The following is a 69,516-nucleotide window of genomic DNA, read 5'->3' as shown; positions in this document are numbered from 1 at the left end:
GGGGCCGGTTTGGGGGGACAAATCTCTGATGGGCTAAAGTGTCTCCCACCTTTATTTGCACCCAGCATTTTAAAGGTGTGTGTATACATACAGGTATGTACATATATGTGTTTTTATAGACAGGCAGTCCTTGGAACACTGCTATCAGAGGATTGCTGGACGTTCATTCCTCGTTTATAAAACCCAGGGCTCGGACTAGGGGGCCTCTGAGGCCCTGTTCCAGTTCTCCACCTGTGAGTCTGCAGGCCAACTCTTGACTTTTGTGAATCACTTCATCATCATGAGCCTCAGTTTCCCTGTCTGTAAACAGAGGGGTGGACTCCTTGGCCCCCGACGTCACTTTTCCCTCCAGTTCTACAAGCCTATAATCTTATTTTAGAGGTTTGTTTAGTTATCTCATTAATTAAGCATAGACTCCCCCTCCCGGCTTGGCCTTGGAGTCTGGGGCCAGAGGAGGCGGATGCGGGCCTGGGATGGCCTCTAGGTGGTGCGGTTGAGCCGTCTATCTTGGCTGCTCCTGCTCACTGCCCTGCTTAGGCCTCGGTGCCATTTTCTAGGATCCTAGAGCGTCAGCCCTCAGAGACAGCATCCTGGCCCCCTCTGCCAGCAGTGGCCCCCTGGTACCTCAAGATGAGCCAAAGGGGGTGCACAGAAGGGCCTGTGGGCAGGGAAGACGGAGGAGATCCATTTGGGTTTAGAGCACAGGGGCAATGTCTCAAGGTGTTGGGACGTTAAATCTAGAGCTAGCCGGGTCTCCAGGGGCTGTTTGGTCCAGTCGCTTCGTTTTACAGATAAGGAAACTGAGGTATATTAAGTTCGCAGGGGAAAGACTGATGCCCTGGTCAGATGAGGTGCTGATGATCAGGGGAGGACACTGTATTTGGGCAGGGGCAAAGGACCCACATGGTAGCCCCTTCCTGGCCTCCAGGCCCCTGCAGGGGAAGGAGGAGACATGAGCATCAGACCTTAAAAATCTCCTAGTCTGGCCCCCTCATTTCGCATATGAGGAAACTGAGTCGCAGAGAAGCAGCGTTCAGACCCAGATCCTCTGGTTCCGGGTCTGTGGGCCTTTCTACACTGTCTCGAATGTCTCTGGGTGTGGAGATGTCCACCCTGGTGCTGCCCGTTTCTCATTTCAGCCCTTCCCACTGCCTGGCAGAGGGCTGGCATCATGTGCCCACCTAGGGTGTTGGGCTTGGGAAGACACTTACAGGTGGGGTGGTCCTGGACAAGTCACTGAGCCTGTGTGTCTCAGTTTCTCCATCTGTACGGTGGGATGATTGTAGCCCCTGCCTCCCAGAGCTGTTGTGAAGCTCGGGGGAGTGACTGTGATGTAAAGCGTGGCTTTCGTTATCGTTTTCATCCTGAATCCTCCTTCGCTCTCCTCTCCTGCAGCTTTTCTGAAGGGCCTGAGCGACAAGCAAAGGGAGGAGCACTATTTCTGCCGAGACTTCGTCAAGCTGAAGAAGATTCCGACCTGGAAGGATGCAGCGAAAGGTTAGGCGGGCCCCGCCCTGGGGAGGCTTGGAAGGGGCGTCTCTGGAGCCGGAGGAGCTTGAGAGTCGTCATTAGGAAGCCGGGTGGCCGCTCGAGTTAGCTGGAGCAGCCTGCTGGACATTGGTGCACAGCCACCCATTCCTTCATTCAGAAGTGTTTATTAAGTGACTATCGCGTGTTAGATGTTGCGCTAGGAAGAGGGATGAAGGGTGGGCACAGCTGTGCCCAGCTCCAAAGCCCAGCATCGGCCCCTGGCCTCCAGGCGCTTCTGCTCCACTGGTGTTGGGGAATGTGGCGGAAGCACAGCTTGGCATCACTTTAGGTAGGAGGGTGGCCGGGGTGAGGTGCGGCCCCCTGAGCTGCGTCAGAGCCTCCTGGCCATGGCCTCCTATGACTCTATGTTTCAGGGGCTACGGCCAAGGAGGAGGAACCCCAGTACAAGAAGGACAAAGCCCTGAATGAGAAAATCTCCCTCTTCCGAGGAGACATCACCAAGCTGGAGGTGGATGCCATTGTGAACGCGGGTGAGTACCTGGTGTCCTTGTTTTCTGTCTCATGCCTGGGTTATGGGGCATAGGGCCCCGGGAAGGATTATCGCGCCATGTGTCTTTGTTGCCGGGGTTGTGGAAGTCTCCTGGCCCCCCCAGTGCTTGCCTTCTGGCTCCAGTCCAGGTTTATCCTTGAGAGTTGACCAGAGCAGGGTGTCCCGTCTACCCCTGGACTCTCCATGGCTGTGTTAGGGGCATGAGTTGAGGTTCTATGGATGCCTTGTGTTATCCAACGGAGCTGGTGGCCCCTTCCAGGGAAGGGGCTTGTCTTGGACCTCCCTGTTTTCTCTTCTGACCCGTCTCCCCAGGGCCCACCTTGGTTTTTCCTGCAGAACTTTCACTCAGCGTTTACACCAGATGTTTAGCGTCCCAGGGCATTGCTGGGGCCAGACAGGTCTTGGTCACCGGAGTGGTGGGCTCTCTTCTCTTCTCTTTTGCTGGGGGTGGCTGCTGTGTTGGGGCATGGGCACGGGGCAGATGTGGCAGTGCCTTCCTGGCCCTGGGTACCTGCAGGGGAGAGGGACACCTCTGGGGGCAGCGACTGGCCGGGCAACCCTTGGTTAACATGAGGGGCCGGGGAAGCTGGGGGAGTTTGCAACATGCCCCAGTTTGAGAGCAGAGCTAAGAGGGCAGAGAAGGGAGGGCAGGACAGCTTTAGTTGGTGCCTCACTGTGGAGGCTGCTCTGCCTGGGGCATCCTGCTGTGCCTGGCTGGGGGTCTGTGATGCCAGTTCACAGGACAAGGAGGAGGGGATGTCTCTGGGGCTCTCCCCAGTGGGAGCTGCTCAGCCCTTTCTGGACAGCCTCATTTCTGCGTCTTCTGGGGCTTCAGGGCCATCAGATGCCTGTGCTGGCCGCAGGGAGGGCCTGCCCAGAGAAGATGGAGCCGGGCTTTGGCCCTGTCCTGGAGCCTGGGGGTCCCTCCTGGGGAGAGTGTGAAGGCTGGCATCAGCCCATCAGAGGAGCTTCTGCCAGGGACCTGTCGAGGCTTGGGGGTGGGGGGAGGAGGAAGGCGGTGCTCATCAGGCCCTGGGCCCACTGTGATGGATGTCTCCTCCTAAGTGCCTTCCCCGCGCCAGATGAGGTGTCATAAAAGCTGGATGCTGTTCCTTGGCCCGCTAATGGGCAATGTCCTCACCTCTTTTTATGGCTGGGCTGGGGCTGGTGGCCAGGGAGCTCACGGCTGTGAAGTGGCAGTCCCATCTGCCCTGTTAGTAACTGCATTCCTGGGGACCCCAGGGCTGGGAGGAGGCCTGGAGGCCTCGAGGCCAACTGCTTCTTTTTAGAGGTGGAAACTGAGGTGGGGGCGGGGGGGGGTCTTGCCTCAGGTCACCCAGGCACTAAAGTGTTGGGGTTAGAATTTGAACCCAGATCTTCTGATTCCAGGCACTGCCATAGACCCTGAGGTGCTGCGAAAAATGGAATGGAGTCAGGTTCTGGGTTCAAATCTTACCTCTACCCACTTACTGCTTGGGTAATCTTAGGCAAGTGGGCCTCAGCTCCCTCATTTGTAAAATGAGGGCCTTGGACTAATTGGCCTTTGAAGGACCTTCCAGCTCCCAGTCTCTAATCTTCCCCCAGTCATTTCCAGCCACCTGGCTCGTTCCTCTCCCGGTGCCTCTCTCTTTCTCCTGAGGGGCACTGGTCTTCACCAGACCGAGCTTGGATGGGTTGGGGTCAGAAATCCCAGGGGAATTAGGGTAACGCTAGGTGTTGTTTAACTGGATTCATGGCTTCCTGAGCCTTCCGGATTCTAGGCTGAGCCCCTGGGGTGGGGAGGGGCTTTGGGGACCAGTCACGGAGTGCTTTCCAGGCCCTGGAGCTGGCTCAAGCTCCCGTTCCAGTTCAGCCCCTTGCCCAGATTCCCACCAGGGGGCGCCAGCGATCAGCATTGCCGGCGGCCTCGTTAACTCCCCAGCCAATAAATCAGGCTGTTTATTAGTGGAATAAAAGTCTTCAGTAACAAGGGGCTTTTGCCGGAGCTCCATAAATCTGATTCTGTGCCTCATGAAACCCATATGTGCTTAATTCATATGTAAAGTTTCAAGCAGGAATATCACACGCTTGCCCATTAAATTCTATTTGACTTGGTGGTGTTCATGAGCCATGAATAATTGGCCTCTCCATGTTCACGGACTGAACCGTGATGGCCAGAAAGAAAAAAAAGGGAAGAGGACAAAGGACAGCGATCTTGAAGCACTTGGCATTTCAGAGTGAGGGATTGAGTCTGGGATTTGGGCTTGGCGGCCCACAGGGAGTGACCGAGGTTTACTGAGGGGCAGCCGGTGTGCCTGGCCTCCTGGTTCTCATCACTGACTGCTGGGCCAGAGAGGCAAAGGACCCCCAATCTACCTCTGACCCCCAGGCTCCCCAGGTCCTCTGCCCGTCAGTCTCTTCTAGCCCATTAAACAGTCCCAAGGCTGAGGGCGGGGTAGGCAGGTGAGAGCAGGGTGGAGGGACTTGGGAAGACCTAGGAATTGGTGGTGAATTCCTTTTCTTGCCTTCATTTTAAGGTAATAGATCCACTCGATTTTGATATGGTGGGTACTCCCCTGACTCCAGACACCTCCCCTCCCACCACAGGTAGGTTCTCTCCACTGACAGGGCAGAAATGTGCCCATTTTCCTGAAGCTCCTTCAGTATTGGTCAATACTCATTTTTTGTCAGCATCTAATAATGTAGAAATAGAACTTAGCAGTCTGGGAGGATGGATAGTTCACAGGGCTATTAAACTCCTAAGAAAGCCCCACAAAGTACATTCCCCGACGAGAGCCGGTCTATCTGTGAGGAACACAACAAGAGAGGGAGGTTGTCTTAGCCTTGACCCTTGTAACAGACCGGGGTTTCACCGCACCTTTGCTGCTGTGACTTAGAACGTTGGTGCTGCACTTGCGTCTCTTATTCTCCTGGTTCTGCCTTTTCCCCTCTGCATCAGTTCGTAGAAATCTTCCCATGCTTCCTTGAATCCTTTCACTCTTCTTTCTGCAAAGTAAGGTCCTCACAGGGTCGTCTCTGTAGGCGCCTAGGCTGGTGCCTTCCTTTTTGCTGACTCTCCGAGGACCTTGACTCTCCTGCCTTTCCCTGCAGGGGAGCATCCTCAGCCTGTCTGTTGTGTCCTGCCTTTCCCCCTGGTTTTCTTGGCTTCTCTTTGGTTCAGGAGAGGGGGTGGTGATGTGGCTGCCTCTGGCCTCTGCCCTGTGCCGTGCACCTGCCACACCGGTGCCCATCTCAGCCCCTGCTGAGCTCAGGTCCCTTCCCTCTCTCTCTCCCCCTCCCTCAGGTGACAATGCACGGGTGTGTCCTTGGCACTGAGCTCAGTCTACATCCTTGCCTCCTCCTTCCGCTGGCCTGGAGCCCCGCTTTGCCCACAGTGGGTGGTTCGTGACTGCTTGGTCTATATAAGCGTCTCCTATGTGCCAGGCACTGTGCTAAGCACAGTCCTTCAAGGTGGGTGCCGTTTTACAGTTAGGGAAATGGAGGCCTGCATGGACAGGTATGGGGATCAGATCAATGGATGATTGGGGGGAGGTGAGGAAGGATGGGGGGCCGTGACAGGCTTCCTGGGGGGTTGGAGCAGAAGGGATCCACAATCAGGGAACATCGTCTGGCTGGGGCCGGCAGAGACTCTTCCTGTTGCCTTTCCCCCTCCTTGCTCCAGAAGGCTGTGGTCCCCTGAAGGAGTCCAGCTTTGCCCACGCTAGCCTCTGCCTGGGCTTCTGGAGCATCGTGGGCTCCCGCCATCTGTGCTGGACATGGCTCGTGACCGCTGGGCTGTACAACATCGGTCTTAATTAAATTAAGCTGCCAAACTGATTAGATAAGACAGGAAGCCCCAGCATCGGCCCCTAAGTCTGAGGAAGAGGTGTTGCTCAAAGGAGGGGTACGGGGGAGGTCTTCGCTGCCTGAACTCAGCTTGGGAACAGGGAGCTCCCAATTCGAACGGTCTGTGCCCGGCCATGTTAACCTGGTCCATCCATCACCCTGTCCAGCCGTTCCCTGTGGGTTGTAGCAGGGATAGGGAAGGGATGCTCAGGGGTCTGCGCACCGGAAGTCCTCATTGGGCATTCTGAAGTCACTCAGCCTTCATTTCCCAGCTTTGTTCTGTGTGACCTTGGACAGGCCGCTCATTCTCTTTGGGCGCCTGGCTTCCGGTTTGTAAAATGGTTGTCATGTCTTTTGCTGGACTTGCCGCCCCAGGCTGGGGCCAGAGATCATCTTCTAGTGGAGTTGTGGAGTTGAACCAACGCTAGACTTGGAGCCACAGGACCTGGGTTCAAATCTCAGCTTTGATCCTTAGCCTTTCCCGGCCTCAGTTTCTTCATCTGTGGAAGGAGAGAAACCAGACGAGATGGTCGTTTGAGGTCTCTACCCTTTAGAGCTCTGACTTGGCCAGAGCCCCACAGCTGGTGAGGGGAAGGGTGGGATTTGAACTCAGGACTTTCTGACTTCCTGACTTTAGCTGCTTCTGTGTGTTGCGAGGCCCAGAGAGGAGCCCTGTCACAGCCCTGTTAAGTTGCTTTTGCTTGGCCCACAGGGTGAGCTTTTAGAGGGATCATTTAAAGGGGCACCTGGAGCAGAGAAACTCTGTTGCATGTTCATTCACTCTCCTCCTCAGGCCAGGCTCCCCAGAACTCAGGCTGGTGAGAAAGAGGAGAAATCGGGTTTCTGGGGAAGCGCTCCCTCTCCTTCAGGTGTGGGGACCGTCTCGGCGGGGGTCATAGATCAGTGAGAGAGGGGCCCGAGAGCCTGCTTATTGTGATCAGGGCAGTGTGTGCATGGAGGCAGGGAAGCCTGGGAGATGCTGGAGAGGGGGTGTTCTGGCGCTAAGCTGTCCCCGTAAATCGTTTCATCTGTCATCTCCGATTTGAATTTGTTTTCTGATGCTTGCCACTAGCAGGGCCAGGAAACATCTTTCCTTCAGGTGGGTGGGTGGGGGTGCTGCTCCTGCCTGAGCTCGGCTGGGAGGAAGGGGCCCACCGGCTCGGTGGGAGTTTGGGAGGCAGGGACAACTAGTTAGCGAAGCAAGAGGTGGTGAGTGGTGGCATCCTGTCTTCTGCCTTGGAGGACAAGGAGAGCCCCATGGCCCAGGTCACATTGTGGCTAAAAGACATGCTGTCACTCTTCTTGGAGGATGAGGGCATCTGTGTGTGTGAGTGGGTGTAGTCACGGGCATCGGTGGGTTTCCATCTGGATTTTCATTGTTCCTGTTGGAGGGGATCGTCACATCAGTGACGTTCCTGATCCGTAACAGCCTTGGGGTACAGATGTGAAGGAGGAGGAAGGAGGGGAGAAGGGAGACTGACTCTTCACCCTGGCCTTTTTTCCTGAAATATTTAGCCCCCGGGGTGACTGGCATCCCTCCCTGTTACCTGCTCCTCACCAAAAATATGCCACCGTGCACAAGGACAAGAAGTAGTCTGTGGACAGGGGATCCCCTTGGGGAGGTAGTGAGTTTCCCATCACTGCAGTCTGCAGGTGAAGGCTGAATGACAGTTTGTCAGGGAGGTGTCTGGAGGACTCCTGTTGAGATTTGGGTTGGACCAGCCTGAGATTCTGCCCTTCTGATTCTGCGATGGATAAGGATTCTTTGTTGGTTAGTGTGGACGGAAGCACGTGACCATTTGGGCGGTTTGGGATTCCGGGGTGTTTGCTTCTTGGCTTCTGCGCCTTCTTCCTCAAGGTACCCTGGATGAGAGGTTGAGGCTAGTGGTTTGCCCTCCCTTGTACAAGTGAATGGATGTGTCCAGGTGAATGAGCTGGCCCGTTCTTGTACAGGTGTGCCTTCCTGTGAGGGAGGGAGCATCGTGTGACGGAGGGAGGCCTGAGCTTGACGCCTGAGGACCCAAGACTCTGCTCTGAGTCCGGACTTTTTTATTTACTAGCTGTGTGATCCTGGTCGAGTCCCACCTGGGCCTCCTTCTCCTCCTCTAGAGCTGAACTACATGATCCTTGAAGAGACTGCTCCTGCTCGAAATCATCCTGTTTTCTTTTCTCCTCTTTCAGGCTATCAATTAAGAATTTATTTCGTGTGTGCCATGTTCCAGGCCCTGCGCCAAGTGCTAGGGATCCAATGATAAAGGTAAAACCGTCTCTGCCTTCAGGGAGCTATTTTCCTTTTGGAAACTAGGTGTCCTTCAGCGGCTGGCCTGGACACCGCTTCTTCCAGGAAGCCCGCCATGTTGATGGCAGTCTGAACTGCACAGGGCACTTTTTCTGTGCCTCTCTAGTGGGCTTTGACTCTTTAGTGGCTCCAGTATCTCACCAGTTCAGTTTTCAACGCCAGACATTTAGTAAGAGCACACAGCGTGCCAGGCCCTGTGCTAGATCGTAGGGTCACAAAAGGAAAACGAAGCGGCCCTCCCGGCCATCAAAATGGCGCTTCCATTTCAGTCTGTGCGAATACTCCTTCCACCATTGCAGATCGCAGCCTGTCCATCCTCATCACCTTGTGATTCTTGCCCCATGTCCTCCCATCCTTCCGCAGTAGAGGATCCACCCACTGTGCAGGAAGCTCTTCTCTAGGTCTTTTAGTATTGTCTCGGGTGGGCTGTCTGTCTGCTAGGCCCTGTCCTTGGTAGATGACCAGCCTTTGCTGATTGCACGTGTCCTGATTGGCATCCTTTGTGCAAAGCCATGTTGCCAGCATGCTGAGGTGACATGCCCCTCCCCCCATGAGTCTTTCCAGGCCCCCTTGGGTCACCCACTGTTGAGTCTTGATTCAGAGCTGTCTAGCACTCTTTGGAGGGTGCTGGGCTTCTACCCCTTAACGACAGGTGAAAGATTGGCCGACCCGTCCATCTTCAGAATGGATCTAGACCGGCAAGGATGCTTTGGAGGGACTGTGGTGCAAGTCACTTGTAACCTGGAGGAAGGGCCTTGAATGCCAGACAGAGTCTCTGTGATCTTGGAGGTGATGGGGAGTCACTGGGGTTGGACGTGGGCATTTGGTGGCTGAGTGGCCTGGCGTGGGGAGAGACGTGAGGCGGGCCGATCCATCCCGGGCTGGTGCAGTGGTCCAGACGTGAGGGGATGAGGGTCTGCGCCGGGGGTGGCGGTGGCGGAGGAGAGACGCCGCAGAGGTGAGATCCGCAGGCCTTGGCGCCATGTTGGATATGGGGCTGGTGGTGAGAGAAGGAGTGAGCAGTCCAGGGTGGCCCCCAGGTTGGGAGCCCGAGGGGCTGTTGCTCTCTGGGGAAGGCAGGAGGTGGGGAGGGTTTCAGGGGGAAGGCAGTGAGCACCATTTTGGACATGTTGGTTCAAGATGTCTGCTGGACATGTATTTCCAGATGTCAGAAGGGCGATGGGAGATAAAGATTGGAGGTCAGCAGGGAGGTTAAGTGGATGGGAGAATCATCAGCAGAGAGATGGTGATTAAATCCCTGGGAGCTGATGAACTCACTCAGGGAAGTGGTAGAGAGGGAGGAGAGGCAAAGGCCCGGGACGGAGTCCTGGGGAGGAGGGGTCCCTTCCCTTGGGGGTCTCTGTTGCTCTGATTTCCCTCAAGGTCTTCTCCATCTCGTAGGCAGAGGGGCTTTTCTTTTCCTTTTAGCAGTGGAGAGAGAGAGTTGAATTTGGAGGCCCAGGACCTGAGTTCAAATCCTGGCCTCGTCAGGTATTGTCCGTGTGACCTTGGACAAGTCACTCCACTTCTCTCTGGGCCTCTCTGAAATGAGGGGTTGGTCTTCATGGCCTGTAAGGTCTCCTTCAGAGCTGGACAGGATCCTGTCGAGGAAGATTCAAGTCGGGCGATTTTTAGCATCCAGGCTCCTTCTCCTGCTTCACCCCTGGTGGCTGAATTCCCCCTCCCCCCTTCCTGACAGCAACCAGAGCCCTCAGCCTTTGTGCGTGTGCATCTCTGGTTTTCAATTAGTGGGAGAAAATTAAATTGGACACGCGTGAAAAGGGGCTGGGCCTGGTTCGGGATGACATCATGCGGTTCCTTCCGAAGGTGGGACGGGCGGAGGCTCCCCCTCCCGGAGTTGTTCTTGGAGCCTGAAGTGACCCCGGGCATCATTCTGGGCACGCTTAGCAAAGCTAGAGCGCCCCCTCCTCAGCCGACTAGAGCCTCCCCAGAGTGCCGAGGGCACTTTTAGCCGCCTGGCATTTATTAAGCTCCCTCCTTTGTGCCAGGCCCTGTGCTCATGGCTAGGGATACAGAGACATCAGGGAAACCGTCCCTGCCTTCTAGCTTACGTCCTATCAGCAGAGGCACTGTGTCCATGGTCTAGAGATTCCCAAGTGAGGAAAAGCCCTCCACCAGTGCAGTTTGGGGAAGGGGAAGGGAAGAAGCATTTATGTAGTGCCTACTGTGTGCCTTATCTCATGTGATCCTCATTACAACCCTGCAAGGAAACTGAGGCAAACGGAGATTAAATGACTCAGTCACTGCTCTGAGCCTCAGTTCCCTGATCTGAGAAGTGGGGATGACGGTGCCTGTGGTCCCTTCTTCCTGAGGTCACAGGGGCTGGTTTCTGTGAAGTAACTTGCAAACCTTCCTGCTGTGGCGGCGACTGCTGTACTGAGTCTGAGGAGCCCCTGGGGGTGACATGGCCTGGCATCTCTCGCCTCTTGGTTTGTACTGGCTTGGCAGAGGATTTGAAGGATGGAGATTTGGGAAACATGCCCTCCCTTTCTGGACAAGCTGGGGTGACATCAGCCTTCCCCCTCCCTGGGTGTGTAATTCAAGATGAAATCCAGCCTGGTCTTCCCGTTCCAGGCAGGGTGAGGCCGGGCTGTGTCTGGCATTTCTGGCTTTCTGAAGGGAAGGGGAGTGCCCATGGGACTGGTGCAGGCAGGGAGGCTGAGGAAGGATGACAGGCTGCCTGTAACTGGACTGCTCCTGGGAGGAAGCTGGAGGGCTCAGCTTTCACCCTGGTGGGGCTTGGCTCCGTCTTCGGCAGCCTGAGCTCAAGGCCTCCCATCCCACGGGTTCCCAGGGCCCCCTCCCTCCATCTTCTCTTCCCTCCTCTCCACTGGGGTCCCCCAGGTGCTTCAGAATGTCACCTCAGGGCCTCATTTATCCATCCGTCTGTCCGTCCATCCATCCATCCACCCATCCACGTTCCCATCTCTCTGGCATCTTGTTCCTCTTCAGTTCGCTTGGCGAACTTTATTGGTGGTGACCGAGCCGCGGCAGCCTTGATTAATTACCAGGGAGAAAGGATCCAGCTGCTAGGGTGATGGAAGGCTTTTAGTACAAGCTGTGGCCTAGGGTGAGAGCACAGGAAGGTGAAGGACATTGTGGAGCAGTGGCTGGAGTCCTGGATTCGGAGTTCTTGAGACCTGAGTTCGAATCCTGCCACTTAGTAGCTGTGCAGCAGACCAAGCCCCTTCACCAGATGGGGCCTCCGTGGGCTTGCCTTTAAAAGCAGGGGGTTAGCCTCGACAGCCTCGGAGGGCCCTTCCAGTTCTACATCTAGGGTCATTAATCATGACAAACCACTCCAGTATCTTTGCCAAGAAAAACCCCGAACAGGGTCACGGAGAATTGGACGTGACTAAAACGGTGTCATATGCATAGAATGCCGGGCCTGGAGTCAGGAAGACCTGAGTTCAAATCCAGCCGCAGACACTTACTAGCTGTGTGACCCTGGGAAAGTCACTTCACCCTGTTTGCCTCAGTTTCCTTATCTGTAAAATGAGGTGGAGAAGGAAGTGGCGAACCCCTCCAGGATCTTTGCCAGGGAAACCCCAAATGGGGTCATGGAGAGTCAGACACAATTGAACAACCACAACAGAGGCGTGACTGAACATCTGTCTGTCTGTTAGTCACTGAGCATTTATTAAGCCCCTGCTGTGCCCCAGGCCTAGGTGAGTGCTGGAGGACAGAGAGAAAAGCAGAAATCAATCCCTGCCCTGCCAAGGAGCTCCCCAGCTCTCCGACACACTGATGGACCGACAAGATCTGTAGAGTGTCCTAAAGATTTGGGGCTGTTTTTAGCTCTGGTCACTTAAATAGCCAGTGGTTCAGCTCCATCAAATCACCTTTAGAGTTTAAAGCTGCCCTGAGACTTTTGGGACACCTGTTGGTGATAATCAGAGAAGAGGCCCAAGCAGTGAGGGGATGGGCAAGGTTTCTGGGTGGAGGTGGGATGGTAGCTGAGGCTCTGGGGAGGCAGGGGGTGGGGGGCAGGGGCCAGGGGCCAGCCAGAGTCAGGGGATGGAGAGCTATGGGCTGTCCCAGGAACAGCCAGAAGGCCAGTGTCTCCTGATGAAGAGTGTGTGGGTGGGTAGGGTACAAGAAGACCGGCTTCCAATCCTTAAGCATTTATTAAACTCTTACTCTGTGCCAGGCACTGGGGCAGCAAAGACAAAGTGAGAATGGTCCCTGCCTTGCAGGAGTTAACATTCTGTCAGACAGTCAAGCAGTGTTTATTGAATACTGACTATCTGGTAGGCATGGGGGTAGGGGTGGGATGCGGGGCTCTAGAGACAGAAATGGAAACATCCCTGCCCTCTAGGTGCTAACATGCCATGGGAGAAACCTCAGCAGCTTGGGTGAGGCTGGCGTCAGGGCACCATTGCCAGCCTGGGGGGGACCTCAGCCCTGGGGATGGGGGACTGAGGGCTGCCAGTGGCGCCTTCCAGAGCCACCAGGGGCTTCTCTTCCTCCTCCTCCCCCTCCTCTTTTTCCTCTTACTCTCTTTCCTTCTCTTACTCTTTCTTTTCATAGAATTATAGACACAGAGCTGGAAAGGAGGGGGCATCCTGCCCCACCCTTTCATTTTATAAAATGGGAAACAGTCTGAGAGGGAGGGAAGGACCAGCCTATAGCCTCCCAGCTGGCCCATGGCTCCCCAGTGGATTTGAGTCCAGGCCTTCCTCTCCTTCTCACCCTTCACTAGGTCTTGAGCAGAGGGTCTTCTGGGTCAGAGGGCAGTCGGGGCGGTCCCCTCTCTCCTGCCGCCTGGGGGCGGGGGACTCTCTCTGTTGGACCCTCCCTGTTGCACTGTCTTTTTTTCCCATGTGAGGTTCAGCAGTCCTCCTTGGGTGGACGTCCTTCCAGAGGGCCGTGGAGGCCTCGTGGCTGCAGGCACTGTTGCTTGGGTCGTGGGGGGCTAGCGCCCTCCTAGCAGCAGTATGGGGGGGGAGCCCCAGTGGGGAGCAGTGGCAGACGGGAGCAGGGACCCGTGGAGGGGGAGGGGACTAGGATTGTTATTGTCGCTGCATCGTCTTCAAAGTAAGCTGATCCACTGCTAATTAATCCTCTTGACACCCCTGAGCCTGAGCCAGGCATCATTATCTCTGTTAATAAGGAGGGAGGGAGTATCCTCAAGGGAGAGAGGGGCCCATCTGGGGCCCAGGACTCCTGGGTTCCAGGCCTCACTTTGGGAAGGCAGACTTGGCCCTGGGCTGGGGAGGGCAGGTGGTTCAGGGCTCCTGGGGGGTGGGGCCTGTGTCGGGGAGTAGGGGTGGCTGCCTGCCTCTTAGAGGGCCCTCCCTGGGCTCTCCTCCCCGGGCTCTCCTCCCCTTCTCCATGTTCCCTTCCCTGCGTTTTCTCTCCACTCCCCTGGGTACCCCAGAGGCTGGAGGTCTCAGCATCTCTTGTGCTCAGGGTGACACAAGCAGGAGGGGCAGGGACGGATCCTGTGACTCCAGAGTCTTTTCCACTCTCCAACTCTAAATGCCCCTGGCCGTACTTGCCTCCTGCCTTCTCACTGGGGCTGCTGGAGTCCTCACTCTCTGAGATTGGGCATGCTTGGTAATGATGGAGCCCCCAAACCCCCTGCCCCCAGGAATTGGAATGCTGAGCTAGGCCCTGTGCTGGGAGAAAAGACAAATGGGGCCTGCCCTCAGAGGCCTTCCATTCTGTTCTACCGGAGGATACAAAGTAGTTTCTTTAAAATTTGTCATTGGTGTCTCTTGTTTTTCCTAACGTCAACCCTTCCCCTCCTCTGCACAGAAAGCCGTTCCCCCACGTTCACAGAGATTAAATAAAGAATCCACAGTGGGTCAGCCAGACTAACCAGGCCTGCTTTGTATGCATTGTTATACACCCGTGGTCCCCCGTCTCAGAAGAGAAAGTGGATGAGGTGCCTTTCCCGTCCCTTCTTTGCGGCTGGGTTTATGATGCTAGCGAGCATCTCTGTGTGCAGGCACTGAACGAAGCACTTTACAGATGTTAGCTCATCTGGTCCTGACAGCAACCCTGGGAGGGAATTGCTGTTGTGATCCACATTTTACAGATGGAGAAACTGAGATAGAGGGTCATTCGTTCATTCAGACTCCAAGGCCAGGGGTCTGCGACACAAAGCTTCCTCTTCTACCGTAGATAGATGTGGGGCTGGCCTGTACTGGAAGCTTTGCTGGGAGACTCTCCGGCTTTAGGTATTCACCCATCGCTTCTGTCTTAGCACCTGGCCCAGCCTCCTGTCCTGCTCCCCCCACCCCCACTCTAGTTGCCAGGTCAGAAACGCATTCGTCCTCTTCTTCCTGCTCCTCCCAGGCCACAGTCACAGGGGGTCCTGGTTTGCAGAGGCCAGAAGGCCTCCTGGAGCCCCTGCAGGGGCCCTCCCAGCAGCAGATGGGAATTCCACGTTGGATGCAGGCCTTTGATTCTTGAAAGGGGCTTTGTTGGCCGCCCCCCCGGTGACCCCCATTCATCAGGAGCGGGGCTTGCCCGGATGCTGCGGCCCCCCCCCCCCCGCTGTTGCCAGGGAGCCCCCTCCGGCGTTTCTCAAGATCATCTCCTCTGTGGGTAGTGACCTTCGCGGGGACCTCAGCTCTAGAGGCCGGAGAAGGCCGAGGCGGGGTTGGTTGGGGGTATCTGTTTTCCACCCTCCTCCCCCCACAAGGGGAGGAGAGAGCTCCTGACCTTTTCCAGGCTTTTTGAAGGGGGTACGGACAAGCCGGACTGTTTTGTGAACATTGTGTGGAATTCTTGTGCCCTTAAACCATGTGTGAGAGGGATTCACAGCTTCACATGCCATCCCCCCTTTCCTCTGCTAATTGCATAATGAAAAGGACAATTCAAAGAGGGTGGGGTGGGGGAGCTGCGAGGGGCCTGCTGGGGGGGCCAGGCCTGGGCCGAGGCAGAGGGAGCCGGTAGAGACTCAGACAGACCTTCTGTGGTCAGCTCAGCTATAGCCTCCCCCAACCCCTGCCCTGGTCCCTGGGGCTTTGTGGGGCTAACCATTTACCACATGGCAGCCCTGCTCAAGCCATGCTCCCAGCTGGCCAACTCGGGCTGCTACCGCAGCAGAGGAGGGTCTGTGGTTGTCTTTCCCCCCAACTGTTACTGCCCTTGTAGGCTTGGGGAAATCAGTTTTATGGCCAGCAACGTTTGCCTACTGAAACGTGGAGCGCATTTTATGGGAAATAAACAGAACACAGATTTCCAGCTGTCAGTAAACCTTTAGAGTGTGTGTGTGGGGGTAGTGCTGGGGGCAGGAAAACCCACCTGGATCACCCCAACGTTGTCATTTTTAAAGGAACGCCGGCTGAGGCTCCTGATGTGAAAGTATGGGGGTCTAATTCTTAGGGTTTGGAGGCAGTGCCGTAACGATGGTGGGGTGACCAGGGCTTTGTCCTAGGGTGCCAAAATTGAGAGGGTGTTGACAGCACTCTTTCGGCAAGGTGGAAGCAGTAGTGGTTAGATTATACTGCCTTTTCTACTGATTTTTTCTTCATCTTTTTTAGCCCCTAGTGCACCCCCTTCCCCCCATTACTTTTATATATACTCATACATATCCATGTGTCTCCCCTGGTAAGAATGTAACATCCTTGAGGGCATAGACTTTCCTTTGGTCTTTGTATCCCTAGCACCTGGCACATAGTAGGTGCTTCGTATGTGCTTATTGGGTGTAGATGGATTCATTGACTTGAAGTCCAGAAGTCTTGGGTTCAAATCCCTCCTCACATACTTTTCAGTGGTATGCCCTTGGGCAAATGACCCAGTAACCTGTCTGAGCTTCTGAAAGTCCTCCCCTCTGCGCAGTGGGGGTAATAGTAGCGCCACCTTCTGGGTGGTTGTATTAAATGTTCAGGGTTGTTCTGAGCAGGCCTTTAACTTCTTGCCTTTTGCCATCTAGAAGCTTCCCCTCATTCCTGATACGGACTCTAGAGCCAGAAGGGACTTGGAAGGCCATTTAGTTCAGCCCCCTCATTGGGCAGAGAGGGAGACTGAGGCTGAGAGGGCTTAGGTGTTTATTTAACAATCAGCCTTTGGGGTTATGGGGGTCACGGACACAGCCCTGGTGGGGGCTTCTCCCCCTCAGGCCAAGTCGACCTCCTGGGATCTGGCGCAGGAGGGGGTGGGCCTGGGAGCTGCCTTGCATTTCTGTGGCTGCCGGGGGTGCTCCTGGGGTCTCCCCTCTAGGGAGGACCTGCTGATACTCAGTATTCTCAGCCTCCACTGAGGCTGCTGCCAGGATGCCTCGGCCTTTCTGCTTCTAACACAGTGCCCAGCACGGTGTGTTATGGAGATACTTATTTCCTTCCCCGCCTCAACTCCCTCATTTTACAGATGGGGAAACGGAGGCACACATTGGTGAAATGACTTGCCCAGGGCCATGCAGCGAGTAAACTGTCTGACTCTAGGCCCAGCCCTGTCTCAGACTCTCAGGTGCAGCCTCTTGGCCTTTAGGACTGAAGCAGGGTGTGCCTGGTGTCCCTGCCTCTCTTTCCTTCCCTCCCTGCCAGGAGGTGGGAGATGATTTAGTTCCCTCTGAGCTTCCTTTGATGCTGAGTTAGAGAGAGGAGAAAGCATGAGGCATATTTCAAATGGCCACAGTACTGGTGAAGCTCAGGTCTCGGAGTCCTTGAATCATCTTCCCGGCCCCACGTCAGGCATCTCCTGGCTCCCTTCACTGCTCTTTGCAAAGCAGCCTGGAATGGAGGCCAGCGCCCCGGAGGGGGATGACTCCTTAGCCCTCCCGTAGCATTCCTTAGTGCCCCTCCACCCCCTGATGCGGTCGCCATCCTCCCTTCCTCCTTCTTGCTCTCTCGTGCCTTATCTTCCCGGAGCACCCACCTCGCCCTGGGCTTCTCTTTCTTGCTTGCTCAGGGCATAGTCTATGGGGCCCTTGCCATCTTGGACCACCATCTTGCCTCATCTTGCCCTTTAGCTGGACAATATCCTTCTCAAGCTGGTCCCCAGAAATGAATCGGCTCACCATTTAGCAGCTTCCTGCCTTCGTTATCCTGGCTAACTGTGAACTGGAATAATTCAGTCACTCTGGAAATTTGATGCCCAGGGGCAGAGTCCCTGTTGCCCCCCCTCTCCCCTTATGGCTGTGAGTGAGTTGTCTGGAAGGGAACTCAGAGACCTCTTAGTCCAACCCTCTCCTTTCAGAGAACAGGGAACCATGGCCCGTAGAGGGATCATTGAATTCTAGGATTTTAAGGTGGTAAGTGGCAGTCAGTGGCCACCGAGACCACTCCCTCAGTTTACAGAGGGGGATGTTGTAGCCCAGAGAGGCTCATGGGGTCGTAGCTTCATGGCCCTAGAGTTGGGAAGCACCTTGGTGACCAAGAGCAATCCCCCCCGTTCTACAAATCAGTCAGCTGCGGCCTCTGAAGCGAACCAGTTTGAACCCAGGTCTGCTTTGCATTGGTACTTTTCTATATACTCTTAGATCATTTCCTGCGTGAATTGTTCCTGGTAACAAAACAGCTCACATTGACGTGGAATTCTAAGGTTTGCAACCTTGTTTGATTCTCACACTAACCCTTGCAGTGGGGTGCTGTCAGTACTGCAGTTTTATACACGAAGAAACTGAGGCTCGTGGAGATTGACCGACTGGTCGAGATCATCCTGACTCCAAGGCCCTTCCTCTCTACTCTAGGCTTCCTTTCCTGGAGGGCTCCTGGGGGGATGCTTGGAGCGTCCTGCAGACCACGTGGCATCAGGAGGGTGCTGGCCCCTCATCCCAGGTCTTGTAATCCCAGTTGGAGAGAGAAATAAACTCTCTCTCCCCCTCCTCTCTCTCTGTCTCTCTCCTCTCTCTCTCTCCCCCTCCCCCCCTCTCCCCTCTGTCCTTTCTTCCTCCCTCCTTCCCTCCCCCTCCTTCCTTCCCCCTTTCTCTCTCCCTCCCTCCCCCCTCTCGCTCGCTCTCTCTCTCTCCCTCTCCTTTCCCCATCTCTCTCTCTCACTTTCCTTTCCCCCATCTCTCTCTCTCTCTCTCCCTCCCTCCCATTCTCTCTCTCTCCCTCCCTCTGTCTCTCTCTCTCTCTGTCTCATTCTCGCCCCTCCACCACGTCTAATCCATTTGCGAGGGCTCAGCGCCAAGAGTCAGCTAATTAAAGACTTGCCTCTCTTGGCTTGGCCGGGACCTTGAAGACCCATCTTATTGTTCTGGGTGATCAGCCAACAGGTGAGGGAGCAGAGAGTCAGAGGCGAAGGCCTGTGTTCCTGGCCCAGCCCTGCTTTGGGAGCCCTGGGCCATCCAGGTTCTGGATTAGCCTGGCTGCAGACCCCTGAAGGTGCCATGGGGTGTACCTTTGTTTCTTCATCCTGGAGCTCTTGACACCCAAGACCTTCCCTAGGCAGGATATGGGTTAGGGGGATGTTATCGTATCAGGGGGCAGCTCTCCCATTGAGGGGGCAGATGTATAATTTGTTGGGGGGTAGCTATACTCTTTGTGGGGGCTGCTCTCCCATGGGGGGTAGCTATACTATTTATAGGGGGCAGCTCTTATTTGTGGGGGCAGCTCTCCCATTTGTAAGGGACAGCTCTCCCATGGCGGGGCAGCTGTACTATTTGTGGGGGGCAGTTCTCCCATTTGGGGGGCATCTTTCTCATTTGTGGGGGGCAGCTCTCCCATTTGCCCACGTAGGTCCTCAAGGGGGTTCAGCAGCCTCCTCTTCCCCTGCAGGCCCTTTCCTCACTGTCTTCATGGCCTTGAGGGTTTCCCTCAAGTAGCCTGTGAGGTCATGTAAATAAGAGCTTTGACCTTGGCCTTGGGAAGCCTGTGTGCCCATGGTCCAGGCCCCCTTGTGTGTCTGTCCCTTGGTTCCTTCATCTCTGAAATGGGGTGATAAGAGCACTTACCTCCCAGGTGTTGTGAGGAGACAGAGAAGATACATAAGGTACTCTGCAAACCTGAGATGTCAGTGGTCACCATTAGTATCATCATCATTCTCTCGCGGGGCTTATTCTATGAGCGTGTTGCCTTCTTGACTTCCAGTCAGGGTAAGCTGAATTAATGTGTGTGTGTGTGTGTGTGTGTGTGTGTGTGTGTGTGTGTGCATGTGTGCATGATGGCAACAAGGAAGCCTTCACGGAGGGGCTCGGCCCAACGCCAGGCCTCCCTGAAGGGGAGCGCCTCTCAGTCCTGTACAAGAGGGGAGGTCCAGTGGGGGAATGGCTAGGGGCTGCAGGGCTGGGCCAGGGGGTGGGTGGTGGAGGGAGGCTGGGCCCAGCTTCTCTCCAGAGCGGGCAGATCTCAGCCCTTTCACGGCCAGCGTAAATAAAAGTGATGAAAACCTGCCGCCTCCGGATTCTGGTGGCAGTAAATTACTTAACACCTGAAATGTCGCCACGGCTGCCTGTGACAAGCCGGTCTCTGACGCGGGCGGGTGGCGGTGTGGAGCCAGCTCGCTCAGGGCTGGAGGCATAATTTCAACGCTCCCTACGTTTGGCAGGCTTGCAAATAAGGTTTCACATCCCCCGTGCATCTCTGAGGGGGGACGTGGGGATTCGGCCGTTTGCTCGTCCTCGGGGGAGAGTGGTTTTGGGGGGTGGCTGAGGAAACCCGGGGGGCCGGAGAGGGATGTTAGTGTTAAGGGTGGGGGGAGTGACCGCGTAGGAACTGATGAGACAGAGTGGGGTGTGGAGGAGGGAAGCAAGGCGGGCTTGGGTTGGGGTCTGGTCCGGAGAGTCCTGGGCCCAGAGTCTAACCAAGGCTAGGCAGTGAAGGAGGAGATTTAAGGAACACTGACGGAACCTTCGTGCGGGCGTTGTAGCCATCCCATGCCTGCCCTGGCTGGCCCTGGGGGCGGCAGCCTTGGCCAGGACACGGCCGGGGCTGAGGGATTCCCATGGTGGCCTGGGCTGTCCCAGGGTACGGTTTCGCTCCCCAGTGAACGTTTTGCTGCATCCAGGGTTCTAGAGCTGAGAAAAGCCAAGACCAGAGACTTGCCCATCCAGAGCCGGAGGAGATCCTGACCTCAGCACAGAAAGGGAAATGACCTGTTTAGGAGCATGTAGTGTCTAAGGCAGGATTTGAACCCAGGTCTCCAAGTCCATTTTTCTCCCCACCAGGCCAGGTTGAGCCTCAACCTCGCAAGCGATGGCTTTCTGGGTAGGGATGTAAAAAAGAAAAGAAGTTGCATCAAAGAAATCGGCGTTGTAGAAGTCTGGCAGGGTGGCTTGGGGATGGGGAAGGGGCCACGAGGACATTCTGTCCTCTGCCCCGGGTGTCCCCACAGGGTGGCACAGCAGAGCTGGCTCTGCTGCTGCCCTGTGGGACCCTGTGGGCCCTCTGGCCTCAGTCTCCTCCTCTATAAAATGGAACAGTCGGACTAGATGGTTTCTAGGGACATGATCACTCTTCTGTTCTAAGGCCCTCCCAGCTCTGCCATTCTCTGTTCCGAGGCCCTCCCAACTCTTGACATTTCCTGTTCTAAGGCCGCTCCCGGCCCTGGCGTCCCCTGTTCCGAGGCTCCTCCCGGCCCTGGCGTCCCCTGTTCTAAGGCCCTCCCGGCCCTGCCATTACCTGTTCCAAGGCTCCTCCCGGCCCTGGCGTCCCCTGTTCCGAGGCCCTCCCGGCTCTGACACTCTCTGTTCTAAGGCCCCTCCCAGCCTTGACCTTCCTTGTTCTAAGCCTAGCCCTGCCATTCTCTGTTCTGTGGTTCCTCCCAGCTCTCCTGTGTTCTCAGGCCTTGGATATAACTCTCTCCCTCAACTCAGAGCCCCATGGCTTTCTGGGGGGCTGCTCCTCTGTGACCAGGGGCCCTTATTCGGAGCTGTTGGTTGGATCCCGGCAGGAGGTGAATGGAAGCCGTCCCTCGGAGAGAGCAGGGGAGGCCCCAGGAGCCTGCCTGCAGGGACCCGGAGCAGAACAGGCTGAGGTTGGGCCTCAGCCCCAGCTCTCTGTGTCCTCGGAGCCTGGTGACTTTTCCGGTCCTGGGGCTGTGCTCTGGAGTGTGAGGGAGCGCCAGAGGAGGGGAGCAAGGCCAGCGCCTTCCAGGCCTTCCCTGGGCTGCCACATCAGTGGCAGCATCAGCCTTTGACGGGGACCAGCTGTCATCACGTCATGTTTGCAGGTTGAGAAATATCTCAGTTTCATTTGAGCAGAAGGAAGAACCCATTAACCTGTAACCAGACATGAAATCAGATCTAATGCAAAAGTAATGAGCTCTTATTTTATGTTAAATTTAGCATTAACGACTGGGAGCCTGATGAAAAATCCTGGTTTTTTTCTCTTCTCCCCCTCATTTTGGATGTGAGAGACGCAGGTAAGAGCAGAGACTGTTGTGAAAAGCGGTAGAATAGAACTCATTTTTCAAGGGAGGAAAGAGAGATGTGTGGGCCTGAGGTAGAACAAGCTGGGGGGGGGCTCCCCGAACTCCCAGACGTTTCTGCACTTCTCTCTCTGCCCTCCTGCCCCCGGCCTCTCGGACCATCCAGGACCCCCGTTAATAATGTGTCTCACTGTGCAAAGTGCCAGGAACGGGAGACACGGTCACCTGCCCCTTCTTGAGGCGGCTCTGCGTCAGGACACTGTCCCGCCTCCCTGATGGCCTGGAAGCTCCTCGGGGTCAGGGCCAGTATGGGTTTTATTGCTCCATCCCCAACACCCACGGAGCATAATACACGCTTCATGACCACCCTGATTCATTGATTGGTGTTTTGTAAAATGACAAGTGTGGGATGGTGGCTAGAATCGTAGACCTGAGGTTGGGTTTTCTTGGTCTCTTCTCAGCAAAGATACTGGAGGGGTTTGCCCTTTCCTTCTTCAGCTCATTTTACAGGTGAGGAAACTGAGGCAAGCAGGGTGAAGTGACTTGGCCAGGGTCACACAGCTAGGAAGTGTCTGAGGCCAGATTTGCACCCAGGAAGATGAGTCTTCAGGACTGGCGCTCTGTGCACTGTGGCATGCCCCCCAGCTGCCCCCCACATCTGATATTGGTGGCTCTGTGGCTGTAACTGGTCAGTTAACCTCCGAGGCTCGGTTTTCTTGTCTATAGAATGGGGGTAACACTGCCCATGATGCCTGTCTCACAAGTGGTCGTGAGGCCACATGAGACAATCTACATACGGTGCTTTGCCAACTTTCACCATCCAGAGCTGGGGTTCTTCGCCCCCTTGGGCCATGTCTGGCCAAGCCTACGGGCCCCTTTCTCACAATCTTGTTTTGAAAGGCATACGGTGAAATGGTAAGGATTACAAAGGGAGCAGTTATCAGAATATGAAGAAAGCCAAGGTAGTGGAGCATAGCTTAAAAAAAATCCCCGTTCTATAGAAAGGTGGGCCGTCCTTGTTAGTAAGGAACATCGAACATTTCAAATTGGAGACTCTGAGTCTGCGTCCTGGCTGTCATGCTGACTGGCTGTGGGAGGCTCGGACACTCACTTAGCCCCTTTGATCTCATGTCAAAGAGCCTCAGTCTCCTCCTCTGTGAAGTGGGGGCTGTCATCTTGGGAGAGCTCGATGCAGGACCCCGGAAGAGGCAGAATTACAGGGGACCCGGTGGGCAGAGGGGAGGGAAGCCTGTGTTGGGGAGCAGGCTGCAGTGTGCCTCCAGCGCTGGCTTCACCTGGGACCTGGAGGACCGGAGAAGGGGGTCTCCAGGTCACGTGGACGGCTGTAGCGGTATTGGAGCAGCCCAGAGGTTGTTTCTAGAGAAGTGTGGGGCCTGTTCAGATGGGTTGGATTGGCGTCTCCCCTCTGAAAGCCCGGGCAGGGAGACCCCTGTCAGCAGGGAGGGCAGGCCCCTAGTTGTGACGGGGGGTACTGCAGATACGAGACAGGACTGAGAGGAGTGGGTCCCCAAGGAGGAGGTTGGGCCAGGAAAGAGGGAGACGAGGCTGGAACACCCAGGGCTTTCTGGGGTCCAGCAGAGACAAAAGCCTCCAGCGTCTGGGGTAATTCTCCACCAAGGGTTTTTGGAAAGAGAGTGACCAGAATAAATCAGGTGGAGAAGGGGCAGAGGGTTTGTGAGGCAAGCAGGGAGTGTGGTGAGTGGGTAGGGCACTGGCTTTGAAGCCGCGAGGGCCTGGATGCTCCTACCTCGGACACCTGCCAGCTGTGGGAACCTAGTCCTGTTTCGTCATCTGCAGAATGAGAAGTTTGCACTTGGCCTCTGAAGATCCTTTCTGACACTAAATCTTGGCTGTTCTGAGCTACCTTGGTAGAAACACCCACATCACACAGAACCTGTATCTGTCTAAACAACGCCTTCTGTGGAAGGTGAACGGCGTGTTGTGGACAAAGTCGTACCCTGAATTGGACTTCAAACATGCATGTTGTCTAGGCGAGCCTGTCACAGTGGGTGTCACTTTTGTAGACAATAAATGCTTGTTGATTGACTGACTGAGCGTCTAATGGGAAGTGGGTGAGCAAGTGTGGGTGGCGGATAGTTAAATCTCAGCATCCCCAAATCTCTAGGTGGAGGGAAACTCAGGGGCCATCTGGTTCAGCCAGGACCAGAAGAGGAGCCTTGAACAATGGTCATCCAGCCTGTGATGGGGAGCTCATTATCTGCCAGTACAGCCCATAGCCCACCCCTCACTGCAGGCTTTGCCATTGGGGATGACATCTGGTAGAAGCAGTAAGCGTGGCCTCAGCCTGAGAAGATGGGGGAGACGGCCGGACTCATGGGCCTGAGACAACTGTAAAAGTTAAATCTTTCTATTTATTTCAAGAAAGGACAAGGTAGTGTAACTTGTACATTTTATATGAAAAAAAGGACAAAGTGATTAAACACATTCGTTTCAACAGTGAGAATTTCAAGGCACCTACAAAGAAGGAGGCCGGGGGGTGGGCAGCCGGGCACTTTGGTTTGTGGGGGCCTCTGAGGGCTCGTGGTCTCTGTTTTCTGAAAACCCCCATTTTCTGGGTGGAGAGGTTGGAGGGAGTGGAGAACAGAGGCCCTGGCTGGGCAGAAACAAGGCATCCTGTTCCCATCATACCACTGCCCGCCGGCTCTGTGGATGCCCAGGCCCACACTGGAGCAGCGAGAGTCTGCCGTCCAAATAGAAGGAAAGAGAAGCAGCCCCAAAGCCCTATCCTCGGCTGGTCTGCCTGGCAGGGCTAACCCCGAGCATCCACCTGTTCCTGCTGCTGAGCTCGGAGGGTCTGCAAGCCGCTGCCTATGGGGACCCCTGCTCTGGTTTCCTCAGCAGCAGAGAAGGAAGGGGCTGGGGCGGATATAGCTGTGTACGTGTGAGATGGGGGGAGAGAGAGGGACAAGGAGAGGAACCGTGGATGAGGAGGGGGCTGGGCAGAGGGGAAGGAGTGGCCGGCGAATGTCCCCTCCCCAGCCCCCGAGAGTGGCACCTGCCCCCTTTGGAGATGCTCCAGGGAGGGAAGGTGACCGGCCCCCAAATGGGACTGAGTGAGGGCTCTACAGGGCGGGGGTTCATTTCATGTTCTCCCTTCTGACTGCTACACATCCCTGTTCACAGCCCCTTCTGACATTTACATAATTAGTAAGCCTCCATTGCAGTGGGAATGCCATGCAGTGGGGCCATGTTTCCAGAAGACACTGTGTTTGTAACCCCAACCCATCTTCTTCCCAACGTTGTCTGTCTCTTCCTATTTCCCTCCCTCTTTTCTTCCCTCTTCCTCCCTCATTCTCTCCTCCTCCCTCCCTCTCTCTCCTCTCTCCTCTTCCTCCTTCTCTCTCTCTCTCTCTCTCTCTCAGATTTTCTCTCTCATCCATCCATCCATCCTATTCTTCAGCAAAGACACTCAGGGACACAATTACTGAATAGGTCAGATGCTGTCTTCTCTGTAAATACCTGTTAGCATCTATTTCTAGCCCCCAAGAAGGCTGTGGGAGCCCCATGTCCACAGCTGTGGGATGCTTCCAGCCCCCAGAGCAGGCTCTTAGTGAGGGAGAGGCCCTGGCAGCTGGGCCAGGCCCCAGGAGGCATCTCTGGCCAAGGTAGTGTCCCTGCATTTTCTAGTATGGATGACTGTTCAGAAGGGGAACGGCCAAAGGTGGGGTCTTCTCGGTTCTCCCACACAAAAGTTGGTTTTTTTCCCCTAGAGATGAAAAGCGAAGGTCAGTGCTGACTCTTGGGCTGCTGTGGGCAGTCTGTTCCCTCGTCCGCCCAGGGAGCAGGCCCTTCCGGAAAGCCACTGGTTGGTCTGTCCACTTGCTGGTTTTCTCCATGATTGGTTTGTTGCCTTTTTTCCTTTTTAATTGCAAGGAGAATGAGCTTAATCAACTTTCCCAGGTGGGTGGGCTCAGGAGCCGTGGCAAACCCTGCAGGGGGGCTCCAGGAAAACCAGTGGGTGGCTTATCGTTTATGGTGAGGTCTCCTCCCCCTTCAGGCCTGCCTGCATCTAGCTGACACCTGTTCTCCTCGCCCACCTGGCAGGCGTGATCCTCTCCTCTCAGAGAGGGGAAACTGAGTCACAGAGGAGCAGGCTGAGACTCTTCTTGGTAAATGGTTGTTGATAGCCCTAGAGAAAAAACACCATTAGGGAGAAAGAGCAGCCTTTTCATATGATGGATTTATGAGGCTTCCGGGAGGCAGGAGGCATTGGAGGGTTAGACCTGGAATCAGCAAGGTCTGGGTTCAAATCCCACTCTTGACATCTGTTCTCGGGGCAACCCTCAGAACTTGTATGTTCCGGACAGGCTGAGACCGAGATGGGTGAGCCCAGCGAGACACCACCCGTGGGGAGAAGCTCCCTCAGAGGGCAGACGTCTGGAGGCAGGGACTCGGGATAGCCGGGGATGGCGAAAGCCCGTGATGATCTGCGGCCCCTGATGATCAGTGAGAAGCACCCAGGGATGGTGGCAGCTAAGACTTCTCCGCCCAGGCTCCCACAAAGCAGCCATTTGGTTTTCAGGTGTGGACAGTGGCTAGGTTTGGAGGATGGGTGGGTGTGTTGTGGAAGGAAGGAAGGGAGAAGGCGCGGCAGTATCTTGGTGGTAGCAGAATCCCCAGATCAGATGCATCCGTGGCCTAGCTTTTAAAGTGATGGCAAGAATCGACGTTTATATAGTGTGTTAAGATTCGCAAAATGTTTTACATACGTTAACTCATTTGAAATATGTCTGTGTATACATATGTACAGACACACACACACGTACATATCATCAGGACGTTGGGGGCAGGATGGGTAGGCAAAGCTCGCTCCCGGATTTCTGTGTCTGGGGAGCCCTGTATGCTGCCGGATTGGGGACGTTGAGACCCAAAGAACTCGGGCTCAACTGTACAATTTGGAACACAGTCCGGAGGCCTCGAGCCTTCAGGTTGCCTGTTCAGGTGAGCGGTCCCTGGATGGGATCTGCGAAGGAAGGAAGGAGGGAGCGAGGGTGGACGGATGGACGGGTCTCCCACCTGTCCTTGCTGCCTGCCCCTGGAGAAGGAGAAGTTTTAGGAGGCTTCTTGGCAGCTCTCTGAGGCAGATTTATGGCATGATGGTGGGATTGAGTATGATCCTTGGGATAATTGAATTTCTGAAACCAGGACACACAGTAAATTTTTTTTTTAAAAAGCTAGGAGAAATTTTTTTTTAAAAAAAGCAAATGGGGGATTTTAGCCAAAGACATGATACATTTCAAAGAAATGCATGAGAAATAAAAATGCCCCAGGCAGCCAAAGACCCAACCAGTAAGAAGAGTGTGCTGTGTTGGAGAAGAGGAGAGGAGGAGGAGCAGCTGGTGTTAGGATCTGAGTAGGGAAGGGCCGCCGGCTTGAGAGAGGGACCCAGAGTTGGGAAGGACCTCAGATGACGCCATCCAGGCCTTCACTTGACAAATGGGGAGACTGAGGCCTGAACGGTGAAGGGACAGAGTCCATTAGGTAGTAAGTGATTGTTGTGTGGAGAGAAGGAGCATAGCCGCAAGCTGGAAGGGACCTTAGGTCATCCAGGTCAACGTCCCTATCTTACAGAGGAGACTGAGGCAGAGGCGAAGTCACAGCTAGTAAGTGGTGGAGCCCAGATCTGAATCCGGCTCTTCTGACTCCAGACTTGGCGTTCTTTTTACTGGGCTGGGCCGCCTTGGGCCAGAAACTCTGCTCTACATCATTCTTCCCTCAGCTGGATTCGAGGGCCCTGCAGATGCAGAACCAAGGGAAGCCTGAGATTGTCTCCGCCGTGGCGGGGAGCGGGGTCCATGCCCCCTGCCAACCCTTTCTGTCTTTCTGGGGGCTGCACCATCCCGCTTAGTCCTGGGGGGGAGGAAGCCGGCCAGGCTTCGTTCCTGCCCTGGTTCTTGTCTGGGCCCCTCACCGGTGGCTGGCACTGATGTCCTACTGCCCAGTGCCCACAGCCTGGCTGGCATTTGGACTTTTTAAAGGCTCCTCCTTGGGACGGCAGTGAATCCTTGAGAGCGGATGTACAGGCCTGGGGATGGTGGAGCCTCCTTTCTTCCTACATGTATTTTTAAGGGTGAGGGGTCCCTGATTTAGTGCCAGAGAAATCCCCCTCTGCTTCAGGGATGGGGAGGACTTGGAATCTGGAGAGAACTGACCTCACCTCTGACATTGTCTAGCTGTGTGACCTTGGGCAGCTCACTGCTTCATGGGGACTCTTCCCTCCCGGGGCAGTGGTGAGGATCTGATGGGGTGACATCTGGAGAGCGCTTAACGCGGTGCCTGGCACATAGAAGGCACTTAATAACTGCTTATTCCCTTCTTTTGTGAAGTGGGGAGTATAAGTGAATTAGGCATGGGATTGTGATGGGAGCCACAGATGAGCCAAGGTGTGTAAGGTGGTCTCTAGCCCTTGAGGGCCATTGGAAACATCAATTCTCATTTTAGGGTGGTGAGTGTTTAAAGCAGGGGAGCCAGGAGATCCCGGTTCCCTGAGCCATTCCTTGGGCCGGGCCCATTGCCACTTGTTGTGAGAACCTCAGTTTCCCCTCCAACACAATGGGAGCCTGGGAGCCTTTTCCCATCCATGTCACGGAGGACCAGGATCCACCAAGGGGTTGGGACCAGCTCTGGAAATGCCAAAGCTTGAGGTATTCAGCTAATCCAGAGAGAGGCCCCAGGGTGCTGAGCCTTGCTTCGCCATTCTCTCCTAAGCAGACCAAACCCCATCTGGGAAAGGGGGTCCCTGGGAATGAGGACCCTCTGCTCCATTTCTCTGTGGAAGTGGCATCTTCCTAAGATGGAATGGAGACCCTAAGTTGTGAGGCCAGCCCTCCAGATGTGCCGCCTTCCTAGGCCAGAGACTGCTGGAAAAGGCACAAGCCGTTGGAGACTCTTAAGCCCGTGTGTCTGTGTGTGTGGACAGGGAAAGATGGTGAGCAGCCCATCCTTCCAGCTCTAGCAGGAACCAGCCCCACCCCCCAGCCCCTCAACCCCCGCCCCTGCCCAACCTGGCGGGACCTGGAGTAAGTGTTTTCCCCAGGGCAGTTCAGGCCAGAAGGGTTTTAGGAGAGCCATCTCCCAGCTGGCCTTGGAAGGTCTTACCTTGGCCCACATTGGCAGGCAGATAAAATCCCCCTCACCAAAAAAATAAATTCCCCTTCAAGGAGTTGAATCACACCTGACTGAGCCCAGATTTGGGCCGAAAGAGACTCTCTAGTCTCATTCCCGTTCTTACAGATGAGAACACTGAGGCCCGAGAGTCGACTTTGATTTGCCCATGGTCACACAGGGAGTAAATGGCATAGCCAGGATTTGAACTCAGGTCCTCTGGCTCTCAGTCTAGTACCATGCTTCCCTAATGGCCTACCAGACTCCCTTGGCTGTAAAAGATAATGACTTGCATTTTCAAGCCTCTCTCCTCACAAATAAGCAAAGGACATCCTCTCTGCACTGCTCCCTCCTTCTCCCAACAACAAATGAACCGACTCTCCCTCCTGTCTTGCAGGCTGGGAACCTGGTCTGTGGGCCCACGTTCCCTAGACGGGAATTAACCTGATAAGTATTTGAGGGAAGGGGTCTGGTTCCCCAAAGAAAGTAAGCCCAGCAGCCCAGATCCAAGGCCTGCATTGAGCGCAGGGAGGGTGGGCGGGCCACCTAGCATCCTAGAAACTTGGCTTCCAGCCCTGGGGGACTGATCAGCTTTCTGGCCCATTTCTTTTCCATCAGCCGGGGGGCCGGGTCTTCCCTCTTGGGCATAGAGCAGGTTTCTTGCTGGAGCCTTCCTGGGGCCTGGGGCTCCGTGTTTTCTGTTCTCGTTGGGCCTCTCCGTCTTTCTGTCAAGGTTTGGCTTTTCCCTCTTCCTCTTCCTGCAGGGGGCTGGCTGGCAGAGAGGAGTCATTTGGCCCTGAGCTCCTTGAGGGCACGGGGTGGGGGTGAGTCGCCTGGCCCCTTAGGACACACTTAATGCCGGTTGAGAGAGGCCTGTCTTGGAGCTGCACAGCAGGAAAGGAAGCAGCGAGTTAGCATCTTCACTGGGCCATACCACCCTAGGTCATGGTCATTGTGGGAAGGAAGGCTAGGCCAGTTCTACTCTCACCCATGGCACCTGCTTAAGTCCCATCTTGGGATGGGCGATGCTCCTCTTGGTCATCCCTGTGAGGAGCCTGGCCTTAGGAACTCTCTTCTCCCCACTTTGAGGCTTGGTTTACCACTCTCTGCCTAAACGTCTTCCTTCAGAATCTGAGTGGAGGGTCAGCGGGGCCCACATCTTGCTAAATGTGGAGGAGAAATGGTTCCGGTATAGGCTTCCACACTCCCTGGTTTTGTGACCTTGTGCCTCAGCTTCCTCATCTTTAAGATGGACGTGTTGATCACAGCACTGACAGATTGGTTTGGAGGAGGCCACTTTACTGTCCTTGAAGCACAATACAAATGTGTCTCATAAATGTTGATGTCCCCTATGGAGCTCGTATTCTTCCTCCTCTGGTCCAGGAAGCCAGAAGCCCAGAACTTTGATGACGGAAGAAGCCTCTGCGCCTGTCTTGCCCAGCTTCCTATTGGGCAGAGGCCGGACCCCTGGAGGGTTTGAACCAAGGTCTGAATCCTCCTCTTGCCTCTGTAAATGCTGCCCGGCGGCATCCATCTGAGACAGAGCCTTTTCTTGGTGACCAGGAAGTCCGATTTTCTGAAGCCCTAGACGGATGCTCGCTGGGGGTACTAGATCTGGGAGGGGGTAGTGGTGCTAAGTGGTTATTTAAAATTCTGGGAGGGGCTGTGCTAACATGGTCACAGGGGCATTTGCTCAGTCCCTTGCCCTTTCCTTCATGCGGCGTCGTGCTTTTGCAGCAGCTTTTGAAATCCGGCATCTCTCCTCCCTCCATCACCCGTTATAATGCCTAGCCCTTGGCCATTGCCTCGCCGGGATTATCTTCTTTCCCCAGAAGCAACGGCCCATTCTTACTTTTCTTACCCTTACAAATAAAATAAAATAAAATTTGGGCCAAGGATAGGCAAGGCCTCAATGGAAGAGGACTGGGCCTTCTCTCCTCCCTCTCCCGGGGGCTTGATCATCTTAGCCTTTCTTGTCTCATGGCTCCCATTGGCTGTCCGTCTGGCGAAGCTTAGGGGCCTTCTCAGAGGAAGGGTTTTTAAATATTTGAAGGAAATGCTCAGTTACAGATTATTGAAAAAAAGGGTATCATTTTTGTTCCAAATTCCCAGATTCTGTGAAATCTGTCTACCGTCAGGGGTCCTCGGACCCCAGGTTTAGAAGCCCTGATCTAAAGGGCCAGATCTCTGGCCAACATTGCTGGGGGAGGATGTTTACTCAGGCCTGAGGGTCTGTGTGTCTGGGGGAGCCCCATCTACCCTGACTCCTCTCTTGAGGCCTGAGCCTCCCAGCCCTGTCCTCAGGCCAGGGGAAAGAGAGGAGCAAGAGTCAGAGGAGGGAGTGGGGCCTCCAGGATCCCTCTGGCCGGGGCACCAGGGCCTGAATCCCAGCCCCACACCCTCCTGCTCTAACATGGAGCCTGGCAGGCGCAGCGAGCCAATTTAGACTAGGAGATGGAGGCGGCAGCCTGTGGGTAGAGGCAGGAAAAAAAGGGAAGAAAAGAGTCTTTTGATGCGGATCATGTCTGCAGAATGGAGTATGACTAATTAATAGATTTTATTCTTAGTAATCTCTTAAGCATTCCATACGTTGGGCCCCCTCTCTTGAGCTATGGCGCACAAGAGGCCTCATTCGCAGGATGCAAATGAATCGGCAGCTTCTGGGGCCTCCTTTCTTCGCTTCCTTGGGCTGGGTTTTTTTTTTTCCTAGAAAAAATTTAAAGGAAAATTGCAATGTAATAGAAAAGAGATTCTAATCACTACATCTAATTACCACCAAGGCTAAACCACTTAACCAGAATAAAAATGTGGCTTCTTTTTTGGGTGGTTGTTTTTTAAAAAACCTGTCTCAAATGGAACAGAAGCTGGCTTAGCTCAGAGGCTGCCTCATCAAGGCAGGGGTACAGGCTGGGGGTGGAGCACATTGTCGCCTCAGAGAGCAGAGATGCTGTTGCACAGGTTTCCCATCCAGGCGCGGCCAGGGAGGGCCCACATTGCAAGCAGTGGCTTTCCCAATGCTCTCCTGAGGGGCACCTGCATCTCCTCAAAGAGAGCATCTTACCAGTTCCTCTCCTGTGGCCCTCTGGGGAGGTGGGGCCAGATTTCACAAAAGCAAGCACTGACTCGCTTTTGTCTGTCCCTAGTACCTAGCATGGTATCTGGCACTTAGTAGGTGTTTAATACGTGCTCGTTGATTGATCTGTAAAATGAGGAAGCTGGACTAGAGATCCCTAGGTTTCCTCCAAGCTCTTGGCTCATTGCCTGCCTGGTATACAGTAGGTATTTAATAAGTACTTGTTTGTTGGTTTTTCTGTAACACAAGGAAGCTGGACTAGAGATCCTTAGGTTTCCTCCAAGCTCTGGATCTTCGGCACTTAGTACTATGCCTGGTACTCAGTAGGCATTTAATCAATGCTTGTTGGCTGGCTGATCGATCTGTAAAATGAAGAGGCTGGATTAAGAAGCCCGAAGCTGCCCTAAGCTCAGCACAGTGTCTGTCGTGCGGTAGGCTATTAATAAATGCTTACTGATTGATTGAAGGCAGGGTCTCTGCCAGAGATCTTTGAGGCTGGGTGAGGTATCCTTCCCAGGCAGCTAGGTGGCGCTGCAGTGGATGATCTGAGTTCAAATTCGGCCTCAGTCTCTTACTAGCTGGTGACCCTGGGCAGGTCACTTCACCCTGCCTGCCTCAGTTTCCTCATCTGTAAAATGTGCTGGAGAAGGACATGGCAGACCCCTCCAGTATCTCTGCCAAGAAAACCCCAAATGGGGTCATGGAGAGTTGGGCAAACTGACCAAGATGGTCTTTTGCTTGGAGATGATTAGAAGGCAAGAAGGCCGCCTGGCCCCTGGTGATACGCTCCTGGCCCCGCGCCCCTCCCACCTCTGGGATCAGCTGGTGCTTTGACATGCTCTTCCAATGCGTTGCAGAGTTAAAGGAAAAAGAGAGGGAAAGCCACGTTCCCAAGGTCGCACAGCTACTAAGGAGAGCCCAGATTTGAACCCGGGTCACGATCACAGGTTTATAGGATTTCCAGTGGAAAGGGACCCCAGAGATCACTTAGACCGACCCTCTTGTTGTGCAGATGATGGAGGCCAAGGGGTGTGTGTGTGTGATGCGATGCCAGCAGGCGGGTGACCAGAGCAGGATTTGAACCCAGACTCTGACTGTAATTCCATAGGTCTTTCCTCTCCTCTTAATGAAGCGGGCAAGAAACAGATTCTTTAGGAACGAGAACTGGAAGCTTGTGGGAGAGCCGGGGGGCCTTTGGGAACCTTTGTGGTGGGAATAGGAGGACTGGGAGAAAGTCTTTATCTGGGAGTGCCTGGATCAGGTGGGGATGGGGGAGCTCCGTGGATGTCAGAGGTCCCCTCGGGAATGCCCTTGGGGTCAGAGGAGGGAGACCCTCTGCCTGGAGCCCTCCTGGTAATGGGACGCCCCTGCACCATTGTGGATTGGCTCGTGTTGGTCGAGAGGCCGTCTTTTCTAGACTTTGGATTTTTCTGAACGCTTTTCCTTCTGCCCTCCCGGCGTGGGAAGGAGGGAAGGGGGGCGGGTGGTGGCGCCCTCATTTACAAATAGGCCAGTGTGGCCTCAGAGGAATCAGGGGCCTGGCCTGGGGAGTGGAGAGGTCAGATTAGAAGAGCCCCCGGACTCCCAGCCTCCTTCTGGCTGACCAGTGAGGGGGCCAGCCCACGCTGGAGCCGGAGGGTCAGAGGGAAGTCTGTTCCTTATGCGCTGGCTGGGCCGTTCCATCGAGGGCCTGAGGTGGGCTGTGGGCAGAGCGTCAGACTTGAAGTCAGAGAGACCTGGGGTCAGATCTCGCCTCCTGCTTGGCCTGTCCCTGTGACTGGGCCACATCCCTTAAAAGTGACTTCATCTGTAAAAGGTGTGTGGTAGTAGCATCGACCTGACCAGCTTTTTGAGGACCAAATGACATTGCGTCTTTGCTAACCTTAAAATATCATAGAGATGTCGGCTTCTGCTACTATTATCTCGTATAATTTCAGGGTTGTAAGGGACCTCAGGGACATCTTGTTTCACCCTCAACAAATGGTCATACCTCCTTTGCTTGAATACTCCTAGCGACAGGCCGCTCACTACCTCCCCGAGGCGGCTCGCTCCACCTGTGGACAGCTGTAATGGTTAGGAAGTTTTCCCTGGCGGGGAGTCTCGTTGCTCCTGGTTCTGCCATCTGGGGTTAGGGGGAAGCGGTATGATCTCCCCTCTGGGTGACGGCTTTTCACATAGCTATGAGAGCTGGAAGAGGCCCAGCCCCCTCTTCTTACAGATGAAGGAATTGAGGCCCAGAACGGAAGTGACTTACCTAGGACCACACCCTCGGATCCCAGGTCCCTCCGGATGTCTCCAGAGCACAGTGGTCATGTCATTAGACTGGCAGCTCTCTGAGGGCAGGCCCTTAATAAATGCTTGTGGGCTGACCATCTGGTGGTCCTTTCTCAGTGTGGTCTCTGCTCTCCGATTTGTCCCAGGCTTCTCCCTGAGCCCGTTACCTGACTCCTGGCGTTGCGGGATGGGGGATGATGGACATCGGAAAACCTCATTTGAATTGATGCCAAGCCCAGACAGCTTCGAAAAGGCTTGGGGGAAAGCTCGTAGTCACGATAATAACATGGAACTATCTTTCCTGATGGGAGGAGGAAGGAACAGCCCTGCTGGGGCGGGGTATGGTTTTCGACCCTGACCCCTCCCAAAGTCCCTCAAAGAGAGGTTCCCTTTGGGAGAGCAGGGGGTGGGGTTGAATGACCCCGTTTGTAAAAAGCAGCTTCTCTGCCCTCTGACCTTCACAGACGGCCTAGGCCGGCCTCCCCTCCCTGGCAGACAGGGGTAGCCGCACATCTGAGTCCTGCTGTCCCGCGGGCTAAGGGACCTCAGCAGTTTTAGGCCCCCCCCCCAAATAGCGTGTCCCCCCTGACAGAGACAGAGTGACAGAGAGATGGAGAGAAACAGACAGAGAGAGACAGAGAGCAGCGGATGGGGGACAGAGTCTGGCTTATTTACAACTGTGAAATTAAGGCTTTGCTATTTTCTCTCACACCCTCACTGCTACTTCCATTTAAATGGGAAGGGGGTGGAGGGGGGGGACAGTTGGGAAGGAAATGTGGCCGAGCTCTTTCAGCGCTTTGTCTGGGGAGAAAGCTGGCACGGATGTCCTGGGGACGGATCCATCAGCTTGGCTGTGAATCTTCTGGGTCTCTTCTGAGGGTCCTGGGCTCTTTTCTTTCAACCAGCCCTCTCTTCACAGAGAGGAAGCCAGGAGATCTTGTGTGCCTGGAGAAGCTTCGACCTTGGGGAGCCCAGGTGAAGGGGCGGGTGGTGAAGACAGCCAGGAAGCTGCTTGGGCTTCTGTACCTTCTGCTTCTCAGAAAGCCGTCAGAATGGTGATCACCCCAAGCGCGGCCCCTCTTCCTTCTCCTTGTCCTCAGAACGGCATTTCTTTTCTGGAAGCATCTTTCTCGGTGGAAGGGAAGGGCAGGGGCATGTTGGCAGTTGTGTTGTGGGTTGGAGCAGGCGTGACAGGGACTAAGATATGACACCCCAAAGTGCCCTTTCTGCTCATTCTTCTGGGGTCCCCTTCATTATTTCTCCAGCTGTTCCACCATCAACTGGTCAACGGTGGTGACATTCACACCAGAGCCAGGAACAGAAAGCTTAGCACCTTCCAAAGTTGGGAACACATACTTGTAGAAGGCCAGGGTTTTTATTTTAGAAAGGGAGCAAGTAGCCCTTTATGGAGACCAGAGGATCAGGGCACAGGCAGGCTGAGGTCTCCTCACCTTCTCTGGGCTTGTTTTTCTCCCAGGGTTTTCCTGAGAAATTCTGATCTTCCTTAGCCTCCTCTTGGGCAGCCAAGAGACCATCGTATGCTGATTCTTCCTTTTGAAAACCTGAGCAGTTCCCAGCTTCGTAACAGAGAACATTGTTGGTAAAAGATGCTCTATGATGGCCTGGGTGGATTTGACCTGTGATTGGGCAGAGCAGGGGGGATCCTGGTGGTCCCAGGGAGTGATCATACCATCAGCACAGGAGAGAATGACCTCATGCAGAAGACACCTTGATGGAACCTGAGCCATGATAGAAACCCGAAGGTGCCTGCTTTCTTCCCCTTCCCATCTCCTCCCCGAGCCCCTAACTCTCATTTTTTCCAAACGCCCTCCTTTGGAATCCTCTTTCTTCCCCTGCCCAGCCCACTCCCGTGCCCTACCACACTTTGTTAGCCTGTTTGCTTCTTCCCAGAAGACAAGAACTTCTGTTGGGTGGGTGGGTGGATGGGGAGGATTCTCTTGTTTCTAACCCAAGAATGACCTATAAATAGCGTCTCTATTGCTGGCCTCACCCTTCTACCTGGCTGTTGGTCTACAGGTGCGCACGGAGAGATACATACGGATAGAAATGGCCCTGGGAAGCTGGTCCTGCCGTTCACTGAGCATCGGGCATGGACCAGATCAGGTTTCAACATAGAAAACAAGTCTCTTTAATCAGTTACAAATTGTTCAGCTAATGTGGGGGAGCCGGGCAGTCTTTCTGCAGACGCGTCAAGGAAGTGATTGTGGTAAAGAACCAGGGGAGAGGTTTTGGGGGGATAGTGTCTCCTCCCCCCTCGCCTTCCCCTTTTCTTTTCTTTGAAGGAAGCTTGAAAAACCTCCCGAATGCCAACAGTTAGCAGCCTGAGAAGAGAACGCTCGGGTGCGGCTTTTGTGGGGTTTTTTTCCTTCCATTTTTAAAGCCTGTTTGCTTTTCACTTGACGGTTCTTTTGTATCTCTACCCCCGAACAGAACATGAGATTGACACGGATGATTGTACAGGTAGTATCTTTCCAGTTCCCCAAAAGAACATTCTTTCTGTTTTATTTTTAGGTCTTTCCTGGTCTCCCTCCCTGTGCCACCCCTCCCCCCATCTGGCATTTTTCACATAAATTATGGTATCCGACCTCAATTTCCCTTCCTTGCCTATTATTTTCCTTAAAAAAAACCAAACAAACAAATTTTTCATTGTCGTTTTTATAAAATATTTACCCCTCCCCTTGTTTTCTGGCTTGAAAATAGTTTTCTGTGGCGTAGGCAGGGGTTTCTTTCTTAGATTGTAGCCAGTGGGCGTGGGAAGCCGTGTTTCCACACAAGGAGGAGATGGAAAGAAGCAGGTGGGCGCGGGGCCAGGGGGCACGAGGAAAGAGGGTGGCGTGGGGGTCCGGGGAGGGGCAGAGGGCCTCTCCATCATGTGTAGCAGTAGTCTATGTCTGGGATGCCACCGTCTCTGTAACCGCGGGTGGTGCCGTACCCGATCGTGTGCGTGCTCTTGTAGAGGCTGGTGCCGTTGGAGGGGAAGATTGTGTGTATCACGTACTCCTCTTTGGCCCGGTGCGGGTTGATGGGCAGCATCTGGAGCCCGGGCCCCCGGATCTCCAGAATCGAGTTGTCTTTCTTCGTGCCCGACTCCACGTAGTCGTCCTTCTTGCGGCTGCCACGGTTGTAGGCCCTCTCGCGGGTCAGCAGCTCCCCAGCCCGATGGACATACCAGCAGATGGCCCCGAGGACCAGGAAGAGGAAGACGAGAGCGATGGCGCCCCCGATGATGCCCGCCAGAGGCAGGCCTGTCATGGAATCCACATTCTGCTCTCGGTTAAGGGTGGTGGTCGGCCCGTAGCTGTCGGCCGTCTCTGCCTTGGCGCACACCGGCGTTTCGTCGGCCACGTAGGTGTTCCCGGTCTCCATGGTGACCATGCAGATGATGTAGGTGGACTTGGGTTCGAGGGCGGTCAGGAGGTACTCTGTCTTGTCTCCTTGCACCAGGGTTTCCGTGATGGAGCCCACCGCGGGACTGTGTCCGAGACGCAGCCAGCTGAGGCGGAAGGAAGTGGCTGGAAGTGTGGCCTTCCAGGTGATGCGGATGCTGTCCGCGGTCAGTGGCTTCACGTGGATGACCAGGGCCTTTGCACCATCTCCGGTGGCCATGGGGTAGTCGACGTTCGAGTCTGGGAGCTGGATTCCCGGCCTCCTGGATTTCAGGGTAAAGAGCGAGCCCTGTGGGGTCGTGGAAGCGGCGTGGTTGCTGGCTGTGGTCTTGGCGGCAGCGTTGCCCTGAGATCCCGCGTCGAAGCACTCATCCATCTCGCTGGTGATATCCTTGATGGCCATGCCGCGAACCTTTTCGGGGCCCTGGCACATTAGCCCGCGCACGTTGACCACAGACGCCCGCGCCTTCACCCAGTCCCGGAGCCACATGAGGTTGCAGCCGCAGAACCAGGGGTTGTTCCTGAGCAGGAGCTGGCTCAGGTTCTCCAGGTCGTCGAAGAGGCCTCGCGGCAGGGAGGTGAGGTTGTTGTTGGAGAGGTCCAGCCGCTCTAGCTCGCGCATCTTGGCCAGCGTGTTGTAGGGGATGTGGCTGATGGCATTGTCCTGGAGGTAGAGCTTCTGCAGGTGGGCGCTGGGCAGGTTGAGAGGCGGGGAGGCCAGCGAGTTGCGGACCAGAGACAGCTCCGTGAGGTTCTGGAGCCGACTGAAAGTGTCATCGGCGATGCGCTGGTTGGCCAGCAGGTTGCCGTCCAGCACCAGCCGCCTCAGGCTGTTGAGGCCCTTGAAGGCGTGCAGCGGGATGGTGGAGATGCGGTTGTCGTCCAGACGCAGCTCCTCCAGCGTCCGGGGCAGGCCGGACGGGATGCTGCTCAGGTGGTTCCGGGACAGGAAGAGCAGCTTCAGCTGTTTGCTGTCCGCGAAAGCGTCGTCCTCGATGCTCACGGTTGACACGGAGTTGTCGTCCAGGTGCAGCTTCTCCAGGAGCGGGATGCGGGCCAGGGAGTCTCTGGCGATGGTCCGGATGTTGTTGTCCTGCAGGTGGAGCTCGCGCAGGGAGTGCGGGAGGTTGACGGGGAACTCGTCCAGGTCATTCTCGTAGAGGTAGATGACCTGCACGTTGACCTTGCTCTTCAGGTCCTGCGGGATGCCCGCGTTACTGATCTGGTTGTTCTGTAGGTAAAGGGTGGTGGCGTCATCCGGGATGTCGGCTGGGATGGAGGTCAGACCCCGGTCGTTACAGTAGATGAAGCCATTGTCGCAGCGGCATACAGAGGGGCAGGTGGTGCTGTCGATGACCTCCGTCAGGAAGGCGATGAGCCCGTAGCACAGGAACAGCCAGTCCCGCAAGTCGATGGTGGCCGTGGTCATGACCACGGTGGTCGTGATGGTGGTGGTGGTGGTAGCGGCAGCAGCGGTGGTGGAGTGTGCCGTCACCATGATTCACAGGGTGGAGAGCCGGGTGCCCACCCGGCTCACGTCCTCGACTCCTGCAGGAGGAACACAATCAGTGCAGTGAGAGTCAGATAGCGAGCCCCAGAGATGCCATCACAGCTGGCACACAGGACACCAGGCTGCCATCACCCATGTCACAGTGGATCCTCCTACAGCTGGGACCATGCAGGAGGAAGTCATGGGGAAAGCATCTAGCCTTCCCTCCCTCCCTCCCTCCTTACCTTTCTCCCTCTTTCTCTTCCTCCTTTCCTCCCCTTCCCCTGTTCCTTCCTTCCTTTCCTCACTCCCTGACATTCTTTTCCATTGCTTTGCTTTGTCTTCCCCTTCCCCTTTCTCTTCTTTCCTTCCCCTCAAGGGGCAGGGTGCCATGATGAAAAGAGCCCAGCATTTGCGATCCTAGGACCTCATGCAAGGAGTACAGCCTGAGCAGACACAAGGTAGGAAATGCTAGGCATGCGTGAAGAACACAGGGTGGTCCAATGTGGCTGGAACCCAGAGCTTGTCAAGGGTGGTTACAGGAGATAAAGTGTAAAGAGAGAACAGCACCTGGATGTAAGAGGCCAGGAAAAGGACTAGGAGATCTAATCAAGAATCAATAGGGAGCCACGGGAGACATTAGGGGAGAAAAGGGGTGTGACGAGGCAGATGCACAAGGAGGAACATCCTGGCAGTGCGTGGACACAAAGCCTGTATCGAGTGCCCCGAGGGCCCTCAGGAACCTCTCTTCCCATCTCCCGGCCTCAGTTCCCTCATCTCTAAAATGAGGAAGTTGGACTTGAGCTTTCATTAGGCACCTACTATGTGCTGGCACTGTGTGAAATGCTGGGCGTCCAGAGAAATGTAAAAGCCTGTTCCGCCCCCTCAGAGGGCTCACAACAGGCAAACCAGTCTTGGTCAAGGTCCCATCTGTGGGGCCCTCTCCCGGGGACCCTGCCCTGTGTTCCCATCCCACTCTTCAGCCATTTGGTGCGCCTGTACAACTCCTCTGTGTGGTGCTGGGGGAAGATGCACAGTGAGAATGTGGGCTCAGGTGGGGTGAGGATGGGGCACCCCCAGCCTGCATGTTAGGGAGGCTCCATCTCTTATCCCCTGCCAGGTTTTGTGTCCGTGCGCTGCCGGGATGTGCCTCCTTGTGCATCTGCCTCGTCACACCCCTTTTCTCCCCTAATGTCTCCCGTGGCTCCCTATTGATTCTCGATTAGATCTCCTAGTCTTTTTCCTGGCCTCTTACATCCAGGTGCTGTTCTCTCTTTATACTTTATCTCCTGTAACCACCCTTGACAAGCTCTGGGTTCCAGCCACATTGGACCACCCTGTGTTCTTCACGCATGCCTAGCATTTCCTACCTTGTGTCTGCTCAGGCTGTACTCCTTGCTTCGGGTGCCCCCCCACCCCATCTCAAACGCCCCTTCCCCTTGAAGGCTTCCCTGACCTCCTCCATTGGAAGCTGTCCCCCTCCTCAGACATCATGGACCATTTTGCTTATCACTCTTTCACACGCTTCCCGTGCACCGCTGGGTGGCAGACATTTCTCTGTTTCCGTCTTTCTCCGTCCTGGACAGCGAGTCCCAAGGGGGAAGTGACCGTATCCCCTCTAACTTTGGTCCCTTGGTCAGGAACCAGTACGATCTGGTGTATACAGTTGGTGCTTCAGGTGTGCATACCGGACAGTGAGTGATTAGAATGAAGGATAAAATAGGATGAAAGCGCTAGTCTTTGGTGGGCCTTTGTGATGGCTTTGGGTATCCAGACATAAAGAGATCTAACCGACGCCTGGGATTGTGAAGAGACCCGGAGCATTGCCCCACGTGCAGAGTGTGATAATCATTGGCTGGGATCGGGGGGGTTCTGGCTAACGTTAATCCAGTCTGGCTAAGCGCACAGTGTGGTGTTTGTCCTTCACCTGGGGCAGGCTCATAGTTGGTGATGGGCTCAAGGCTTATCTTGTGGGTCTGGAGCTTGCTGGCCACAGGTAATCTCTAGGCCACATGGGGTGGACCTGCTGTGTGAACAGCGGAGGTTACATCAGTGACATGATGTAACCGAAGATGGGAGGCGGCACATGGTGTAAACACCGCCATTGCGGGGCATTGCCCAGGAGAGTTACAGGGGTTTTCAAAGGTTCCTCTAAATTAACGTGAAATGGTGTCCCTTGGGTATTACATGTGGAAGACTAGGGGAAGGGAAGCATTTTTTTCATGTCTGTACAGTCTCGTAGAAAAGGCACTAAATGGTTTAGATTCTGTGACCCAGCCGTGGCTTTTCCAGGCTTGACCCCCAGGGAAGCCCTAGGTGGAGGGAAGGGTCCCCTAGATACCGCAGTGTCTGTGGCAGCACTGTTTGTGGCAAGCACAGTGGGGGGGGGTGTCTGTTGATTGGAGATGATTGAACAAACAAGTTTGTGAATGAAATGGGGTATTATTGTACTAGGAGAAAAGATGAAGGTAAGGAGATCAGGGAAGCATGAGAAGATTTGGATGAACTGATGTGGAGCAAGGAAAGCAGAACCAGGAAATCAGTCTCCAGCATGGTGACGGTTATGTAAAAAAAACAAAACTTTTAAGAGGCAGCGGAACCCAGATTCTAGGTATTGACCAAGCGGAGTCCCAGAGGACAGATAATGGGACAGAGGCAGAGGCAGAGGTAGAGGTAGAGGGCGTGGAATAGGTTAGGGTCGTACTTGGCAGTGGCGCCACTCTCTGTCCTGGCTATCACTTCCCTGTCTGTGTTCTCTTTACCTATTAGATTGTAAGCTCCTTGAGGGCATGAAGGCTTTTCTCCTTGTATTCCCAGGGCCCAACACAGAGTAATCCTTTCCTTCCTTCCTTCCTTCCTTCCTTCCTTCCTCTCTTCCTCTCTCTCTCCCCCTCCCCTCCCCCTCCCCCTCCCTCTCCCCTTCTCCCTTTCTCTGTCTCTCTCCCTGTCTCTGTCTCTCTCTGTCTGTCGCTGTCTGTCTCTCTACCTCCCTGCCCCTCTCCTCTCTCTCCTCTCTCTCTCCCCCCTTTCTCTCCTCTCTCTCCCCTCCCTCTCCTGGTCCCTCTCCTTCTCCCTCTCCTCCCTCTCTCTCCTTCCCTCCCCCCCTCTTCTCTCCCTCTCTCCCCCTCTCTCCTCCCTCTCTCTCTCCCCCTCCCTCCCTCCTTCTCTCTCTTTCTCTCCTCCCTCCCTCCCTCTCTTCTTGTCAGATTCACTTAGAGCACCATTTAGTTTTGCTTAACCATCACTCCTCTCTGTGACAAGAGTGGGGACTTTGTGGGAGAATATCAAGAGATGAATCGTGTTTTAAAAAGCATCAATACAACTTCTTTTTTTCCCTTTAAAGAGAGAAAGAAATCCACAGTGCGCTCTGGGGTCTCCACCGCACCGTGCTCTGGGTTATGTGGAAAAATTGCTCCAGGGTGATTTCCAAAATCATGAAATATTTAACCATTTTAGAGAAAAATTGTACATCTCTTCTCCTTTTTTTAAAACAAGAAGACTTAATAAAGGGACCAGTCCACAGCCCGACTGATTGCCTGTGAGGCGTCATTTCAATTTTTGCAAATGAAAAAATGGTAAAAATGGATTTTTTCTCCCATATTTCCTCACCTTCTTTCACAGTGAGTAAAGGTAAAAATCAATTAAGGAAAAATTATCTGCCCACCTCAGTGGGGAAGGCATCTTCTCTCTCAGAAATCAGAGTGCCAGAAACTGCCTGGAGCCTCGTGAAGTTGGCCCCTCACCTGAGCTTGAGGGGGGTGGTGGTGGTAATTCTTCTGTCTGTCTGCCCCCAACACCCAGGTTGGGGTGTCCCTCTTTCAGTCTGTCTGCTGGCTCCCATCCTTCTGTCTGGTACCCAGGCCGGGGTGCCAGTCCCACTTGTATATGCCCCTGTACCTGCCAAGCCCTAGGCAGGCCGGCCTGCAAACAGTGGGGAATGCTGGCGTTTTAAGGCCCGCTTGGCGTTTCTACAGCATTGGGCTGTCTGGATTTGTTCTGACAGTTTTCTTTTTGTTTTTGTATTTCTGGCCGAGGGGCATTAGCAAAGGAGCTCATGGTCTCAGTGTTCCACTGCCAGGGGGACTCCAGGGCATCAAATGCTGAGCTTGTCAGGAAGACAAGCTTAGATGCTTCCTGGCTGGGTGACCATTCAGACCTCTCTGAATCTTGGTTTCTTCATTTGTAAAGTGGGCAGAATGATGCCTCCCAGGTCGCTGTGAGCCTAAGTGAGATAATGTGTGAAGAATGCTTTAGAAAGCTCTTTGTCTGAGTCAGCTGTTAGAAGCCCACCTGCTCCTTGGAGGGGGGGTGGGCATGGGACATCTTCCCGGGCAGTGTGCCCTCACACCCTCATGGCACAGGTATGGCAGTGGGGTGAGGGGAGACAGAGAGAAATTACATCCCGGGGCAGAGCAGCAGAATATGGCCTGGCTCTGGTGTTGGAGGGCCCGGGTTCAGATCCGGACTTGAGGCTACCTGTGCGTCCTTGGGTGAATCCTTTCCTCTCTCTTTGGGCCTCGGTTTCCTCATTGGAAGCAGGGGAGAAGGAACGGGGTAGATCGAGGTCTTTGGCCTGGGGGCGACGGCCTTGGTCTTCTGGTCCCTGTATTTCAACAAATTGCTTTCTTTGGTGTCCTGTGAGCAGGGCCCATAGGCTTCCGCAGGCTGATGAACCTAGGGGTCCAGGGCATAAGAGACTGAAGATGCCGGTGACCACTGCGTCCGTCCTGTTAGGAGTTTGCACGTCATCTCGTGTTTTCCTCCCGGCACCCTGGGGACTTTGGGATGCTATTGTCTGCGTTTTATAGATGAGGATGCTGAGTCTGAGAGCGGGGGAGGGAATTACCCAGGGTTACTGAGATTCGAACCCAGATCTCTCCGTCATCCCTCTTTGCTCTGAATTCAGATGCTCCCGAGTTTGGGGTTGCAGAGCCCTGAAGGAGGGAGTCCCAAGGTTGGCTGCTCGGTAAGTAACATTCCCCTAATGATGCTAGTGAGAGGCTGCCTCTGGCACTGCTCAGGACTTTGCTTCCTAAGAAGACAAATGAACGTCTCCATTCATCCTGTATATATCTCATTTTAGACTGGAAGCTCCTTGAGGGCAGGGGCTACTTTTGCCTTCCTTTGTATCCTTGATGCCTGGCACGTAGTAGGGGCTTCACAAATGCTTGTGGCCTTGACTTGACTCATCGGAGCAGCTTTCTGGCCAGCTCGACACGCTCCCCACCCAACCCCATTTTTAGGGACTCCTTGACATGGTGGATTGGGCACTGGATTTGGGGTCAGGAAGATCTGAGTTCAAATCTGCCCTCAGACACTTTCTGTATGTCACATAATGGCTGCCAGCCTCAGTTTCCTCATCGTAAAATGAGACTCATATGAGATAACATTTGGAAGTCCCTGTACGAACGCTGAAGCGCTATAGAGGTCATCAGGAAGGCTCCCGGGTTCTTTTTCACCCACGTTGGGAGGTTGAGGCACAGGGCCAGGCTGTAGGCTCGGCTAACCCACATCATCAGAGGCAAAGGCAAGGTCCGGGCCGCAGAGACGGGGCTGTGTACAGGCCCGGCCCATCTCTGCTTGGTGACTTGTTTGAGCGTCTAGGGCCATCTTCACCCCCTCCTGTGGCTGGGCTGAGGGGCTCTGCTCTCTGCTTCTCCATCACATCTGATGATCTGGCTTTTCACGAATCTCTTCCTGGGGTCCCCTTGGTGCCGAGCCTGTGGCTGCACCCACAGCCCCAGAGCAGCCTTTCAGAGACTGCGCTCACCCAGGCCCATTTATCCACATCATGGGGATGGAGTGTCTGGCTGTGCCTACACTCCTCGAGGTTGTGGCCCCTCCGAGGACAAGGCCACGCTTTCCAGGGCCAGTCATATGTCACTCCGGGCTTCTGTTGAGCTTCCTGACATTCTGGCAGCGTCCGGAGGACCTGGAATCATAATGAAGTCTAAATCGCGTCTTTCCCAGATGCTTGATGGATGACCAGGAGGTTTCGATGGAGGCCGGGACGGGAGGCCTTGCTGCTCCCCTGCCGCGGCCGCTGGCCTCATTCATCTTGGCCAGGCTTTTCTCTGCTGCCTCCAGCCCCCGGTGGCCCAGAGGCCTCCCTGGCTGACCCTTCTGATCTGTAACTACCTCCCAGCTCAGCCCAGAGGGGACATGGATCCCCAGTGGGGGGGAGAGTGACGATCAGAATAATATAACACCTCTTGTTGGTTTAACTGGTTAATTGGCCCATCCGTTTGCCAAGAGCCCTTTTCACTCCCTTGTTGTGGTGTTAGGCCGTTTATGTGGTCCATCAAATTAGACCTACTAAATCGCTTTTCTTTATGGGATCATTTCAGTCTCTGTGATCCTGCAGGCTTTAGCACACAGAGTGAGTTATGTCCTGCCAGAGACAGATGACAGGCAGCAGGAGCCCTGAGGCTCCCTCCCCTCCTGTCTCCGCCACTCACACACACACCCCACGTGGGCCGAAGGCGAGAGAAAGCTGGAGAAGGTGGGAGAACACTGTGGCCCCAGCAGCCTCTCTGCGCTTGGGGGCCCCCTCTGGGGGACCCAGGGGTTCTCCTGAGAGCCGCACCTGTCCCCACATCCGTCTCCATCATGCGTCATCAGTTGAACTTAAGAAACATCGCCACACACTTGGAGTATGATAATAGCTGGTCATGAGCCAGACTTCTCTGACTAATGTGAAAGTTATCTGCTAATACCGTTAGCGGGAGGCTCCCTGAAGTGGAGTGGACTTCGTGTGGGCTATCCTCAGGAGGGCCTGGGTTACGATCCCATCTGAGACTCGGTACTAGCTCTGTGGCCAGGAGCAAATCCCTTAACCCCGCTAGGCCTCTGCCTTCTTATCTGTGAAATGGGGGTGATCATACTTAACTCACACGATTGCTATGATACTATGCATGTCAAGTGGTAGACAAATTAGGAAGGGGCAGCTTCTCAGCTCACGGTCATCAGCCAGATGCCACGGCCTGAGCTTTCTCTCCTATTTACGAGGATCATAGGGCCATAGATTGAGAGCTGGCAGGTACCAAGCCAAGTCAACAAGCGGGCAAACCGTGTCTGCCACGTGCCAGGCACTGAGCTAGTTAGAGCTGTGTTGGGGAGGATAAGGAGGCTTGCCCAAGGTCACCCAGGTAGTCAGTAGCGGGTCCTGAGACTTCCAACTCGGTGCCCTCTGTCCTGCTCCAGGCAGCTGTCTCCTAGGGTGGGGGCTGGGCACATTTCCCTGATCCCCAGCCCCCAAAGACCTGCCGAGGACACGCTTCACTTCCCTCTGGGATGGCTTGGCCAGTTTGGATCTTGGTTCTCAGCTCTCTCGGTAAGAAGTCTTAATAAATGTTTGTTGAGTGAATACTTGTGACCTATTTCATATGACACTTTTCCTTAGTGTAAATGGACCTTGTCTAAGGGTGACCTTGGACAGGTCCCTCCCATTCTCTTGGCCTCAGTTTCTTCCTCTCTTCGGGGAGCAGGCTGGATGCTCTAAGCTCCTCCCCCCCGTGATCCTGCCGGTCTTTGTCATGTAGCAGGAGCCTGGGCGTCCAGGAGCTAGCTCTCAGTCAGAGATGGAGGGGAGGGACGAAGACAATGGACAAGGCCGACGAGGGAGCATCACCTTGCCTCTGATCTATGCGGTGAGCCCAAGGAGGAATACAGGTGCCGATGCCCGGATGGGGGCTTTTCTGTGGCCACTCAGCCTGGCTGAGGCCTCTGGCGCTCTAACAGCCACCCTGGCTGGTGGCCCCAGGGAGTGGCCCCCGCCTGGGGTTGCAGCAGCCGCCTTTTCCAATCTGCTTCTCTCTGGCCGGTCCTGGCTTTGGAGGAGTCCCTGCCCTTGGGAGGCAGCCTTCCAAGGGCACCGGCATGCCGGCCTTTCTCCCGTGTGCCCCTTCAGCTCCCTCCTCCTCCCTTCCCAGAGGAGGGGGCCCTTCAAATGCTGCATTTGTCTTGCCCTGAAGGTTGCTGGCTATGAGCTGCCACCTCCGTGCTGCCAGGATTTACATCGCCCATCACACACGCACGGCCCCCCGGCCCTGCCAGGGCTGTCTCTGCTCTGTGGGGGGGGGGTTTCATTTGTCTCTTTTTGATGACTTTGGGGGCAAAATCTTTTATCTTTCCAGGGACCTAACAGCTCCTCCAAGGCTCCCTATGATGCTGCTTCCTTGGTCTCCCTCCCTGCTCAGCTTCAGATCAGAGGAGGACACCCCTCCCTTCCTTGTTTGTGGAAATTGAGTTTCTGGAGGGATGAGTCTCTTTGAAGATAAAGGGCCTTGTTTAAGTACTAAGCATTGTTATTAATTATTGCTGTTTAGGCCTGGATGGGTTGGGCGGGCTGGGAGTGCTGGGGGTTGTGCAGAATAAGCTGAAGAGGAGAGACCCTGACTGCCTTGGGGGTGGGAGCAGGGGGGTTGAGATGGGCCCTTCCTTGGGGGCAGATGGGGGTCAGGAAGGCCCAGGTCCAGCCTGAATCTCAGGGAGACAAACCGTCTCCAGAGGAGCAGGTGCACCCAGGCCTTTAGTCAGCATGTGCCAGGCACTGTGCCAAGCGCTCAGGACAGAAAGAAAAGCAAAAGCCCGGTTTGCCCTTGAGGAGCTTAGAGTCTCTTCACATTTAGAACTGTGGTTGCTTCCAGAGCATTTTCCCACCACCTTATTTTACCAAGGGAAAAACTGAGGCCCAGAGAGGAGGAAGGATGTAAGCCCATGCCATCTTTTGCGGCTCAGCTCAGGTGCTCCCTGGGGACAAAAGGTCTGGTCCTGGAGTTGGGAAGGCTCACCTTCCTGGGTTCAAATCCGACCTCAGACACTTCCCGGCTGTGTGACCCTGGCCAAGTCACTGGACCCTATTTGCCTCAGTTTCCTCATCTGTAAAAGGAGCTGGAGAAGGAGATGGCAAACCACTCCAGTGTCTCTGCCAAAAAAACCCCAAGTGGGGTGCCAGAGAGTCGGAAACAAGCAAACACAACCTCCTCCTCGGGGTACTTTGTACTTTTTTTGAATGTCATAGTTCCTGATCCATGCTGTGTCCCTCAGGAGAATGTTAGCCCTTTGGGGGCAGGGACCATTTCCTTCTAGTCTTTGAAGCCCAGAGAGGCTGCTTAGCCCTGGGGTAAGGGGTGGTGGTGCTCAGGGTTGAAGCCTGGGGTGGCCCTGGGCAAGTGATCACTTCTCAGTGACCTAGTCAATCTCCTATAAACTAGAGAAGAAATGTTTCCTCTGCACTGTTAGAACTCCCCCCGGTACCTTCTGCCTGGCACATGGGGGCTGGCGCCAAACCTGCGATGCACCTTCCCTGCGCAGGGCCTTGGGGGGGGGGCATCATACATGCGGGCTTGTAGCCCGGTCTGCTCTCTCTCTGGAAACGGCAGGTCCCTGATAGATGTCATTGAACTGAGCCGAGTGGTCCGGCACATTCAGGAAGCTGGGTCAGAGTGGCCCAGGCCTGGCCTCCTTATCCTTCCCTGGTGTGCGCCCCTCCTCACCTCCAGGGCCCGGACTGCTCCTGAGCTGAGGCCTGTGCCAGCCCAGAGAGGTCTATGCCACTCAGGCAGCAGCCACAGATGATGTTGCAGACACCTGTGCCCACCTTTCCTGCCTCCATAAATTGGGTTCTCTTCCTGCCTAGCCTGCCCACTCTCCCCTTGGCAGGCTTCCCTCATTAGCCTGCCCTTGTAGCACATAAAAAGCTTAATGGCCCTCGTAGCTCACTGTGGCATGAGGGGCAGGTGGGAGAGGGGCCCCTGGGCCTGCTTGCCCCCTCCCCTGGGCTGGGGAGGCTCCAGGGTGCAGGGAGCGGATCGGATGAGCTGTAAGAGAGGTTTCCTCCGAGCCTCGCTTAGCTCCGGCCCTGGCCTGTGTCCCAGCCATCCCCGGCCCTTGGACGGCCTGCTACTTTGGGCCCTGGCGCATCAGGAAGGAGCTGATTTAGAGCCCCAAGACAGCGTCCCCATCTTGTTCCTAGGCTGATGATTGGGTTCTTCTGCCCCACTCCCTCTGCTCTTCCTCTAGCCAGGCTGGAGTGGGATTTCAGCACATAGTAGGTGGAGGAATCCCATGGATGCAATCCAACCCCCTCATTGTACAGCTGGGGAAACTGAGTCCCAGGGAGGTTCAGTAACTGCACATAGGATCACAAATCCAGAATTGGGGGTGAGTGGTTTCAGGGTTCGCTGTCATGGGGGCAAGGAACAACATGAATGAATAGTAAGGGGGTTTGATCTGCCTCCCACAGGTACCTTGGGCTTAGACCTCTCCTGGCCTTGATAAAACCCCCTTTCCTTCTCCCCTCCCCCCATGTCACTTTACGCTGTCAGTCATTCTTCATTTTAAATCCCTGTTGAAAATGCACTCCCTGCATGGGTGACAGCTTAAAGTCTCATCTGCTAATTTCTCAGCAGGACCTGCTGCCAGCCAGCTGAGAGGAAGGGGGAGGGGAGACCCCACCCTGACCACCTCAGCTCCCAAGAAGCCTGCTCCCTGCTCCGGGACACTACTGCCCCACGGGCCCTCTCCCCAGGTGGGCTGGGCCAGCTTGTAGGTGAATGTTCTCCCTGAAGGGGAAGGGAGTTGCCCAGGGTCACCCAGCTAGTCTCAGAGGCAGGATTTGAACCCCGGACTTACCAGCCATGCCCCTGGGCTGCTGCCATCAGGAAGGTACTGGGTTCCCTGCCTCCCCTGCCCCATCCCTGTCGCTGGTAATGAACATGCAGGATGTGGGCATTTTTTTTTTGAAACCTTAAGTTAATTATTTTCCTAATTTCATGGCTCATGCATTATTCATCAGCCCTTATCGAAGGCAGGTATGCAAATCTGCGAAGCATTTGGTAACCCAAGTCGCTAACTGCTCCTGGTCTGGGCTGTCTGCGCTGTCTGGGTGGTGCCAGCCCGGGCTAGCCTGGACTTCAGAGGGGAAGGAGGGAGGCTTCCAGGAGGGCTCGGAGGAGGTTAATGATTTTGATAACTGCTTTCGATAAGGAGCTTCTGGGGCCAGAAGGGGTTCGAGATGAAGGGAGGCGCGTCTCCTCCGGATTTTTTTTCTTCCACCACTTCTTAAGAATTGACTCCCATGTCTGTGCCTCCGTCCATCATCCAGACTCCTGGCGGGATGCTGAGGCTTGACGCTTTTGGTTCCAGAGGATGGGACGCCCCAAGGCTCATACAATCCCAGGCTTGAAAGCCCAGAGGGTCCTCACTTTAGAGAGGAGAAGCCTGGAGCCGAGAGAGAAGCAGAGAAGCTGCCTTCTGGCGGGCCTCCCTGCCTCCCGTTCCTGCCCGCCGTCCACTAGGCGTCCAAAGTGACTGCCTCACCTCCCGTACTCAGTGAGGTCCTGTGGCCCCCTGTCACCTCCAGGTGATGCAGACGGCACCTTAGATTGTGAGCGCCACGAGGGCAGAGGCTGTTTCTGCCTTTTTTCGGATCCTTAGCACAATGCCTGGCATACAGTAGGCACTTAATACGTGTTTGTTGTCTTGACAAAGAAGAGAAGAAAGTGGAGGGGAGGGCATAGGGCGGAGTTGGGCACCCTCAGACGTAGCTGGGTAGGGCATCACGGGCTCAGGGAGAACTCGGGAGGCCTCGCCCTCTTCTCTGATGCCCCCCTCCTCCCGGAGGGATCCCCAGAGCCACGAGCCTGCCTGGGGGAGAGAGAAGCACTTGCTTCCCCAGGAAGGGCCTCTCTATCTCTAATGCTTATTGGGCATAAATCAGAGGCTGGATTTCTGTGCAGATGTGGGGGAGGGGACTAAAGCCATATAGATCGCCCAGTGTGACTGGCGCTGCCTGGGCATGGCCCCTGCCTCTGGGGAGAGAGGGATGCGATCACAACCCCAGACGGGAGGCACCAGCTTCTTCACCTGGGACACCTCCACCTTCAACCGCCCCTCCCTCCAGTGCCTCTGGCTTGCCATTTGAGGCAAAGCACAGAAGCTGGAGTTTCAATTGCTCCATTTTACAGGGAGGGAAACTGAGTCCCAGAGTGGAAGCGCCTTGTTCCGGATCACTCCGGCTATAAACAGCAGAGTAGGCTTTCATAAGGCCATAGGCTGATAACTCCAGAGCCAGAAGGGTCCTTACTTTACAGGCAGGGAAGCTGAGGCCATAGGATCAGGGGCTAATTCAACCTTTTCAGTTTACAGGCAGGGAAACTGAGGCACAGAGCGGCAATGTGGATTGCCCACATGTCATACAGGTAGCAAATGACGAGTCAGAACTTGAGCCCAGGTCCTTCGACTCTAAACCCTCAAGCACCCTTTCCACAATGCCAGGCTACACTCTGCAGTCAGGTGCCACTTTGACCGGCCCAGTGGTGTGGCCGCATGGGCAGCCCTCCTTCGGGGAGAGTGAAGCAGGGAAGGGGCCAGTGTGGTGTGGTACCTGGAGCACTGGAAGGACGTGGGTTCAAATCCTGCCTCAGTCCCAGCTGTGTGACCCTGGGCAAGCTATTTAACTTTTCCTAGCCTCAGTTCCCTCTTCCGTAAAATGTGCATAATAGCGATGCCTTCCTTACTGTTGTGAAAACCAAATGGAGTAACCTCTGTAAAACTCCTTAAAAGCAGTGAGAGACTAAAGAAGTGAGTCGTTACTGCTGCTGTTCCCCACCCGGGGCTGTGCCTCCTGAGCTGGAATGGCAGAGTCCAGGGCACCCGGTGTTCAGAGGGCAGCAGGTGCTTAATAGTTGCTTTTGGAATCATTCAAGGTCTTGATTGTCCCCAGAAAGGGATCCCCTTCCCTCCCTCCTCCATCTCTGTCTCTCTTTCCCCAACACTTTGCCTGCCTCTCTCCTGTGCTCCTCGTCTCTCCTGCTTTATCCCAGTAGATTGTAAACTCCCTGAAGGCAGGGCCTCTGGAGTCTTCATCGGTATATCTGCAGCACCAGTATACAGATGGCAGTTAATCATTGCTTTCGGCATTCTTAACTCTGCCCTCAGACCCCTGGGTGGGACAACCTGGCATCAGGCTGGCAGGGCCAGAGGGAGGGAGATAAATGGCTTCCCGGGTGAAGAGACTGGAGCCTGTTTGAGATCACAGATTTCCCTGGGTCAGGGCATTGCAAGGACCCCAGGCTGGGGGCTCCATGAGGCTGGAACCTGGAAGATCTAGGTTCGAGTCCCGTTTCTCCTGGTTGTGTGGCTCCCCACGCCCCAAGCATCTCTCAGGACCAGACATTCAGCGGCGCTCACCTGCCTTAGGAGAGGGGGTTTTCTCCACCTAGGAAACCTCCTTAGAATGTGGCAATTACAGCTCCAGTCCCCCCGAAAGCAAAGTGCTCTGTGAGTTCCAAGGGGAATCGAGTCCGACTTAAACGTGAAGGGACGAGGAAGCATTCAGGGGGCAAAGACGCCATTCTAGGCCTAAGCAATGCCTACGTAGGTTAGGGCACAGTAGGGCTGTCTGGGTGCCCTGCCCGAGTTCCCTTGCTCAAGCCTTGGTCTCTGCTGGGAAAGGAGAGAAAAACAGATTGAAGACTGGAGATGACAAGAGAGCAGTCTGTCTGGGGAGGGTGGCCTGGGGACTTTGGGTGACTGAAATTCCAAACAGGAGGAGGGAGCCACAGAACCATGAAGGGGGAGAGCAGCCCCAAGGAGCAGCCATCATCGGTTAGACCCTCGGTCGCATCCCTCCCTGGGCCAAGGAAAGCGATCCATAAATGCCGCTCCTCCTCACTCCAGCCTCAGCCCCACCAGGCGGGATTTGCCTTTCTAATAAATAACAGGCGAGAGCTGATCTGCAGGGCATCCTTCATGCTGGTGCCTAATAACACAGCTATTAATGCCCTCGCAGATGGAGGCACGCCGGGTGGCCTGACGGATGGGCCGGGGCCTGGCGCACTCATAAATCAAACCTCTTTCCTTGTGCTCGGCGGAGAGAAAGGGTGGCATTTTCCATCTTTTTTATAGATTGGGGCTTCCTTGCCCTGCCTGGGGACTCGTGGGGAGGTTCCAGAGGGTTGGCATCTGAGAGAGAAGGAGGGCCCCTTCCTCACTGGGATGGGCAGCAGTGTGACCCTAGGGATGCCCCAGGTGGTCTGAGAGGCCACTGCCAGGGCTAGCCTGACAGTAAAGTGTGCCCACATCTCATTATACTGACGTGGCCTAGCTTAGTACACGGAGCACTGGATTTGGCCTCCGGAGGACCTGGGTTCACATCTGCTTCTGACACTTAACTAGCTGTGTGACCCTGGGCAAGTCCTTAAATTCTCTCTCAGCCTCAGTTTCCTTATCTGTTAAATGGGACAGTACCAACCTCCCAGAGCTGTTTAAAGGCCCGAATGATATCCCATATGGAGAGTCCTATGTATGCCGTAAGCTGCTACATAAATGCGTGCTGCGATCATTAACACGTCCTTGTTATTTCTTCTCGTCTTTATAGCTGCCGACCGTAGTGATTATTGGCCCTAGGCCCTAGAAGGGGGCTTAGAGTGTATCTGCTCTGACTTCCTCTCTGGACATCTTGGTTAGACCAGGAGGGGAGGTGGTTAGTGCCAAGCCAGGGTGCCGGAGGTCTCATCTGCTCCACCTTCTACTCGCTTGTTTTTCTTTTTCCCTGAAGCTGCAGAGCTGTAGAGGAGGTCTCGGTTTCCCCCCCACCCCCCGCTGGGCTGGGAGGCAGTCAGTGCCTTCTGGATTTAACTGAGCCGTATGACTAGTGGGTATTGGGTGCCCCGCCTCCTTAGGAATCTCCTCGTCCACCAGAGCAGACACCAGACACAACTTGTCCAAGACCACCCATCCTCCGAGGGGCAGAGCTGAGATTTGAATCCAGGACTTCTGATTTATACCTGGGATTCTTCCCACTGTCTCCTGGTCCTCCCCCTTGAGCAGAGAGGCAGAGGATGGAGGCGGCATTGTCCACGTGCCAGGAGGATGGAGGCTGCTTTGCCCTGGTATTTACCCTTCTTCCTCTGCAGGCTGCAGAGCCTGGCCAGGATGATGGTCCCCCAAGGAGCAGAGGGAGCCATGCGCTTCCTTCTGAGCCAGAGGGTAGGGGGCTATAACTCTTCTCTGAATTTAGGGTGGGAGTCCCTTATAGCATCCACCATAGGGCCCTGCCTCAGGGGCTCAGTCAGACCACTGGACAGCCCCTCCACATGTCCTGGGAAGCTTCCTCAGCCTTCTGTTGGGCCAGCTCGGTTCTGCAAGGCTGCAGCTCCCATGGAGCGGAGGTGAAGGGGAAGGGGGAGCCTTGTGGGTGGCCCAGGATGCCTTTGTGAGTCTGTGTGAGGCAGGCCTGGGCATCTGCCACAGTGGGATGGGCCAGCCTCTGAACGCTCAGGGACCGAGCCTAGCCTGGAAAGACTCAGGGACCATCTTGCCCACTGGTTCCTGACCTGTTTCAAGCTAAGGACCTGTTTTTAACATTAAAAAAAGAATCCTGCTTTTCATGCCCACCTGGACCCTCTGACCCACCATGATCATAGTAGCCCTATTCATAGTCTTTGAGAAGTCACCTGTGTATGGTCCTCCTGGCCCACCCGGGCAGGGCATCTTCGGGCCACGGCTGGCAGCCGCTGATCCAGACCCATCCTGGAGTTTTCCATATAAAGGAACCATGGCTCAGAGAGGGCCTGAGATGGTCGATTTGGAACTAGAAGGGATGTTAGAAACTTTTGATTCAACTCCCCTTCCCTGGTTTAGAGACTAATTTGCCCAAGGCCACCTGGAGAGCAAGAGGCAGCACTGGGATCGGACCCGGCCTCCAGATCTGCCCAGAACCTCTGAATGTGTGCTGATGCCCAGCCTTCAGAACAGGAAGGAACCTTAGCATTCTAGGCCAGCCCCACCTAGTTTAAAGAGGAGAAAACGGGACCCAGAGAACAGGAACAACCAAGATCACACTGGAAGGGAGTGGCCAGGTCAGGATTTGAACCCAGGTCCTCGGAGCCCAGGTGCAGTAAGTGCCCTTCCTCCTACTTTGTGTCTCACATGTGCTGGGGCCTTCACTGCTCCTGGCCTGGCTGCCCTCCTCTGGTCTAGACAAGGACCAAGTGTTGATTCGAGAAGAAAATCAGGAATCCTGGCTTTCACGCAGCTTGGTGAGCGCTAAGCGCGGAGGCGGGAGGCCCTGGTTCTGCCTCAGACACTCACTGGCTGTCATGCTGCTTGTCTTAGTTTCTCTACTTGTAGAATGGGGATGATAATCCCCTCACCCCAGCCCGCCCCATGGTCCCAGCCTTACCTTCACTCCAGGAGAGCTTGGCCGAGATGCCGTTGGGGCGTGCAGTCTTGAGGGGCCAGGTCAGTTTCCCTGAGCTGTTTTCACATGCAGGGCGTCTCAGAAGCTGGAAATGCACTCTGCTTTTCCTGAAGGCCGGCCCTGGAACCCACGCTTCAGCCTGAATGGGAGATGCACCTAGGCTGGGGCAGCTTGGCTTCGGAGCCCACGCTTGTTCTGGGGCCTGGCCACGGAAGATGCTCCCTGGCAGAGGAAGCAGCGGCAGCCACCAGGGCCCCAGAGCCCTGCTCTCCTGTCTCTCTGGCCGCTCTAGGGCAGCATCGCCAGGGCCTTCCGGGGCACGGGGCGGGCTTGTGAATCCATCTGGAATGAAGGTCCCGGCACTGTCTCCTCGAGGTGCTCTCCTTCCCGTCCCTCCCCCTCATTCCCTAGGGGCCGGCTCCCATCCTCGAAGCCTGCCGTGCTATGCCCGCTGCTTGCCACTTGGCAGGGGGCCTCAGCAAACTTGTTCCTGTTGTGGCCCTTGGCGGCCACCACCTCTTCTGGGGAGGCTCCCGCAGATCTCCTCCTTTGCTTTCCAAAGTGGCTGTTTTTCTCTTTTCCCTCCTTGGTCCCTTTAAAGTCGCTCGGCAGCAGGAGATTGGTGCAGGCGCGGGGAGCGCTCTTGCATGACAGCGAGGAGAGCTCGCCCTGGCCGGCGCATCTGTATGCAAGGCTCAGGATGCGTCTCCCGGGAGAAGGAGGTGGTCCATTACCCAGCTGTGAGTTCAGATGTTAACCTCCCTCTCTCTGATCCTCTTGACATGTGACGCTAAGCTGTCAGGGCCCCTCGGCCCCCGTTCTGGAGAGGAGCCTGCCGGGGGGCCGGGGCCGGGGGCTCGGCTCTGCTTGGCTGCTCCTGCTTAGGAAGAGGGCTCTGGCTGATGGAAAGCCGGAGCCGAGCTTTCCCTGGGGCTCATCCCCCGGAGCATCTGGCCCCCGAAGGATGCCCTCGTCTTCCACGCTTTCCTGCTTTCTCACCTGCCAAGAAAAAAGACAGGGAGCTTAGCTGTGGGGTTTGAGACTTGCCCGTTGAGTAAACGCTATTCGTTCCTTCCCGGCGGGGGACAGAGGTCAGGGGTCAGAGGATGCTCCGAGGGGGACCGTTCCCCCTGCTGATCTCCAAAGAGCTCCTGCCTTGCCACCACATTCGCCCCCTTCTTCTTCTCACTCTCCCCTCCCCTTATTTTTACAAACTCGGTGCTGACTCGCTCTCATAGACAGCTGTCTATACAAAGCCCTTCCCCCCAATCTTCCCCTTCTTCCTCATGAAAGAAGTGAAAAGGGTGGGAAAGACTCCAGGAGAAGGGGAAAAAAAACAATTCAGAGCTCTCTGAGCCCCCACCTGGTGGTCACATGTGAATTCCATCAGGCACAGAAGTGAATGAGCAGAGAGTCCCGGCTTCCTGGGCCAGCCAGGAGGTCTGCTTGTGTGGGAACCAGAGGGGCCCTGTCCCATGGCTTCATCTCCCACATGGACTGAGACTCAGAAAGAGGCCACGGCCCCCAGGCCAGGAAGGGCCACCAGCTTCCATCAACTACCCTGGGAGGTTGGGGGGATGAGAACTCCCAGGCTAGGAAACACCCTTCACCAGTGCAAGTTGGTACCCTATCAGTCTCATAGAGTCCCCCAGAGACTCAGAGGCTAAATGACCAGTCCAGACCACCGCTGTTTTCTAGAGAAGGAAGCTGAGGCCCAGGGGCTTTCTCAGGTTCACCCCCTTAGCCAGTGTGCCTAGGACTCCATCTCCAGTAATTACGGGAGCTTCCATGTGCACAGCGCTCCGGGGAGGCTCTCCCCTGGTCCTCGCTTCCCTGCGACCCCATGAGGCCCCGTCCTCCCCGCCTCCACTGGATCAGAATCTGGTCCAAGCAGCATTCACTCTAGCTTACTTGGTGCCAAGGCACCAGAAGTGACACCGAGCTGGCCCTGGCTGCGGCGGGTTGGGGAAGGAATAGCGCGTCACCCTCATCGTCATCACCCAGCCTTTACTTTACCACAGCCCTGGGAGTTAAGGCACTATCTATCGTTGTCATGTCCATTTTAGAGATAAGGAAACTGAGGTGGAGGGTGTGATTGCCTTGCGTGGGGTCACCCAGCTAGTAAGCGTCGGAGGCAGCATTTGAACTTGGGTCTTCCTCACTCCAAGCCCAGTGCCGTGCCACCTAGGCACCTCCTAATGTTAGGAATATATGAGAATATATGTGATCACTCGAGGAAGGAGGGAGAAAGCAGGAACAGATTGGGGGGACAGGGATTCACTGAAGGTTTTCCTTGGGAGTTGGCCCTTGACATGAGCTTTGAAGGGAATTCGAGGCACAGGTGAGGATGGAGTGCCTTCCAGGCAGGGGGAACAGCCTGCTCAAAGACATGGGGGTGGGAGATGGAATTGCTGAAGTTCTGTTCGACTCCATAGGTCAGAGCCAGGAGCAACAAAGGGGAGCTACAGAGAGGCTGGGTTAAGAGAACCCACAGTGCCCTGAGGAGTCTGTCTTAGATGTAGTGAGTTCCCCGTCACTGAAGGTCTTCAAGAGAAGTTTGGCTGCCTGTTTGTTGGGATGATGTGGAAAGGATTCTTGTTTGGGTTGGTGCAGCCTCGTGGCCTCCAGGTCCCTCTCCTCTCTGAGGTTCCGTCATTCTGTCCTCCCACAGTCTCCCATCTTCCCTCCCCCCAGAAAGCTCTGCGGCACTGTGGACCTAAAAACAGCTGAAAGCCAGCAGCCACCTGACCCAAACTGCTGCTTGTTAAGGATCCCGTTTCCGGCGCTGTGGTCAGCATGGCCTCCCACTCCAGCGCTGTGGTCAGCATGGCCTCGCCCTCCGGCCTCGGGGAAGGGTTTCCTTGACAGATCGGAGTGCATGTGCACGGGGTGAAGTCAGAGGTGGCAGGTGGCCCTGGGGTGTTTTCCCTGCTGTGACCCATTACACAGACTCCTCCTGCTGGTGAGGACCAGTGCCTGAGCCCCCTGGCTGGTGGGCACTGTCTGGTCCTGCTCTCTTGGGCCACCCAGGAAAGCCGAGGCTGGGGCCCGGGGTGGGGGAGGGCGGAATGTGGTGGGAGCCTGGTCTGAGGGTCCCCCCCAGCCCCTCTATAGAGTTGAGAGGCAGAGTGTGGCAGTGGGGGGAGGGTCACGGGCCTGAAGTCAGAAGATCTGGGTTTGAATCCTGTCTTGGACACTTAGCACAGTGACCCTGGGTGAGTGAGTAGGCATTCCTCCCTCCAGCTTAGTCCCCTGGGAAAAAGGGATAAAAATAGTCCTTATCTCACAGGGTCAAATGAGCTAATGCTGCGTGTAAACCTTACAGGACTGTACACACGTCAGCTGTTAGCACTATGAAGGCAGCGTGACCGAGTGGAAAGAAGGCTGCATCGAGAGGCCCAGGCCCTGGGTTCGAATTCTTTCTCTGCCATTTAAAGCTGTGGGCAAAGTCCTTTTCCCCTCTGGGCCTCTGTTCGCTCATCTATAAGAAGAGGGAGATGGAGTCTCAGTCTGTTGGTCCTTTGAATTCTGGCCCCACGGGGGGGGGGGTCATGGGACCTGAGCAGGGAGGGTGCCCTTCCCTGGAGCGCTGCAGCCCACCTGAATCCCCAGTGACCCCAGCATGGTCAGCCCCTGTCCCGTTCCTCTGCCCTTGATGCTCCCTCTTCTCCTCCCCCCAGGCCATCTCTGCTGTTTGTCACCCTGGACATCCACCCATCTAACACCCTTCCTAAAGCCCACGTCCCAGCTGAGTTCAGCAAGATCTGTTGGGATGGAGACAGGCGTGCAAACACGTGCAGAGTGGCACAGATCGCTCGGATGCTCTGCTGGGGGAATCTTCCCCATCTGAGCTCATCCCGCGGAGCGGCGGCCAGGTGTCACGAGGCTAGGCTGCCCTTCCAAAGCCCTCATCCATCCTCGCTTCTCCCAAGACCCCAGGCTCTGGGGGTGGGTTCAGGGTGTGTGTGGAGCAGTGATACCCAAATGGCCATTACTCCACCCTCTTCACGTCCTCTGCCCCGTCCACGAGCGAGCGCACACCAGCTGTAGAAGCCGGGAGGGACCAAACTCCTCCAGAGTCGCACACATCTGGGAAATAGCCTTTTGCCACCACCCGGAATTCCTGCCTGTCCTTCGAAGCCCCATATAAATGCCGCCTCCTCCAAGGAGCCTTCCAGATCCAGCCACCCTTCTCCATGAGCAATAACCACTCTACTGCACTGTCCTTGTCACATCACATCTTACGCTTGTCTGTGTCTGCGTCTCACCCTGCTAAACCGTAATCTGCGTGAGGGAAGGGACCTTGGATCTCCCCCGTGCTCCCCTAACAGCACTCTGTATGCGGTCATTGTGGTGGAAACGTACTGACTTTGGACCCTAGGCACGCGTGGAATGGTCTGCTGCTCACCGTTGGGGTGGTCGAGGGTCAGGTTTGCCCCGGCACAGCCACATCAATGCCCAGCCTTTGTTTTGGACCCAGGAGGGATCTGAGTGTGAATCTAGCTCTGGCATTATCCCGAGCAATTCATTCCTCCGTGCTGTGTCTCAGGTTTCTTCCCTGTCAAGACTGCTCAGATCCCGCCTCCTCCAGGTGGTCTTCCTCGATTCCCTCCATTGCTTTTACCCCCAGCTACTTGGTGTGTGTCTAGTGCGTTCTAATCTGGTCCATGTTATTTCTACTAGAACAGAAGCTCCTTGAGGGCAGGCATCGTCCTACCCGGAGCCTGACACATAGTAGGTGCTTAGTAAATGACTGAAGCTTCCTATCGTCCCTTCTCTCCCCGCCTCCCTCCCCAAAAGCAAAGGCTGATTGGCCAGGGAAAGACAGGGATGCTGTGTACATCTGGGTGGGCGTCCCCTTTGTGGGTCCAGACGCGGGGTCCTGGAGCTGGCTCCTTCTGGGTGTCGGCCCAGACCCCGGGTTTGCTCCCATCAGTGGCTGGGAAAGCAAGGATTGGTCAGGAGGCCCCAGCAGGGCGGGCTGTGAGAGCCGCCGCCGAGCTTCTCCCAATTCTAATTGGCAATTTCCTCTGAGCACTAGAGAGGGCAGGAGACCAATGAGGTCATGCTCCCTGGCAGCCAAGCAGAGAGTCTCTTACGGAGGATGGGGCGGGCAGGGGCGCCGCCTGTCCTGGGCTCTCCAGGATTTCAGGTGTAGACAGTGCCTGAGGCCCCAGCCCACAGGGCCTCCCACGGCCTTCCCACCACGGACAGGAGTCTCTGGAGACGGGCCCTTGGACGTTTTACAGATGAGGAAACTGAGACCCACAGACATTTTCACGGGATGCATTTGTGGTCGTACGGGTACTGTGTGACAGCTGGAATTCGAACCCAGGACGTCGAGCTTTCTCTCTCTGCTCCTAGTCACAGAATTGTAGGCTGGAGGGGTGCTCCCTTTGAGGGGAGTCTTGGGGAAAGCCAGGAGTAGCCATGCCTGAGCTGAGGCCGTAGCCTCAAGGAGCCTCCCGTTTGGGGCTCAGTCTCCTCTGCCAAATGAGGGGGTTGGACGAGGTGATGCCCCAGGTCTGTGATTTGCCCATTGCTATGGCGTGGACCACCAAGTCCTCTGCCCTCCTCCAGAGCCCTCTCAAAGCTTCCCCTCCCCAGGGGAGTGGGTCTAAGTGTGGGCACATTCATCTGTGCCCCGAGGGACCCAAGAATCCTGCCTGAGCATAGCGGCCCTCCTCCCTGTGGGCACAGCCTTCCAGTGGCTTGTTCTCTCCCGTTATTCCTCTTAGTGCCAGACCATCCAGTCCAGGCTGGGAGATGGCACATCTGCGTGACACCCTTCACGCTGATGTCATGGGTTCTAGAAAGCAAGAATCTGTGTACGCTCCGGGGCCCGAAACTTGTTATCTGCCAGTAGTGTTGCTTGTTAAAAGAGAAGGCGCTCTGGATGTCTGTGGCTACATAGGGGGTCTTAGAGGAGCATAGGATGAGAGCTGGGGGGAGCTTAGAACAGGGAATGTCAGAGCTGGGAGGGAGCTTAGAACAGGGAATGTCAGAGCTGGGAGGGAGCTTAGAACAGGGAATGGTCAGAGCTGGGAGGGAGCTTAGAACAGGGAATGGTCAGAGCTGGGAGGGAGCTTAGAACAGGGAATGTCCGAGCTGGGAGGGAGCTTAGAACAGGGAATGCCCGAGCTGGGAGGGAGCTTAGAACAGGGAATGTCAGAGCTGGGAGGGAGCTTAGAACAGGGAATGGTCAGAGCTGGGAGGGAGCTTAGAACAGGGAATGGTCAGAGCTGGGAGGGAGCTTAGAACAGGGAATGTCCGAGCTGGGAGGGAGCTTAGAACAGGGAATGCCCGAGCTGGGAGGGAGCTTAGAACAGGGAATGTCAGAGCTGGGAGGGAGCTTAGAACAGGGAATGGTCAGAGCTGGGAGGGAGCTTAGAACAGGGAATGGTCAGAGCTGGGAGGGAGCTTAGAACAGGGAATGTCCAAGCTGGGAGGGAGCTTAGAACAGGGAATGTCCGAGCTGGGAAGGAGCTTAGAACGTAGAATGTCCGAGCTGGAGGACACCTTAAAACGTGAAGCATAGGAGCTGGGAGGCAGCTTAGAACAACGAACAGAGATTGTCAGAGCTTGAGGAGGACTTTGCTCAGAACGTGGAATGGCGGAGCTGGGCAGGCCCTCAGTGCTCATCTCTCTAGTCCAGGAAATCCTCTGACTGGTGAAGTCTGCGGCCCCCTCCTCAGAATCATGTTCTGTCGTTAATGTTGCTAAGTGTTTCTTTCAGTTGGTGAAAATAAAGGTGCCATTTCCCCCATCCAAGTGTCTGCCACCTGCTTGGGGTCTGGGGACTCCCAGTGAGGACCCCCTGATCTAGTACCCCTCCTCAATTTACACTCGAGGCTGCTGAGATTCAGGAGGTTAAGTGACCTGACTGTGGGCACACAGGTTCCTCAGACAGGATTCTAGCCCTGGTTCTCTGACTCCAGGTCCAGGACTTTTCCCGCGGAGTTCGGCTTCCTCCCCGTGGCCTTTATGTTCTTCGCACACACCTTCTTCTAATTTTCATCATATTTATCTGTATTTAGGCGCTATCTCCGTCTCCCACTTGTGTATCTTTGTCCAGGCTGTACCCGTTGCCTGGAATGCCCTTACTCCTGACATCTTCCTCTTGGAACCTCTGGGTCCCCTCAAGGCTCCATCCAGTGCCACGTTCTGGTTCCCGATTCCCTTAGTTGTTAGAGCCATCTGCCCCAGAGGTGACCATGGGGGTGTTGTGCATTGGTTTATCTCTGTACATGCTGGTGGATTCCCTCCCCCTTGGAGATTATAAGGTTCTTGAGGAAAGGAGCTGTTTTCTTTCTCTTTGCTCAGGCAGCACCTTGAACTGTGCCTGGTATACAGTAAATGCCTAATAAATGCTTGTTGCTTTTTGGAAGGCTTAGAAAACACCAGTATAGGATCCTGCATTGCATCGGTTAGCTCTGTGCTGTAGAAACCAAATGGAGAATCATAGAATCGTCCAGAAAGTCTGAGCCCTTTGAAGTGGCCGTCCACTTGGCTCCCTCCGGTCAAAGGAGATTTCTCTGGCCTGAATTATTCAGGCTACAGCTGTGATTTTCCCCTGAATGGAGCGGGTGAGCCAGTGTTTGCTTACTGCCGGCGGCCGGCCTCTTACCAGTCCCCTCATTGGGGTGCTCGCACACACCTGAATGAACCAGAGAGCTTTCTCCCGTGGACCTCATCGCGCCTGACACTTGCGCAGGACTTTGGGCTCATGAAGGCGTTTGCCCATCGCCCGTCGCTGCACACACGGTCGCGCTGAAGAATTGCAGCTGTTGGGCGAGGGAGTGAGGCAGATGTGACTGTCGTCATTCGACGGCTGAAGAGACCCAGACCCTGAGGATGGCCCCAGACCAGACCGTGCCTGATGTGGGATTAGAGCCGGGGCCCCACTCCGGGCTGCCATCAGCGAGCATTGCCCTGATCCCCGAACGAGGGAGGGGCCCTCAGGGAGCACAGGTGCGGCCCCACAAGGCCAGAGGGGGGCAGTCCTTTGCCTGACATCACACAACCAGTCAGTGATTTTGCATAACTGTGATGCAGTGGTTAGCATGCTGAATTTGGAGTCGGGAAGACCTGAGTTCCAATCCTGCCTCAGACACATGCTGGCTGTGTGAGGCTGGATTTGAACTCAGGTCTTGCTCCCCTCATGCCCATCGCTCTACCCACTGGGCCACCTAGTGAGTTGCCTTGAGTTTGAAATTTGATCGTCCTCTGTGTCTCCATGAACTCAGATCCCACCTTCAGAGGCCTGCTGGCTGATATAAACCCTCAGATGCGCGTTCCCCTCATCCTTCCTGCTTTAATTTAATCTCATTTTCCCCCTATTCTCTGTCAAGGCCCATTTTAAATGGATCTGGTCTCCTGGAAAATCCCTCCTGCCTTGTGACGTCCTGCCTGGCTCTTTGGAGAGGAGAACTTTGCTTCCTAATTAATAACCCCGCCAACAGCAGAAAGCCTGAGCGGCCTGCGGGAAAGGCGCCAGTGCGGAGCTGGCAGAATTGGGCCAGCCCGCCGGCGGAGGCTGCGGCTCCTTTCACGTTGGCATTTCCTGGCTGGGTCGAGGGTCTCTCTGGGATCCTGGTAGCTCCGAAGGGGCCTTTGTGAGGTTCAGCTTGGAGGGCTCCTCCCAGGCCCTCCCCGACCACAGACCCTCCTGGTCATCACAAGCTCCACTTTCTTACCAGACTCGAATGTAGACCTGGGTCACTCCCCTTTGGGGCAGCAGGGAGCTGGGAAAGCCCCTGGTCATCTGTCATTCTCCCTCTCTGGAGCCGGGGTCCGAAGGCAGTATGGGAGGCCAGGGTGGGGGCAGGCCTAGGGGAGGGGAGTGTGCCTTGCTGGTCTGGTCCTAGGCCTGTGGTCTCCTGGCCATCAAAGATGGTGGGAGCGAGGGGACAACTTTCAGAGTCGTGTTGAACTTGGGGAGCGGCGTTTGGCTTTGCCCTCAAAACTTAAGACTGGACTAGTCAAAAATACCCCTGCCAGGCCCCTCTCTCCCCACAGCCCAGCCGAAGGTGGCTTGGTTTGGTTTGGGGTTGTCACCATCCTGGGCCGTAAGAGGAAGATCCTGGGGTCACAGTGGAGCTTTTGTGGTGCGTGCCAGGCAGGGGTAGGGATTTCCAGAAAGGACAGATTTGAGAAGCCCTGGTTGAGAAGGTCAAGTCTGAGAACAGAACCTGGATTTTGGGACTGTGACTTAAACCGTCTGAGCGATGGGCTCTTGGATAAGCTACGCCTGACGGGCTTTTAGCAGCATAAACATCGATTTTCCGGGAGTCCCAATAGTATTGATTCAGAGCTAGAAGGTTAACCAGTCCAGCTGCCTCAGTTTACAGATGAACAAACTGACGTGACTTGCCCACAGTCACAGAGCCGGTGGGATTTGAACCCAAGACTTCAGCATCCAGTCCGCCATATTGCCCTCCCCCTTGTGAATCTGATCCCCGGTTTTGAAATGTTATGTATAAAATAATTTACAGTCTCCCCCCTTTCCCTTTATTTACATGTAGCTGTTGGGAGGGATCCCAGAAGGGAGGGGTGGATGAGAACAGACGGCCGGAAGAAGCATCTGGACCTGGAGTCGGGAAGACTTGAGATCGAATCCCAGCTCAAACACCTATTGTCCGTATGGCCATGGGCAGGACATTGGATCTCCCAGCTTTGGCCTCTGTATCTGTAAAATGGACAGAGCGCCAGGCCTGGAGTCAGGAAGGCTCATCGTCCCCCCCTTCACATCCAGCCTCAGACGCTTGCTTGCTGTGTGACCCTGGGCAAGCCGCTTAACCCGCCTGCCTTGGTTTCCTCATCTGTGAAACGAGCCGGAGAAGGACATGACAAACCCCTCCAGTGTCTTAGCTAAGAAGACCTCAAATGGGGTCAGGGAGAGTCGGACACAACTGAAAAATGGCTGTCTGACAACAGATCCTTTGGAGCGGGAGGCTCAGAATAGAACACCCCAAGTAAGTGTGATGAAAGCTCTTCCTGCTGCCCTGAGCACGTTCAGGCCCTAGAGCAGGCCGGGCAACTTCCCTGTGCCACCGTCTGTGTTTGTTTCTGGGTTGCTAAGGCGATGCCCGGCGTTCTGCGGGCCTTCGCCTCTCTGGTGTCTCTGGTTGGTGAGTCATTGCTTTCTGGGAGAGGATGGAAAATCGGAGAGGAACCATAGCCATGGAGAGGAGCCTGTGTCCTATGAGCTCGACTGCGGAGCCTGGGGGAGAGGCTGTGGAACTTTTTGCAGGCTTTGCACTTCTTGCCTTATATTTATGTTCTATTTGGATTTGGACTTGTCAGCTCCTCGAGAATCTCCCCTGTTTCTGTCTTTCTGCTGGTGCTCCCAGAGCCTAGCATAGCAACTAGCACATAGTAGGTGCTTAAGAAATGCTTGTTGCCCGATGGGTTGATTCATCAGGAGCTGGCCGTCTAAAGAACCTCATTTCCTCTTTGTGACAAAGTAGTCGCCGGGCTGGTCGATCAGGAAAATAGTGTCACCGTACAGAGTACACCTGGATTTCCTGCAAGCCCTGGATGCAACAAGCCTCTCCTGCTGTCCCCGGGGACAAGACGGAGTGATGGCGCTAGGTTAGGTGGCCGGGCCCGGGCTCCCCCAGCTTGTAAGTACCAACTACAGGATTCAAACCTGGGTCTTCCTGACTCCGAGCCAGGGGAGTTGTTCCAGCCCCTCTCCTCTCTCCTTCCTCCTCTTCCTCTCCTCCCTTCTCGTCTCTTCATCCTCAAGGACCAGAGCCACCTGCTTCCTCACCTGGGGGCCTCTCTGGGAGCACATCTCTCTGTGAAGCCAACCAAGCGTGCTCTGCCGATGGCACTCGGGCCTCCTGGGACTCACAAAGACACAAAACTTTCTCATCACCTTGGCCTCTATGGAGACTTCAGAGGCAGGCAGGCATGGGAGGGGGTCTCAGAGCCCCAGATGAAACCTCTTGGGCCCCTCCCTTTTTCTTACAGATAGCCACAGAAGGGGCTGGTTTTTCCCCGAGCTCTGTTCCATCTCGTCTGGAAATTTCTGTCCTCTGGCCCCTTGAACGTCAGGTTGGAAGCCCACCTAGACGCTGGGGGCAAGGAGCGTGACAGGGCACGTGTAGCGTACGGTACTCAGACTTCTGGCAGGAGGCTGAGGGAAGGCTCCCGGTAGATTCTAAGCTCCCTGAGAGCAGGACCAGTGCTATACACATGAGCTAGGACAACCCTGTGCCATGAGAGACAGCAGATAGGAGGGGCTCAGCAAACATGGGGAGACCTGTCTGAGCTGAGGGAGAAGGAAAAAAGCAGAACCGAGAGAACACGGACCATGTGGTCAAGATGAAAAATGGCTTTAGAACGATCGTGAGCATGGAACTAAGGTCAGGGTCCGAGCCTGAACCTGCAGGTAGATGGGGCTTCAAAGGCCCACAAGTCCATCTCCCCTGCTTTACAGATGAGGAAGCTCAGGCCCAAAGTTACAAATTCAGGAGTCAGAGGTAGAGCTGGGGCTCGGATGCTGGGCTGACCATTAGGGAGGCCCGAGTTCAGATCCGTTTAGACGCTTTCTAGCTGTATGACTTTGAGCAAGTCACTGCTATGAGCACAGGGCCTGGCACACAGTTGACGCTTAATAAAGGCCTGTTCTCTTCTTCCATGAAATGCACTTACTTCCCCTTGGTAGAGAGGTGGGTGGGGGCTTGGATGCTGGAGCATCAGCTGGCTTTGTTTTTATAACAAGGGATGGACCTGTGGAGGTGTGGATAGTAGGGGCACCGGCGCTGAGCTGGGAGGAAGTCATCGAGTTGATTCCTTCGCTTTGCAGATGATGATGGTGATGGCCAGTATCTATATGGTGCTTACTAGGTGCCAGGCACTGCGCTGAACGAGCAGTTTATCATTCTTATCTCACTGGGTCCTCACAGCAACCCCGGAATTGGGGCCTATTACTCTCCTCATTTTAGAGATGGGGAAATTGAGGCCGGGTTCAGTGACTTGCCCAAGGTCACATGGCTGGTAAGTATATGAGGTTGGATTTGAACTCAGGCCTTACTGACCCCCAAATCCACAGCACTGTGCTGCCTTTCACTGGGACATGAGAATAGTATTAAAAAACCCCTAGATATTCAACTTAAAAAAATTCCCTCATCCTCCCCGGCCCCAAAAGAATCAGGCCTTTCCCATTTGTCTTAGGGGGTACAGACGTCAGCCCTGCCTGCCCTGGGCTCCTCCTGGCAGTGCCTCCAGCCCCTGCTGCCGCCGCCCTCACACACAGTGGGCGTACGCTCCCTCTGCTCAGGGTCTTCTCAATCTCACTCCCGTTCTGGAGATGTTAATCAGTGCTGCTGGTGGCGGGGGTGGGGGTGGGGGGTTCACGCCGCTCTAACCCTCCTGCCTCCCCCCCTCTCACCTTCTGGGGTGCGCAGAGGCGGAGGGAAGTCTCCTAGCTCGGCTCCCGTGCCCGGAGTGCTTGGGCTCAGAGCATCCCTCCTCCTGCCAGGGCAGGAGGGTCAGGCTGGAGCCCAGGGCTCTGCAAAGAGCGGCGGCGGGGCACACGCACCGCGCCTGGAGCACCAAAGGGCCCTTGGTTCTGCTTGGCCCCAGAGGACAGAGACGCAAGTGCTTTGGGGAAGGTCCCAAAGAGACGGATCTCTTACATGCTGGAGGGCCAGACCTGGGTTCAGAGCCTGCCCCGTGACCCTGGGGTGCGGCCCTTCCCCCTAGTTTTCTCATTTCGATGGCTCCTCAGGTCCTCCAGGGCTGCGTACACAGTAAGCGATCGGTACATGTTGATAGGCCCCATAGCCGCTATTATCCCTGTGAACTGCCTGGCTCGTGGTGGCGGGGGAAAGCTGCCTCTGTGACCTGCCCGTGTTGACTCCAGGGCCCATTCTTTGTCGTGGGCACACGCCGGGAGCCGGCATTTCTCCCTCTCTGCCTGGTGTAGATGAGCAGCTGGGCCCCTTCCCATAGGTGGAAACTCCCAGTGAAGAGGGGCTGGAACCCTTGGCCTGGAGTTAAGAAGACCTGAGTTCAAATCTAGCCTGAGACACTGAGTGACCTTGGGAAGGTTATTTCACCCTGCCTGCCTCAGTTTCTTCTTCCCTAAAACAGGAGCAGTGGCCCAACCACCTTCCGCGGTTTGTTGTCAGGACTGAATGAGATCACATTTGTAAAGCAGTCAGCATCCAGTAGGTGCTGTATAAATGCTCTTTCCCTCCCCTTTCTGGGGTGACCTGGGCCAAGTCCTTTCCCCGATCTGGGCCTCAGTTTCCTTCCATGTAAATGGACAGGGCTGGTATCAGGGGCCTAGGAACCCCGGTCCCAGCCTGTGTTCTAGCGACACTCCCAGGAAGTGGAAGTGGGCAGAGCTGAGCTGGGCACTCGAGGACCGGCGCTCTAGCTTTTACCCCAGGTTGCTTCGGTGACTGCCGGTAATGCCAGGGCTCGGGCAGCCTCTGCCCACCAGTGGCAGCTTTGCCTCCCCTGGCTCACGGGTTGTGGTCTGCGTGGCCCTGCTAAGACTGACTGTGCCAAGGGGCTTGGGAAGCTCCTGTTGCTAATTGAAAGGAACGGGGCAGGGGGACAGTCACAACAGGTCAGAATGCCGGCGGAATCGGGGAGAGGAAAGAAGGAAGGAAGGAAATTAATACCAAAAGAAACCTCCTGAAGAAGATGGAATGGTGCCCTCTCCCTGCCAGCCTGCATGGCACCCGGCTCTCCTCTGAGGCCCTCCTCACCTCTAAGGGTGCTTCCACCTTTCGTTTTGCCGATGGCCCTGAGGAGGTGGACACTTCTAATAACCAGACCTTTGAAGCACCCGCTAACCAGCCCCCCACCCCCTTCTGAACAGGCTGTGCTGGCACCAGGGCCTATCTCCCATCTCTGAGGACCCGCAGGGCTCCCTCTGCAAACGCAGGTTCGCCCCTCTTCTATTCATGGCCAGGGGGAGAAAAAGAGGGGGGTAATTGGGTGCAGTTGCACCTCCCCCACCAGACAGCTCCAGGCGGCCTCTCTCATTCAGACTTCCCCTCTTCCAGCGGGACTCGGATTAATCCCCCCCAAGACGTGCACACCTAGTCTCTCGGGGAAGAGGAGGCCTTGGTCCTGTTTGTAGAGATTTCCAGGGTCATAGATGCTGTGGCCTCCCACACGGCTCCCTCCGATGAGTAATTATTTCTGCACATAGGCAGCCTGCTGAGCTCCTGCATGGGCTCTGAGCAGCTGGAAGGCCTTCTTGGGCTCTGGCTGCCAGCTTGGGGGTACAGGCTGCCCTCTGCCCCATGCCAGAATGGCTGGTTTGAGAGGCCTTTCCTGATCCCCTCTGGGTGTTAATACCAGTGCCCACCTGGTGACCCCTGCCCCCTCAGTACCGGCGCCCACCCAGGTGGCTCCTGCCCCCTCAGTACCAGTGCCCACCTGGGTGACCCTGTCCCCTTGGAACCAGCACCCACCCAAGTGACCCCCCACCCCCGCAGTGC

The 69,516-nt window shown here is 55.3% G+C and overlaps 1 protein-coding gene across 1 annotated transcript; it reads right to left on the bottom strand.

The window, feature by feature from the left end:
• Positions 1 to 36,831: 36,831 nt before the first annotated feature.
• On the bottom strand, positions 36,832 to 38,847 carry FLRT1 (fibronectin leucine rich transmembrane protein 1). Its single transcript, XM_036765573.1, has one exon. It carries the CDS (start codon positions 38,845 to 38,847, stop codon positions 36,832 to 36,834), a length of 2,016 nt encoding a protein of 671 aa, XP_036621468.1.
• Positions 38,848 to 69,516: the final 30,669 nt, after the last annotated feature.

Source organism: Trichosurus vulpecula, chromosome 6 (genome assembly GCF_011100635.1).
Source record: "Trichosurus vulpecula isolate mTriVul1 chromosome 6, mTriVul1.pri, whole genome shotgun sequence".
NCBI lineage: Eukaryota > Metazoa > Chordata > Mammalia > Diprotodontia > Phalangeridae > Trichosurus > Trichosurus vulpecula.
The sequence above is the reverse complement of the archived record's forward strand: the minus strand, read 5'-3'. Positions and strand labels throughout refer to the sequence as shown.

Coding starts and splice junctions, on each gene's coding strand:
- FLRT1 (XM_036765573.1), bottom strand. CDS start 38,847: ATGGTGACGGCACACTCCACCACCGCTGCTGCCGCTACCACCACCACC.